This window comes from Phacochoerus africanus, chromosome 15 (assembly GCF_016906955.1).
Source record: "Phacochoerus africanus isolate WHEZ1 chromosome 15, ROS_Pafr_v1, whole genome shotgun sequence".
Taxonomy (NCBI): Eukaryota; Metazoa; Chordata; class Mammalia; order Artiodactyla; family Suidae; genus Phacochoerus; species Phacochoerus africanus.
Genome location: NC_062558.1, coordinates 71,862,121 through 71,919,290, shown reverse-complemented (window position 1 = coordinate 71,919,290; position 57,170 = coordinate 71,862,121). Strand labels below are relative to the sequence as shown.

The 57,170-nt window shown below is 41.1% G+C and overlaps 1 protein-coding gene and 1 pseudogene across 3 annotated transcripts; one reads left to right on the top strand and one right to left on the bottom strand.

The window, feature by feature from the left end:
- Positions 1–5,788: 5,788 nt before the first annotated feature.
- LOC125116966 (40S ribosomal protein SA-like) lies at positions 5,789–7,021 on the bottom strand (annotated as a pseudogene). Its single transcript, XR_007132453.1, has 2 exons — positions 6,915–7,021; positions 5,789–6,523 (listed from the first exon to the last, which is right to left on the bottom strand). The product of XR_007132453.1 is annotated as a 40S ribosomal protein SA-like (transcript).
- Positions 7,022–20,869: 13,848 nt separating this feature from the next.
- On the top strand, positions 20,870–56,876 carry DNAJC12 (DnaJ heat shock protein family (Hsp40) member C12). 2 transcript variants are annotated; one of them, XM_047760508.1, is made up of 6 exons: positions 20,870–21,131; positions 28,131–28,209; positions 30,179–30,214; positions 43,246–43,385; positions 49,306–49,510; positions 56,360–56,876. In XM_047760508.1, exons 1-6 carry the CDS (start codon positions 21,054–21,056, stop codon positions 56,452–56,454), a joined length of 633 nt encoding a protein of 210 aa, XP_047616464.1. In that variant the 5' UTR covers positions 20,870–21,053; the 3' UTR covers positions 56,455–56,876. The 2 variants fall into 2 exon arrangements, with proteins under 2 accessions (XP_047616464.1, XP_047616466.1); XM_047760510.1 differs by lacking the exon at positions 30,179–30,214.
- Positions 56,877–57,170: the final 294 nt, after the last annotated feature.

Sequence of the window (57,170 nt, the reverse complement as noted above, 5' to 3'; positions counted from 1 at the left end):
TTTAATAAAACATGCTGTAATTATGGTATGGTAATAATCCATACAGAATCTAGAAGAAATTACTTAAAATGTTTATCTGTAGGTTTTTTTTTTTTTTGCCTTTTCTAGGGCCACTCCCTTTGCATATGGAGGTTCCCAGGCTAGGGGTCTAATTGGAGCTGTAGCTGCTGGCCTACGCCACAGCAACGCCGGATCCTTAACCCACTGAGCGAGGCCAGGGATCAAACCTGCAACCTCATGTTTCCTAGTTGGATTCGTTAACCACTGTGCCACCAAGGGAACTCCTTACCTGTGGGTTTTATCCAGTGTCAAAACTTTTGAAAAATTTGCTACTCCGAGGAAACTTTTTAGTTATATTTTAAATTAGGAGTTCCTGCTGTGGCGCAGTGAGTTAAGAACCTTGTGTTGCCACAGCTGTGGTATTATTATTTTTTTTCAAACCTGTGTCCTCATGGATTTTTTTGTTAGGAAATGTTCATTATCTCCATATTTACAGATTCACGGAGTTTCCGCGGTGGTTGAGCAATAAGGATTAGGATTCCGATTCATTTCCACTGAGCCACAAAGGGAATGCCCCATTAATTCATACTCTTAAACAGTGCATGTGCTTTTCTGTCCAAGGAAGAAAGTACTTGAATTGAACATTTTTTTTTTTTTTTTGCTTTTTAGGGCTGTACCCGTGGCATGTGGAGGTCCCCAGGCTAGGGGTCTAATTGGAGCTACACCAGCTGGCCTACGCCAGAGCCACAGCAACGCCAGATCCGAGCTGCATCTGTGGCCTACACCACAGCTCACGGAAATGCCAGATCCTTAACCCATTGAGCGAGGCCAGGGATCGAACCCGCAACCTCATGGTTCCTAGTCGGATTCGTTCCCACTGTGCCGCAACGTGAACACCCAAATTGAACATGTTTTGAGGAGAGCACTTTATTTTGTAAATTAAACTTCAGGACTTGGAGATGTGTTACCTGGCACTTGGTAGGCGGAAAACAAATAAGTATTGCAATAACAACAAAAAGAAAAATCAGGAGTTCCCGTCGTGGCTCAGTGGTTAATGAATCATACTGGGAACCATGAGGTTGTGGGTTCAATCCCTGGCCCTGCTCAGTGGGTTGGGGACCTGGCATTGCTGTGAGCTGTGGTGTAGGTTGCAGATGTGGCTCGGATCCCACCTTGCTGTGGCTGTGGCGTATGCTGGTGGCTTCAGTTGTGATTGAACCCTTAGCCTGGGAACCTCCATATGCCCTGGGGGCGGCCCTAGAAAAGCCAAAAAAAAAAAAAAAGAAGAAAAAGAAAATCAACCAAAAATAAAATAATAATGAGTGTTGCAGTGAACTGATTCTCAGGACATAGCATATACATATTGCAGAAATGAGACAGTTTAAGAAAATCCTGAAGAAGTTCTGGGACACTTCTAGGGGTTGGGGGCTGGGGAGGGCAAATGTACCTAAAAACAAACAAACAAACAAACAAACAACAACCACCAAGGGGATAGAAAGAGGCAGATCTGCATTGCCTGATGCTTGAAGGTTATCGCTGGATGCTGCCCTTCAACCTGAGATTTGTACTCCCGCAGGGCAAAGGGTAGGGGGAGGTTTGTCCTTCCCTCACACATTCCTTCCCTCAGACCAAAGGGAGCTGGACACGGGAGACACTGGCTAACCAGGAATCACAGGAGGATTACATCCAGAGGGCAGACATCCCAAAAGCAGGGGTGGGGGGGGAGCTGGAGGGCGGTTGATTCTAGGTCGGCATTAAGACCAAATGGGAGACCTGGGGATTGAGAAGGTATAGAAATCTAAATCTTAATGTAGCATCTTAAAGTTTACTTTAAATAACCCAATAGAAGGAGATGGCAGTTTCTAGGGACCTTATTATGCAAAAAGGCTCAGTGAATCTTTAAAGGGAGTCATTTTAAAGATAGAAGAATGGAATCCAGGTTGAATTGGGCAAGCATTGATCTCCAACCTTGGCTTCTCTCTGGGGAGCCCTTAAAAACCTAGATGCTAAGGCCACACCCAGACTGATTACGTAAGAATCTCTGGGGGTTGGACCCAGGCATCAACAGTTTTAAAGCTACTCAGCTGGGTTCCAGCGCAAGAAGCCGCAGTGAAAAGCCTTTTGGAGAGAGCTGGCACCTTAACCTTCCAGGCAGATACTCATTGCATTTATGTTAATATATTCTATTTGTAAGTCAAACTGTTTGATAAGAGTCTGTGATAAGAACTCAAGCATAGATATATTAGGGCATAATTGATATTTAGGGCATATAATCCATGAGTTATGTAGAAGGTATATTTCTTTCTTGGTTGGCTTTCTCCCTTTGCTTTCTTTTAAACAACAGAAGTTTTATTTATTTATTTATTTTATTATTATTATCTTGTCCTTTTGCCTTTTCCAGGGCCGCACCCGTGGCATATGGAGGTTCCCAGGCTGGGGGGTCTAATCAGAGCTGTAGCCGCTGGCCTATGCCACAGCCACAGCAACTTGGGATCCAAGCCGTGTCTGCAACCTACACCACAGCTCACAGCAACGCCAGATCCTTAACCCACTGAGCAAGGCCAGGGATTGAACCCGCAACCTCATGGTTCCTAGTTGGATTCGTTAACCACTGAGCCACAACAGGAACTCCAAGAACAGAAGTTTGTTTTTTTTTTTTTTTTGTCTTTTGTCTTTTTGCTATTTCTTTGGGCCGCTCCTGCGGCATATGGAGGTTCCCAGGCTAGGGGTCGAATCGGAGCTGTAGCCACTGGCCTACGCCAGAGCCACAGCAACGCAGGATCCGAGCCGTGTCTGCAACCTACACCACAGCTCACGCCAACGCCGGATCATTAACCCACTGAGCAAGGGCAGGGACCGAACCCGCAACCTCATGGTTCCTAGTCGGATTCGTTAACCACTGTGCCACGACGGGAACTCCTCCAGAACAGAAGTTTTAAATGAACTAAACAGCACTTTGAGAATTGAGAGGCTCTAACTTAATCTTTCTAGGTTTTCAGGTTTTTTTAAAAATTTCTATAACCTCAGAGAACTGCTCCTCCTTTAATGTTGAATAGTGGGAGCAAGGAGTGTGTTATACATAACAATGGAAAGAATTTTCTGGAAGAAGTCAGATCACCTGGCTTGGTGACTTCTCTGGACATGGACTCTAGTCTCATGATAAAATGCAGGAGATGGACTAGAAGATTTATCAGTTTTGCCTCTCCTCCACATGGCATGTGAAAGTATATGGGGGTATTTTCTATAGTCACAATAATTGGAGACCATGATTGGCAGTTACTGGTTCAGAGCACCACAAATGTTGACTGTCTTGCATTGTATGAGACAGTCTTTTTTTTTTTGTCTTTTTTTGTTTTTTAGGGCTGTACCCGCGGCATATGGAGGTTCCCAGGCTAGGGGTTGAATTGGAGCTGCAGCTGCCAGCCTACACCAGAGCCACAGCAACACTAGAGCTACAGCAATGCCAGATCCAAGCCGAGTCTGTGACCTACACCACAGCTCACCACAGCAATGCTGGATCCTTAACTCACTGAGGAGGCCAGGGATCAAACCCGCAACCTCATGGTTCCTAGTTGGATTTGTTTCCTCTGTGCAGGAACTCCTGTATGAGAGTCTTATCTATATTACCCAAAATATGTGTTGAGAAACACTATAAAACGATTCTGTGAAATTTACTAGCATGGCCTGAGGTTCCTCATTTTGTGATATATCATAGACTGTCTTCCAGGAAAAAGCTTACTGCATTTAAATTACCTCACTTAGAAAATTATCTATTTATGTCAGACTGCTTGCTTTAGTCTGTGATAAGAACTCAAGGATAGACATATTATCAGGGAATACTTGATATTTGAGGTCTATATTCCATAGGAATATAGACCTCAAATATCAGATTTATTAGTCTTTTCCCTTCCCATTTTTTCTTAAAAAGCAGAGTAGATTTAGATGAGTTAGTAAGCATTTCTCTATGAAATTCAAAGAGCTTGATGATATTTTATTCTTCCTTAGTAGTAAGTAGAACTCATTTGAATTTGGGAAACTATTCCGGACTGAATGTTTGTGTGCCCCCAGAATCATATATTGAAGTCCTAACACTCAATGTGATGGTATTTGCGGGTGGAGCCTTGGGAGGTAATTCGGCTTAGATGATATTATGAGGGTGTAGCCCCCATGACAGGATTAGTATCCTTTTAGCAAAACTTTTTTTTTCAAGGCCACACCTGTGGAATATGGAAATTCCCAGGCTAGGGGTCGAATTGGTGCTACAGCTGCCAGCCTATACCACAGCTACAGCAACGCCAGATCCAAGCCGCTTCTTGACCTATGACCTACGCCGCAGCTCTAGGCAACTCTGGATCCTTAATCCACTGAGCAAGGCCAGGGATTGAACCTGCATCCTCATGGACACGTCAGGTTCTTAACCTACTGAGCTACAACAGGAACTCCAAAACTTCTTCCAGGAAGAGAGACCAGAGCTCCTTCTCTCTCTGAAGACAGTGAGAAGGTTGTCTCCTGTAGGCTGGATTGATGTCTCTCACCAGCAAACCAAATTGGCTAGCACCTTCATCTTGGACTTCCCAGCCTCCAGTACTCTGAGAAATAAATTCCTATTGTTTAAGCCACCCAGCAGCATAATATTTTGTTATGGCAGCCTGAGCTGCCTAATACAGAAACTAAGGCACTAAAATTATACAGAGAACACTTCTGTGGCAAGGTCGATATTTTTAGTATTGTGCTTCCTAGCCTAATGTTTTATCCACCAGAATTCTCAGTTATGGTAATTAAGGAGACTATTTGCTAAGTGTAGTTTCATCGTCAAAATTCTAGGGCCCTTGCCTACTCTAAGATTCTGTGTTGTTAAAAGAAAATACAGTGGAAAAAATACAAATGTCCATCAACTGACAAATAGATTTAAAAATGTATGGAATACCAAGTGAAAGAAGCCTGTCACAAAACCCCACTAATACTATTCCATTTATATGTAATGTCTAGAAAAGGCCAATCTAGAGAAACAGAAAGTAGATTGGTGGAGTTCCCATCTTGGCTTAGTGGAAATTGGACCTGACTAGTATCCATGAGGAGGCAGGTTCGATCCCTGGCTTCACTCAGTGGGTTCAGGATCCAGTGTTGCCGTGAGCTGTGGTGTAGTTTGCAGACGTGGCTTGGATCTGGCATTGCTGTGGCTGTGATGTAGGCTGGCAGCTACTGCTCCAATTAGACCCCTAGACTAGGAACCTTCATATGCCACAGGTGCAGCTCTAAAAAAATACCAAAAGAAAAAGAAAAAAAAAGTAGATTTCTGGTTTTTAGGTCTGGAAGTTATGGGGGTACAGGGAAGGGGTACTAAAGGGTATAGGTTTCTTTTTCTTTTTTTTTCTTTTTTTTTTAGGGCTGCACCCGTGTTATACAGAATCAGAGCTGTAGCTGCTGGCTTACATCACAGCCACAGCAACTCAGGATCTGAGCCGCAGCTCATGGCGACTCAGGATTCTTAACCCACTGAGCAAGGCCAGGGATCGAACCTACATCTTCATGGATGCTAATCAAGTTCATTTCTGCTGAGCCAGGATGGAATCTCCCCACACAAGAATCTTATTAATGTTTATTAAGTGGCTATTTTGTGGGGATGATGGTTAGCAGGACTCTTTGATTTCCTATATTCCAGTAGAATTTGGATTTTAAAAGTATTTTCCCAGTGTGGTGCAGCAGATTAAGGATCCAGCATTGTCACAGCTGAGGCTCAGACTGGATCCCTGACCTGGGAACTTCTACATGCCATGGGTGTAGCCAAAAAAGAGGAAAAAAAAAAGTATTTTTTTTTTCAATTTTAGAAATCTTATGTTCCATCAACTAATTTCCATTTTAAGAGTTTGTGGAAGAACAACTTAAGACCACTCAGTGGTTGTTCCTACCCATTCAGTGGCCTGAGCAGTGGGAGCTGCAGACCAGTCTTCAGTGGTGGGCTGAGCACTCCAGTCTTCAGTAGGGAACTGCTGGATGGGCACAGAGGGCACCTGCATGCCTTCAGACCAGTCTGCCACCTCAGGTTGAGTACCAGTGAACACAGGAGCTGGAGCAGTCAGTTCACCCTGAAATTCCTCCTTGGTCACAGTCTTCTTAGCTGCTGCCTGCTCTCCCTTTTCAATCTCTTCTGGATCTCTGGAGAAGAAGAGATGAGGCATAACCTCCTGTGAGTGTTTATGGGAGATGGTGCCATGAATGTGCACAACTTCCTGGGCTAGCATCCACCACATCAGACCCACTGAGTGAGCTCCTTTGTTGTTGCAGGGGATGAAAGTGTTCACATAATGCAGTCTGTGTTACACAGAGGAATGGAAGGCAGGTTAACGTAAGTCTCTCTGTGAGAGGCCGGTGGTCACCCCTGGGATCAGTAACCACCAGAAATCTTGGCTCCCAGAAGGCTGCCTGGATCTGGTTAGTGATGGTTCCAGGAGTGAAGTGGCCAGTGACAGGAACAGCTCCAGTGGCAGCAGCAAACTTCAGCACAGCTTGCTAGTCAGTATTCCTGGAGGATATGACATTGACAACAACTGGGTTTTCAATGGCAACAATGGCACGAGCCACCAAAGTTTCTCCCAGGTTCTCCTTAGATTTAGTTATTTATTGCCTTTTTTTTTTTTTAGGGCTGCACCCATGGCATATGGAAGTTCCCGTGTTAGGGGATGAATTGGAGATGCAGCTGCCGGCCTACACCACAGCCACACCAGATCTGAGTTGGCCCTCTGAGACCTACACCACAGCTCACTGCAATGCCGGATCCCCCACCCACTGAGGCCAGGGATTGAACCTGCGTCCTCATGAATACTAGTCAGGTTTATTACTGCTGAGCCATAATAGGAACTCCTCTCTTCAGATTTATGATGTAGATGCCATCACTTTTCCTTTTGTAGATGTACTGTTCCATTTGGAAGTCAAAGTTGGTACCACCTAGGTGGGTTCCTACTGCAAGGAATTTGAGGACATTCTCCTTTTTCCTTTGCAGGACATCAAGGGCTCCAGACATTGTGAAAGTTTCCCTTTAAGTTACAATGGGAATCAAAAACAATGCCATATGGACCCCTGTCTGGGCAGTGAGGAAAGGTGAAAAAAGTATTTTAAAGTGCAGTAAAGAAATATGCTTCAGGAGTTCCCGTAGTGGCACAGTGGTTAACGAATCTGACTAGGAACCATGAGGTTGCGGGTTCAATCCTGGGCCTTGCTCAGTGGGTTAAGGATCCAGCGTTGCCATGACCTGTGGTGTAGGTTGCAGACGTGGCTTGGATCCCGAGTTGCTGTGGCTCTGGCGTAGGCTGGAGTCTACCTCTCCAACTGGACCCCTAGCCTGGGAACTTCCATATGCCTCAGGAAACGGCCCTAGGGAAAAAAAAAAAAGACAAAAAAAAAATGCTTCAAAGAGAAACAATTTCAATAGTTTGTAGTAGGAATCTAGGAAAGTGACTAGAAGCTTGATGATTCCTTTGGTTCTAGTCCCTCTAGTGGAGGTCATGGGGTAGTGCTGGGTGCCTGAGTCCAAGCACAGGCATCCCATTCTGAGAGCTTAAAATATTTTATTTTTTTTGTCTTTTTTCTTTTTCTAGGGCCACTCCCACGGCATATGGAGATTCCCAGGCTAGGGGTCCAATCAGAGCTGTAGCCACTGGCCTACACCAGAGCCACAGCAACGAGGGATCCGAGCCGAGTCTGTGACCTATACCACAGCTCATGGCAACACCGGATCCTTAACCCACTGAGCAAGGCCAGGGATGGAACCTGCAACCTCATGGTTCCTAGTCAGATTTGTTAGCCACTGAGCCACGATGGGAACTCCAGAGAGCTTAAAATGGCTTTAATCCAACTCTGAAACACTCAAAAGTTTGAATTCTTGAAATCATGTAATCCTTGCCAAATGGTGGGTAGGAAAAACACCAAAATCATCACAGTGATTGTTACAGTCACCTACTGTATACCATAAAGCAGGGGCCAGCAAAGTCTTCAGATTTTACAATTAAAACTTGAGGAAAACGCTCCAGTATGGTTGTCTTACGACCGAATGGCTTAAGTATCCAGGCCCTGGTCACCATCTTTTCTGTGCCTTTGCTCAGGCCAATACGGCCCCATCTTCTCTCCATGTGGACAAGCTACATCTTCCACCCCTTTTGGTTAGCTCACTCCTTCTACATTAGCTTTCCCAATAATTCACTTTGCCTCCTCAACTCATACCTTGGCACTTCCTGACCAGGACAAAAACAGCTGACATTTAGGGGGCTGTCACTGGGTACCAGATACCACGTTAATTAATATTACCTTGTTAAGTCCTCAAATCAACCCTGTTAGGTGGTACTGTTATCACATCATTTACGCAGATGGAAAAGGTTAATCTGAGGCATCAGGCTATAAAGTAGGATCAGGGCTGGTAAGAGGGAGCTTGGAGTTGAACTCTGACTCTAGACCACATGCATTTAACCAGTAATTGATACATGAATATAGTTATTTATTTGGATAGATATTGAATATATAATCAGTGTAGATCATGGGTCATACACTCAGATGGTACAGGACCAGAATGTGAGTATGGAGAACTTGATATAATAGCTTTTATTTTCTCAAAGGACTATGTCCTCTCTTGTTCTTCTTGAAACATAGGGTCTTCTTGCTCCATTTTTTTGCTGTTCCACATTTGATAAAAATAGGGATCAAAAATATTTCACTTATGGAGTTCCCGTCGTGGCGCAGTGGTTAACGAATCCGACTAGGAACCATGAGGTTGCGGGTTTGATCCCTGCCCTTGCTCAGTGGGTTAATGATCCGGCGTTGCCGTGAGCTGTGGTGTAGGTCGCAGACGCGGCTCAGATCCAGCGTTGCTGTGGCTCTGGCGTAGACTGGTGGCTACAGCTCCGATTCGACCCCTGGCCTGGGAACCTCCATATGCCGCAGGAGCAGCCCAAGAAATAGCAAAAAGACAAAAAAAAATTCATTTTCCTTTTAAATTTATCATAAAAATATAAATAATAATGCCTGGCAACTGACACTTGACCTCCATATCAGAGAGCAACTGTGAGATAAGAGCCTGACAAACGCAATAGCACAGGCCCCATCTAAAGGGGCATATTCTCAGCTCAGCTCCAGACAAATGTTGCTATTGGGAATGGTAAGTGAATCCCAAGTCATCAGATATTCCAATTTCTCAAGAGGAGGTAGAAGCCTAGAATTTTATGCAACATCTCCCAATTTAAAAATGCTGGCAGTGAGTTCACAACCTTTTAGGAACATGGCTTGGTAGGACTGATTTGATTGGTGGGTCACAAGTTCAATCTTGTCTCTTTAACTGCAGTGCAAGCTCCTTGTGAGGAACAGCTAAAACATTTCTATCTCTCACAGCACTAGGCATAAACCGAGTACTCAAAGATTTTTGCACAGCCACGAAGTTGCTCATGAGTATTATTCTAGATTTAGACTTCGATTCCTTTTGGCAAACGTTTATCTGGCAAGGTAAATGTTTTACAGAATCATATGTATCAGAGTTCCCATAGTGGATCAGTGGAAACAATCTGACTAGTATCCATGAGGATGCAGGTTCGATCCCTGCCCTTGCTCAGTGGGTTAAGGATCTGGCATTGGCATGAGCTGTGGTGTAGGTCACAGATGTGGCTGGGATCTGGCGTTGCTGTGGCTGTGGTGTAGGCCAGTGGCTACAGCTCCGATTGGGCCCGTAGCCTGGGAACCCCCATATGCCGAGGGTGCGGCCCTAAAAAGACAAAAAAAGAAAAAAAAGATTATATGTACCTGTGAATTTACCACTTGAATCAAATGGATTATCTGAATTTACTAAAGAGGATGAATGGGGTCTAGGATAGGGAAAGTATTCATTAAAAGTTTCTTGATTTTATTCTATTCATATTTCCTGAGTATCAGATTAATATCCTTGGTCTATGTCACACCTTGATGCACACTGTAATCACTGGGAGAAGCTTAAAAAAAAACAACAAAAAAACCCACCCTTCCCCCTCAGAGACTCCATTTTAATTAATCTACAGGAGGATCCTGGCACTGCTGGTGTGTGTTTATGTACATACATATAATCACCAAGTGATTTTTTTTTTTTTTTAACCACACCAGCAGCACACAGAAGCTCCTGGGCCAGGAACTGAACCCGAGCCACAGCAGTGACAACACCAGATCCTCAATCTGCTGAGCCACAAGAGAACTCTTCACCAAATGATTTTTGTTGTTGTTGTTGTTGCTGCTTTTTAGGGTGCATCTATGGCATATGGAGGTTTCCAGGCTAGGGGTCAAATCAGAGCTGTAGCTGCCAGCCTATGCCACAGCCACAGCAATGTGGGATCTGAGCCATGTATGCGACCTACACCACAGCTCATGGAAACACTAGATCCTTAACCCACTGAGCGGGGCCAGGGATCAAACCCGCAACCTCCTGGTTACTAGTTGGATTCGTTTCTGCTGCACCACAACGGGAACTCCACCAAGCAATTTTAGTGTAGAGCCAGACTAGAAGATCACTGGTCTAGATCCCAGAACTAGGAGGTTCTGGGAATCAGGACTCAATAGGACCAGAGAATCTGATTTTACTGCCAGAATTTATGAATTATTGGGCCCATGTCATGCCCTTAAGTCACTATTTTCCTAAAACTACCATCCTATCTGATCTGACTAATATGTTACCACTATACTTACTCCACTGCAATTCTATTTGAGAAGAGAGGAAAAAAGCTGAAATGTCAGGGAGGTATTTAAGTGTTTGTTTCCCAAATATAATCAAGTGATTGTTTGAGGAATTTAGTTCAGTTTAAAAGAAATCTGTTATAGTAACAGCCCAAACTATTATCTGTGACCTCTTCCTTACTGACAAGTGGCATATTAACTACTTTTCTATGATCATTAAAAATGAATTTTTTTTTCTTTTTTATTAGGGCCCTACACGTGGCATATGGAAATATCCCAGGCTATGGGTTAAATCAGAGCCACAGCTGATGGCCTACACCACAGCCACAGCAATGCAGGATCCAAGTTACATCTGCAACCTACACCACAGCTAACAGCAACACCAAATCCTTAACCCACTGAGGGAGGTCAGGGATCAAGCCCGCAACCTCATGGTTCTTAGTGGAATTGGTTTCCGCTGAGACACGAGGGGAACTCCAAAAACTAATACACTTTTTTAGAGTTTTAAGTTCACAGCCAAATTGAGCATAGAGTACTCATACCCCTATCACCCATCCATATCCCCACACATTAACTAGGGGATTATTAGCATGCCATTGCACTTGATTAAAACTTCAAAGCAATGTTTTAATAGCCTTTAACAAATCATTTACATAGTCTATGTCCGACCTAACAGACTTAAAAAATCTTGTTCTTGTCTCAGAATGCTGTTTTCAAAAAAAAAAAAAGAGAGAGAAAGAAAGAAAGAAAGAAAGAAAAGAAAGAAAGAAAGAAAGAAAGAAAGAAAGAAAGGAGTTCCCGCTGTGGCGCACGTTGAAAGGTAGGACCTAAATCGGAATCAGGGCCTTTTTATCGGAGCGCTGTGTAAGCGCTGCTGTCCAAGATCCCAGTCTGTGCGGGGAGCTGGCGCCTGTGTTGCAGGCAAGGAAAAGGTGCCAATTTTGTTTTGCATGACAGAACTTAGTGCCAGACTGGAAGGAAAAAAGAGAAGCAGAAGAGCCGCGCGGAGCCCACTTATGGGCTGCCTAATTTCTGTGCTCGCTCCGAGCTTCTGGGGCTTGTAAACTCTTACCTTCCAGATTTCTCCTTTACTTTTGAGGTTAAGTTTTTTTTTTGTTTTTTTTTTCCATCCCGCTTTAAAGCCTAGGACATTTGACATTAAAAAAAAAAAAAAAAAAGCACTTCCGGAGGCATGTTTCCGGAGGCATGTTTCCGGAGGCATGTTTCCGGAGGCCAGAAGTAGGTGGGCTGTACCCTGTGGCTCCTTTCAAGCTTTTTCCGCCGGTGCCTTGTGGGAGTTGTAGTCCTGGGCGTGGCCTCTGGTCTTTATGGTACCATTGGTCCTGAGTTGCACCTCAGACTCGCTGTGTTTTGAGGTGCAAAGAACTTTAACTACATTGAAAAGTTCAATGTGATTTCTATGGTGTGTATATATATATAAAAATATATAATATATACATATAATATATATATATTATATGTATATTTTTTGTCTTTTGTCTTTTGAGGGCTGCACCCGCATCATATGGAGGTTCCCAGGCTAGGAGTCTAATCGGAGCTGTTGCTGCTGGCCTATGCCAGAGCCACAGCAACTTGGGATCCAAGTCTAAGTCTGCGACTTACACCACAGCTCACAGCGCCAATGCAGGATCCTTAACCCACTGAATGAGGCCAGGGATCTAACCGGCAACCTCATGGTTCCTAGTCGGATTCGTTTCCTCTGTGCCCTGACGGGAACTCCAATTTCTATGGTATATTTTGTACTATGTATTTTTTACAGTTTTTTTCAACCAGCATGTGTTAAACAAATTATACTTGCTCTTTTAAAATGCATACCGGGAATTCTCCCTGTGGCTCAGCAGAGACAAACCCAACTAGCATCCAAGAGGATGAGGGTTGAATCCCTGGCCTCACTTAGTGGGTTAAAGAATCCGATGTTATGGGGAGTGGCGGTGTATGTCACACACGCAAGAAATATATGTGTGTGTGTATATATATATATATATATATTTATATTTCTTTTTTAAAAAAATTATTTATTTATTGTCTTTTCTAGGGCCTCACTTGTGGCATATGGAGGTTCCCAAGCTAGGGGTCTAATCAGAGCTGTAGCCGCCGCCTATGCCACAGCCACGTGGGATCGGAGCCACGTCTGCAACCTACACCCCAGCTCAGGGCAACTGCCAGATCCTTAACCCACTAAGCGAGGCCAGGGATCAAACCCTCAACCTCATGGTTCCTAGTCAGATTCGTTAACCACTGAGCCACTACGGGAACTCCATGGATATATATATATTTCTGAAAGTAGTCATATTCTTGACCCAACAATTGGGTAGTTAAAAGATTAATTAATTTTGAGTACTTTTAAAAAAATTAATTAATCGGGTTGTTAGTATTTTTCTCACTGATTTGTCTGCTTTTTTTTTGGTCTCTTTTTAGGGCTGCACCAGTGGCATATGGAGGTTTCCCAGGCCAGGGGTCCAATTGGAGCTGTAGCCGCTGGCCTACACCACAGCTATGCCTGATCCTAGCCGTGTCTTTGACCTACACCACAGCTCACAGCAACACCCAATCCTTAACCCATTGAGCAAGGCCAGGAATGAACCTGTGTACTCATGGATGCTAGTCAGATTCATTTCCTCTGCGCCACCAGGGGAAATGCCCTGTCCGCACTTTTTGTGAACTAGGGGTTAGCCTTTTGTCTGTTATGGGAATTGTGAAATTTTTTTCCTTGTACATTATTTGCCTTTTGACTTCCCTTGTGTGTGTGTGTGTGTGTGTATGTATATATATATTTTTTTTTTGCCACACATGTGCAATTTTTTTATATAGTCATGTTTATTATTTTTTTTATTATTTTTTCCCTATGGCTTCTTGGTTATTTCAATATTTATAATTTATTTTGTTATACTGAAGAATGGCTCTAGCTTTATCATTTATCATTTCTTCAAAATACTAGCCAGTGATCCCAATGTGATTTTTATTACCTTTATCACTGGAGAGAAAAACTCAATGGGAGTTTTCTTGTGGTGCAGTGTGCATGGCACTGTCACTGCAGTAGCATGGGTCGATTGCTGGCCTGGGAACTTCCACATGCCCCAGGCACAGCCAAAAAAAAAAAAAATCAGACTTCAGGAAAATGAGAAAATAAATGATTAAAAAGACCCCAAATCCAATGAATGTTAAAAATAAACTCTACCATAACATGCTCTGGCAAGCTTCTAGGTTTTGGGGAAAAGTATAGAAATAAATGAGTGGCACTTCAACTTTTCTCAAAACATGTGTTTACCTTGTATTGCTTTTTCTGACAAATACCCCCAAAGTTGCTAATATTTATTAACATCAGTAACAAAGACTTTTCTAATCAATCTACAGCTTAAAAAAGAGAAGAGAAAAAAATGAAATTCTCTGGTGGCTCAGTGGGTTAAGGATCTAGTGTTGTCCCTACTGTGGCTCAGGTTCAACCCCTGGCCCTGGAACTTTTGCATGCCACAGGCACAGTGAAAAAAAAAGGATAAAACATTTTAAAAAGGAGAAAAAATTATGAAAAATGATTTTAAAAACTAAGAATGATTGAAATATAATTCCCAAGTTGAGGATGTATTATGTATGTTTAATATAAAGCAAAGTTTTCCCCAAAATAATCCTTTAGAAAAAAATGTAGATGCCTCATACTTATAACTTTACAAAGTTTCTCATATGATGGAAGAATAGCACCATTCCTAAGATAACATGTTTTTTCATAATATATTACTTTACTTTTTTTATTTTTTTTTGTCTTTTTGTTGTTGTTGTTGTTGTTGCTATTTCTTGGGCTGCTCCCGCGGCATATGGAGGTTCCCAGGCTAGGGGTCGAATCGGAGCTGTAGCCACCGGCCTACGTCAGAGCCACAGCAACTTGGGATCCGAGCCGCGTCTGCAACCTACACCACAGCTCACGGCAACGCCGGATCGTTAACCCACTGAGCAAGGGCAGGGACCGAACCCGCCACCTCATGGTTCCTAGTCGGATTCGTTAACCACTGCGCCACGACGGGAACTCCCTCATAATATAATACTTTAAATACATAGGTGTAAGTAAATTTAAAAAGTTGAATATTATAGAAGGTCATTAGATCAATTTTTTCATTTCTTTTAAGTTTTATTGAAGTATAGCTAATTTACAAGATTGTGATAATTTCTGCTGACAGCAAAGTGACCCAGTCATACATAGTTGATCACTTTATGTATAGCTAAATAATGAAAGTTAAGTATTACATGTAGACACTTGAATATTTCATATATAAAGTATACACTGTATTCATGTGTAATTATACAAAAAAGGCCCCAAACTCTTTTTTTCTTTTTGGAGGGGGGATAGTCTCATTGGTGAAATTTAGACTTGGCTTTTATTCAGGCATGATGTATTCTTGACATTTTGCTACTGTTTGATCAAGGCTTTAGTGTGGATACAGTGGTGCAATATGTTACACTTAAAAGAAGTTCTGAAATATAAACATCATTTAGAAAAATACAAGAAGAAACTATTTTATTAGTTAAACTATATTATTTTATTTTATTTGCCTCTAGACAGAGGGAGATATGAGGCAAGTCTTCTACTTTTTTTGTTACAAACCTTGGAATATTACGTCCTTAAAAAAAACCCAGGAGTTCCCATTGTGGCTCAGGGGAAACAAACCTGACTAGGATCCATGAGTATGGGTTCAATCCCTGGCCTTGCTCAGTGGGTTAAGGACCCATTGTTGCCAAGAGCTGCGGTGTAGTTTGCAGACTTGGATCAGATTCCATGTTGCTGTGGCTGTGGCTGGCAGCTGCAGCTTCTACTCAACCCCTAGCCCAGGAACCTTCATTTTCTACAGGTGTGGACCTAGAAAGCAAAAACAACCCCCCCCCCCAAACTCATGAGGATGTACATCATTGATGTAAATAAAAATTAATTTGAAGATGGGAACGTTACACTTGCGTTAGTTTTATTTATTTATTTATTTATTTATTTATTTATTTATAAATGGCTGTACCTGCAGCATGTGGAAATTCCCAGACTAAAGGTCTGATTGGAGCTGTAGCTGCGGGCCTTTGCCACAGCCATAGCCATGACAACACCGGATCTGAGCTGCCTTTTTGACCTACACCCCAGCTCGGGGCAAATCCAGATACTTAACTCACTGATCAAGGCCAGGGATTGAACCCACATCCTCACAGACACTATGTCTGGTTCTTTTTTTTTTTTTTTTTGTCTTTGTCATTTTAGGGCCACACTTGTAGCATGTGGAGTTTCCAGGCTAGGGGTCAAATCAGAGCTGTAGCTGTAGCCGTTGGCCTACACCACAGCCACAGCAATGCCAGATCCTAGCTTCATCTTTGACCTACACCAGAGCTCAAGGCAACGCAGGATCCTTAACCCACTGAGAGAGGCCAGGGATCAAACCTGTGTCCTCATGGATACTCATCAGATTCGTTTCCCCTGAGCCATAACAGGAACTCCTGTGTTAGTTTTTTTTTGTTTTATTTTGTTTTTCCATTTTTGGCCATTCCGAGGCTTATGGAGGTCCTGGGCCAGGGATCAGATCTGAGCTGCAGTTGTGACTTATGCCAGAGCTGCAGCAACATGGTCCTGTTGCACCATGGTGGGAATGCCAGGCACTTCCTTTTACGAGTTTCTTTTTCTCAGAGTTCCCGTCATGGCTCAGTGGTTAAGGAATCTGACTAGGAACCATGAGGTTCGATCCCTGGCCTTGCTCAGTGAGTTAGGGATCCGGCGTTGCCCTGAGCTGTGGTGTAGGTCGCAGACGCACTTCAAATCCCACCTTGCTGTGGCTCTGGCGTAGGCTGGCAGCTACAGCTCCGATTGGACCCCTAACCTGGGAACCTCTGTATGCCGCTGGTGTGGCCCTAGAAAAGAAAAAAATAAATAAAAAGAGTTTCTTTTTCTCTGATTCCAAATCACACTGCAAACATTTTTCATATTATTTCATATTGTGTATATTATATAGTCATAATATTCATAGTACATATATATACATTTGCATGTGACATATACTAATATATCAGTTTTATATGTAGCACATGGTGACTCAATCTTTTTATACATTAATTTCAGTTACCACCTGTTACCATGCAAAGTTGGTACAATGAACATTTTTATTTTAGGGATGCGATCTCATAACTAAGCCAATCAATATTATTATTAAAAAATAACAAAACCTCAAAAGTTTAAAAAAGGAGGGGAAGGAGCTTTATTATTGAATTCTGATAGTGAAAATAAATGTGGAGGTATCAAAATGAAGTAATGCTGTATGAATCTGTGACATCACAATATAAAGGATACCTTCAACTTTATATAGGTGGTTATTGAATTATGAGCTTCTTCCTTTAATTCTTTTAAATTAAAAAAATTTAATAAAATCTTTGTCTTTTGTTGTTTTAGGGCCGTGCCCACGGCATGTGGAGGTTCTCAGGCTAGGGGTCTAATCAGAGCTATTGCTGCCGGCCTACACCAGAGCCACAGCAACGCCACATCTGAGCCACACTTGCGACCTACACCACAGCTCACGGCAACACCAGATCCTTAACCCACTGAATGACGCCAGAGATGGAACCTGCAACCTCATGGTTCCTAGTCGGATTCGTTTCAGCTGTGCCACAATAGGAACTCCTCTTTCTTTTAATTCTTACCTTTATCCCAAGGGCTGCTGTGAGTTGAGGACACTAAGGAGGGAGGAGCCATTCAGAGCCAAGGTGTTAGAAATGTAGGCCATGGTGTGGTGAATAATACTATAAAGAACACAATATGATGCAGGTGTAGTCTAATTCTGGAATTGCCTAGTTTTAGGTTATTGAGGAAAGGAATGAAAACCTTTGGTTGATTTTATTCTGTCACATACATTATGCTTACATGGAATAATATTTTGGTAAAACTCAGTTGAAGATATAGTGGAAGCAAAAGAAATCATCATAGAGTTCTTAAAAAAAAACCCAGCAAAAACTACAAGTACTGTACCAGTAATATACATATATATATATATATATATATATACACATCCATATCCAATAAGCTCTCAGTAAATCCCTATTGACTTACATATGTTAACTTTCTTTTTTTATTTATGTATTTATTTTTTAGGGCCACACCTGTGGCATATGGAGGTTCCCAGGCTAGGGGTTGAATTGGAGCAGCAGCTGCTGGCCTACGCCACAGTCACAGCAACGCCAGATCCGAGCCTCATCAGTGATCTACACCACAGCTCATGGCAACACCGGATCCTTAACCCACTGAGGCTAGGGTTCGAACCTGCATCTTCATGAGTACCAGTCAGGTTCCTTACCACTGAGCCAAGACTGGAACTCCCTGTTAACTTTTCTAAAAAATTGGGTCCATGCGGAGGTCTCTTGTGGCAAAGCAGATTAAGGATCCAGCGCTGTTACTGCAGTGGCTCAAGTCACTACTATGGCATGTGATCCCTGGCCTGGGAACTTCCACATGCTGCAGGCATGGCGAGTAGGGCGGGGGGCAGAGGAAAGAACAGATACAAAAAATGTGCCCAGCCCGCATGAGGGAAAGACCCTAAGAACAAGAGTATTCAGTGCAGGAGTTCCCGTTGTGGCTCAGCAGTAACCAATCAGACTAGTATCCATGGGACTAGGGTTCAATCCCTTGCCTTGCTCGGTGGGTTAAAGATCCAGTGTTGCTGTGAGCTGTGGTGTAGGTCGCAGACTTGGCTTGGATCTGGGGTTGGGCCTAGGAAATTCCATAGGCCGTGGGTGCTAAAAGGGCCAAAAAAAAAAAAGTATTCAGTGCAGTATTGTTTGTAAGAGCTGAAGATTGGAAGTGTCTGACACTAAGGGACTGAGATATATTTATATATATCTTTGTAAATATCTTTGTAAATGCATATAATAACTGCAAAAGACTGTTAGCAGTGGTTACCTTAGTTGCCTCCAGGGAAGGAAACTGGTGGCTGGAAGACCAAGGGTGGAGGGACATTTACCTTTCATGGCCACCTTTTTTTTCTTTTTTTGTCTTTTTAGGGCTGCACCCACGGCTTATGGAGGTTCCCAGGCTAGGGATCGAATCAGAGCTGTAGCTGCCGGCCTACACCACAGCCACAGCAACACCAGATCTGAGCCATGTCTGTGACCTATAGCAGAGCTCACAGCAATGCTGGATCCTTAACCCATTGAGTGAGGCCAGGGATTGAATCCGTAACCTCATGGTTCCTAGTCAGATTCATTTCCGCTGTGCCACAGCAGGAACTCTGAAAAAGTTTTTTTTAAGGTGATAATTTATGGAGGCATTTAAAGGGTTAAGGGCGTGTATCCTTGACCGCTCACTTTCTTCTTCTCTAAATCTTGCATTTCTTAGAGCCACAATGAACTGAAACAGACCCCTGGACCCATCCTAGGCCAGACACACTCCTGGGTGTGGAAATAGCTGGCCCAGGAGAAAGGGCACAGTGATCTGACCCAGGTTATCACATGATTCTCCTTCTCACTGGCATATTTTATTTCCTACAAAGTGCAAATCACTATTTTAAATAATTCTGTTTGTTTGCATGTTTTTGTCTGCCTCTCGCCATCAACATAAGCTCCCTAAGAACAGAGACTTGCTTACCACACCTGTTTCTACAGTCGTGCTGGGCACAAAATAGGTCTTCAGTAAATATTTGTCGAATGAATAGATTATCAAATAAATACAAATTTGCTCTTAGTTTACTTCCTTCTACTCATAAACTATTTAAAAAGTTATGGACTTCCTGTCATGCTCAGTGGAAACAAATCTGACTAGTATCCATGATTGCTGGCCTTGCTCTGTTGGGTTAAGGATCCAGCGTTGCCATGAGCTGTGGTGTAGGTCGCAGACATGGCTTGGATCTGGTGTAGCTGAGGCTCTGGTGTAGGCCAGCAACTACAGCTCTGATTCGACCCCAGCCTGGGAACCTCCATAAGCTGGGGGCGTGGCCCTAAGAAGGCAAAAAAAAAAAAAAAGTTATGAAATCCTCTAAACACTCAGAAAAGTGTTCACTACTCACATATTTAACAAATCCTAAGATTTTACTGTAATAATCCTTCACACTTTTTTCCTATCCCTTAAAAAAAAGGGAAAAGGGGAGTTCCTGCCATGGCAGTGGGTGAAGAATCTGACTGCAGGGGCTCCGGTAGCTGTGGAAGTATGGGTTCGATTCCCAGATCCCCAGTTTGGCACAGTGGGTTAAAAGATCCTGTGAGCCACAGCTGTGGCAGAGGTCACAGCTGGCTTGTATTCAGTCCCTGGCCCAGGAACTTCCACATGCCCAGGGTGTGGCCATTTAAAAAAAAGAAAAAAAGGAAGAAAAGAAAAAAAGGGAAAAAGATAAAAATATATACAAGATGAAAAGATGGCCAATTTGGGCAGCTTGTAAAAATGGACAGTCTGTTTTTTTTTTTTTTTTTTTAACCTTCTTGTCTTATTTTATTGGTCTTTCTCCTGGACAAGGGCAGGTTTGAGAGGCTGCTCATTCTTTTTTCAGGTGGACCTTAGATGATGATCAGACCAGAAGCAGCCCCAGCCTAGCTCTCCATCCTCAGCTCAGAATGCCCCAGAACCACAGGGCTTCGGCTCTCCCCTTCCAGAGCCAGGCCCTGACTCACTTGGGTGAGGGGGAGGTGGCCTCACCGACTAGGGCTGGGGGAGTTGTGGGTCTGTCACTGACAGGGCTCCCTCGGGGCCCAAGGGCCTGCCGGTTACGCCTGGGGCGTCCCTCCCTTCCCCAGCCCTTCCAGTGTGTGGCAGTCCCAGGTAATCACTACATCCACCTTAACCAACCACAGCGCGTGACTGGTGGCATCAGCTCCTTTTTACGGAGCAAGGAGATCCCCGCCCAGCTGTAAGCCAAGGCCTGGGGCTAAAGACCTGCTGCTCAGCACCAGACTTCCAGCTCTCAAGCCCAGGCCAGGCGTGATGGGGCTCCCTGGTCCTGAAGACCCGCGGTCAGCAGAGAAACTTGTGGCAGCGTTGAGGGGGTGGGGGCGGGGTAAAGGGAACAGGACAAGATTCTGACCTTAACATCTGACCTCAAAAAATGGACACTCTTTTTAACTCATAAAAGGAATGGCTCAGCTCTGTCACTTACATAAACTCAAACTACAAATCCCAGGCAGCACTGTAACAGCCCTGCACGTGGGCCCTGCTTGTCCCTTGAGTAAACAGCCAATGAAAGTTAGCGTTTACAAAGGTCTAGGCTGACATCTGGTGTATTGACTGTGGCAAATCTTAAATCTGGTTATTGCCGTTTGGAACGTGCTGGTATAAACCAGACCTCAAAAGGCTTTTCCTGTTAATTCACAGTTCATTGTGCCTCTTGTATTCAGAGGGAAGAGAAGCTGATTTAGTAATCTAGATGGATGCAATACTGAATTACAAATCTGAAGATACTGAAGATTACTACACGTTGCTGGGTTGTGATGAACTGTCTTCGGTAAGGCTGTGGATAATGCTGTTCTTTTTCACCACAGTATTTCAAGTTTTTATTTAAGGTTTTAATTTTGAACTTTTAGTCTCATTGCTTGAAAACCTAATGTTGTATTATTGTAAAGCACTTTTGGCTCAGAGAAAGTTAAGTATTTAAATGTGAATTGGGTCTGTACTTGAATAGTGTCCTCTTTCAATTTTTTATGGATGCTTCTGGTTGAATATGTATCTTTTGGCACATGGCCATGGACTCTATTTCAAATATACTAAAAATACATATTTGAAATTTTATTGTAATTGCCGTTGGCAGTGTTTCATAATATACATAACCTATATCTTTTCTATGGAAATTTACACTCTAATTGAGATGAAATGTAATTTTGTGGTAATGAGTCATTTTAAAGTATTTTATCAGAATATGTAGTTTTATGTGAGCCGTTAAATTATATAAACCAAGAAACATCCTTTTGTGTTACTGTCTCAAATTCTGTGAGAGAAATTACTTCTTTAAAGTGTGGCGTCTGAAACAAAATGTGTGAAAACTCTGTAGTTATTCACCTGATCTGTAATGAGACAAAGTTTTTCAAGGTCCCCATAGGTAATTATAAAGATTATAAAAATTTTTTAAATTATAGAAAGCTCATTTATAAATTTATAATTCTACCTCACAAGGGTAACACTTTCAATGATTGGTATATTAATCTCCGGTCTTTTTCTTATATTTATTTTTTTGAAGACATGTTTGAGAGGATAGTATACTTGTTGAGTCCTGCTTTGTACACATTAACATTATAATAAGGATTTATAACCCCAAGGATGCTACATACATATTTTAATTTTACTGTTGTCCCACTATTGCTTATTCTCTTACTGTTAAACATTTTCTTTCTTTACAGGTTTTTATTATTTTAAAGACTGTTGAGATGAATATGAAATATATTTAAATTATATTATTAAATATATTATTTTATATTTTATATAACAAGTATTAAAATGTTTATTTTATTACTAAAATATAGCTATTAATATTAAAATATTTTAAAGCAAATTAAAAAAATTTATCTTTGTTTCTTAAGGCTGGAGTTTAGTAATAAAAGGTACTTAGTTTTTTTTGGAGAACAGAATGCTATATTGGACACAAAGGATTAAAATCTCTAGCTTCATCATGCTGAGGAAGTTATTTTAGGTACCTTGCAGTTAAACACATACACACAAAACAGGTTATAATACTCTTTTAGTTGCCTATTTTTCCTTTGGGATAATATGTTACTCTTGTTTACTTTAGTGGTGATTTGCTTATAGCAATTGAGAAAGCTTATTACCGTTTGTGTTAATCATACTTTGGATTATACTTTTGCCAAATAATTTTTGAAGGAACTGCTTAAATCAAAGGAGTATAATTTAATTTGAAAATTTTAAGAATTTGGACTTCTAAAAAATATTTTCATGCTAGGTTATAAAGTCAAGGTTATTATTATATCCCCATAATAAATCTCAACCCCTTTAGTCTCTTTTGTAGGTATGACTTTTCAGTCTACAAAGAAAGATTAGTTTTGAATAGACTAAAAAAAAATCCCATTGTTTATAATGTTTATAACAGTTTCATTTTGTGGTTATCAGTTACAGTCATACTTCTTTGCATATACTGTAGCATATATTAAAAGGAGAATAGAGGCATTGTCTTGGAGTTCCTGCTGTGGTGCAATGGAATGGGTGGTGTCTCTGCAGCTCCAGAACGCAGGTTTGATTCCCAGCCTTGCACAGTCAGTTAAGGGATCCTGTGTTACAGCCCCAGCTGTGGCTTGGATCTGATCCTCATCCTGGAAACTTCACATGCTGTAGGGCAGTGAAAAAAAAGAAAAGAAAAAAACCCATTGTCTTGATATTCCTTCTTCTGGATGTATGTATGTATGTATCTATGTATTTATTTTTTATCTTTTGTCCTTATAGGGCCGCACATGCGTCACATGGAGGTTCCCAGGTTAGGGTCTAATCGGAGCTGTTGCTGCCGGCTTACTCCAGACCACAGCAATGCTAGATCTGAGCCGAGTCTGCGAACCACACCACAGCTCACGTCAATGCTGGATTCTTAACCCACTGATTGAGGCCAGGGATTGAACCCGCAACCTCATGGTTCCTAGTCGGATTTGTTTCTGCTGCACCACGATGGGAACTCCTGGATGTATTTATTAATTCTGTCAAAGGCATAACGTGTAGATAACAATCATTTATTTAAAATGAAATGACCTGTCACAATTTTGTCAATTTTTTCTCAATGAATTTTATTACATTTATAGTTGTAATCAAATTTCTTTTTTTTTTTTTTTTGGTCTTTTTCTCTTTTTAGGGCTTCACTCACAGCATATGGAGGTTCCCAGGCTAGGGGTCCAATCAGAGCTGTAGCCACCAGCTTATGCCAGAGCCACAGCAACACCAGATCTGAGCCATGTTTGTGAACTACACCATAGCTCACAGCAACACAGGATCCTTAACCCGCTGAGCAAGGCCAGGGATCGAACCTGCAACCTCATGGTTCCTAGTCAGATTCATTTCTGCTGTTCCATGACAGGAACTCCTGTAACCAATTCTTTTATGTATATATATTTCCCCTCCCTTTATAGGTATCCTTCTAAGTTTAAAATATTTTCATGACATTTTTGAGTGTTATTGTGACATTTCCTTTACTTGTTTGGTATTGCATGGATTTTCTTTACTTCAAATATTCCTTGATTTGATGCTCTAAAAATTAATTTAGCAGTTGATTAATTTAGCAGTTATAATTTCTTTCTTTTTTCTTTTTTTTTTTTTGCTTTTTAGAACCACACCTGAGGCATATGGAGGTTCCCAGGTTAGGGGTCTAATCAGAGCTCCAGCTGCTGGCCTACGCCACAGCCAAAGCAATGCAGGATCCGAGCTGTGTCTGTGACCTATACCACAGCTCACGGCAACGCCAGATCCTTAACCCACTGAGTGAGGCCAGGGATTGAACCCACAACCTTGTGGTTCCTAGTTGAATTTGTTTCTGCTGTGCCACGATGGGAACTCCAGTTTCAAAGTTTAATTTCTAAAATTAATGTGTTTTCAGTAAGGAAATGAGGAATATAAAGAGAGCACAGAGAAAAAAATGTGAACCCAAATGCTTAATGTTTAGGAGTATGGCATATGCATGCCAGTCATATGTGCATAGCTGCTATATTTATGAATTATGTAAATAAGTACATGTGCATATAAAAAAATATTTATACTTTTATTTTATGTTATATTTTTTTGCTTTTTAGGGCTACACCCATGGTATATGGAGGTTCCCAGGCTAGGGGTTGAATTGGAGCTACAGCTGCTGGCCAATGCCACAGCCACAGCAACACAGGATCCGAGCCGCCTCTTCGACCTATACCACAGCTCACAGCAATGCCTCATCCTTAACCCACTGAGCAAGGCCAGGGATTGAACCTGCAACCTCATAGTTACTAGTCGGATTCTTTCCACTGTGCCACAACGGGAACTCCTATATTTTTATTTTTGTATGTGTTTTAAGTCAGATTGCCTGTTGAAATCCTGTTTCTTGCATTTACTAGGTCTGTAACCTTGGGAAAATTACCCAACTTCTCTTTGTCTTGGTTTCCTAATCTGCAAAATGGGAATAATAATAGAACCCACCTCATAGAATTGTTGCAGGAATTAAATGAGATGCTATATATAATGTACTTAGGACAGTGCCTAGTACATAGTAGGTTTCAAGAAATCTTAGCTGTTATTATCATTATCATTATTTTACATATATTCACATACATATATATGTTACATACTCTTTTTTGAAGTAAAACATCAAGGTTTTATACTGCACATAATGCTTTATAGCTTACCTTTTCTCATAGAGTGCATTATGTAAAATTTCTTAGACTATTAAAAGTCTTCTATTACAAGATGATTTTCTTTCTTTTTCTTTATATGGCCATACCTGAGGCATAGGAAGTTCCCAGGTCAGGCACTGAATCTGAGCCAGTGCTTAGATAAGTAGAATGTACCTAGGGCAAACTAAGCCACTTCATTAGTTAGTTTACCCAGGACCAACCTGACATAGCACATTTGTGATAAACTTTGTGACTGTAAAACTATGAAAAAGTAATGAAAGGCAGATATGGACTACTATTAATTTTTTTTTTAAGGGCCTTACCCATGACACATGGAAATTCCCAGGCTGGGGTCTAATTGGAGCTGCAAATGCCAGCCTACTCCACAGCCAGGGCAATGAGGGATTCAAGCTGCATCTGTGACCTACACCACAGCTCACGGCAACGCCAGATCCTTAACCCACTGAACGAGGCCAGGGACTGAACCTGCATCCTTATGGATTCTAGTTGGGTTTGTTACCGCTGATCCACGACAGGAACTCCTGGTCTATTCTTAATTTTTAAAGATGGGATAGGAATTAAGAAATAAAATAACAACAACAACAATAAAACCCCCAAATTTTGTACCTTTGATAAATAGGTATAATTTAATCCATTTGTACTGTGAAAATCCCCCAAGATACATATATAAATATATAAATATGTATATATGGGAGTTCCCGTTGTGGAATAGCAGAAACGAATCCAACGAGTAACCATGAGGTGGCGGGTTTGACCCCTGGCCTCGCTCAGTGGGCTAAGGATAGGGCGTTGCCATAAGCTGTGGTGTAGGTTGCAGATGCGGCTTGGATCTGCGTTGCTGTGACTGTGGTGTAGGTCGGCAGCTGTAGCTCTGATTCGACCCCTAACCTGGGAACCTCCATGTGCCGTAGGTACAGCCATTAAAAAAAAAAAAAAAAAAAGGTGTGTGAATGTGTAAAAATATGTCCTGAAAGATATAACCTGTTATTTTGGGGGAAGAGAAGTTAAGTTTTTTAAAAAAATTCTATACTGATAGAAAGTTTTTCAAAGCAAGTTTGTATTAATAAATTACTCGTTAATTAAAAAATGCTGGGCGTTCTCTTGTGGTACAGTGGGCTAAGGATCCTGTGGTATTACTGCAGTGGCTGGGGTCACTGTATGGCACAGGTTCAACCCCTGGTCCAAGAACTTTGTATGCTGGAGGTGCCGCCAAAAAACAAACAAACTTATTCCTAGATTCTTTAAAATATTTAAAATTTTAAAGACAAGTCCCAATCTCAATTTTCTTTTTTTACTAGCAGGTTATGGTGACATAGTTAAAGTGAGCACCCAGGAAGAGGAAACATAATTAATTTCAGTTCTTACCAGGAAATCTACCTCTTCCTGTTATTCCAAGGGTTTCCTGGTATATGCATAACAAGGAAAAGAACAGAGATATCAGTCTGGGCCTTTTTTTTTTTTTGTCTTTCTGTCTTTTCTAGGGCTGCACTCACGGCATGTGGAGGTTCCTAGGTGAGGGGTCTAATCGGAGCTGTTGCCACCGGCCTATGCCACAGCAATGCCAGATCCGAGCCGCATCTGCCACCTACACCACAGCTCATGGCAATGCCGGATCCTCAACCCACTGAGCGAGGCCAGGGATTGAACCTGCAACCTTATCGTTCCTCATCAGATTCGTTTCGGTTGCACCACGATGGGAACTCCTAAAGCCATGTCTTGAAGTCTCAGTTTTCCCAATCAAAATCTCTAATCAAGCCATTTATTGGTAACAAAATTATTAGGTTTGTCCTTTTTCTAAATTGTGAAAAAATTTTTTTGCTTCTAGTTTTACTGAGATAGAATTAACATACGGCACTGTATAAGTTTGAAGTGTATAGCATAATGATTTGACTTACATACATCATGAAATGATTACCACAGTAAGTTTATAGAATGTCCCTTATCCATATAAATACAAAATTAAAGATATGGAAATTTTTTCTGTTGTGATTTACTTTTTAGCACTCTTCACATACAGTAGTCTTAATTATATTTATCATGTTGTACATTATATCTTTAGTGTTTATTTATTTTGGCAGATCATTCTTCCTTCAATTTTTTTTTTTTTTTTGCTTTTTAGAGTCATACACGTGGCATGTGCAGGTTCCCAGGCAAGGAGTTGAATTGGAGCTGTAGCTGCCAGCCTACACCACAGCTACAGCAACTGCAGATCCAAGCCATGTCTGTGACCTATAACACAGCTCACAGCAATGCTGGGGCCTTAACCCACTGAGCGAGGCCAGGGATGTAAACCGCATCCTCATGGATTCTAGTCAGGTTCGTTAACCACTGAGCCACTTGGGGAACTCCCTTTATTTATTTCGTAACTGGAAATTTGTACCTTTTGATTACATTGATCTAGTTCTCTACCCCAGCACCTCCTCATAATGTGAAATTCTCTCTCTCTCTTTTTTTTTTTGGCCACCTCTGAGACATGTGGAAGTTCCAGGCCAGGGATCAAATTTGTGTCACAGTAGCGACCTGAGCCACAGCAGTGACAATGCCAGATTCTTAACCTGCTGAGCCATAAAGGAAGTCTTATCTGACTTTTTTTTTTTTTTTTTTTGCTCTTTAGGGACAAACTTGTGGGCACATGGAAGTTCCCAGGCAAGGAGTCGAACTGGACCTGCAGCTACCAGCCTACACCACAGTCACAGCAATGCCAGATCTGAGCTGCTTTTGCAACCTACATCACAGCTCAGGGCAATACGGGATACTTAACCCACTGAGCAAGACCAAGGATCAAACCCGCAACCCCATGGATACTAGTCGAGTTTGTTACTGCTGAGCCACAGTGGGAACACATTATCTGACCATTTTTGACATTTAAATATGCTGTACTCTCAGGTGTCTCCGGCCACCTATGTATGTCTTGCTAAATACAGTAGCAAGTTAGGTTGTCATTTGAGGAGCTTTTATTGAATACTTTCTGAATTTTGTTATTAAGGAAATCATTACTTAGAGTAAAAAGTCAAAATACAGATATAGGGATCAATGTAAAAAGTTGGTGATCAAAGCTGTTTGGGGAAGGACTTTTTCTTTCATGCCCTTCGGGTTGGATTTCTTATTTATTTAAACACTGCTTTTTGTTTTAGGTTGAACAAATCCTGGCAGAATTTAAGGTCAGGGCCCTGGAATGTCACCCTGACAAGCATCCTGAAAACTCCAAAGCTGGTAAGTATTTAATAATAGCTGTTTCTTTCTTTCTTTTCTTTCCTTCTTTTTTTTTTTTTTTTTGCCTTTTAGGGCCACACTCTCGGCACGTGGAAGTACCCAGGCTAGGGATCAAATCAGAGCTGCAGCTGCCAGCCTACACCACAGCCACAACAACTCAGGATCTGAGCCACGTATGCAATCTACATCACAGCTCACGGCAACGCCGGATCCCTGACCCACTGAGCAAGGCCAGGGATTGAACCCACATCCTCATGGATACTAGTCGAATTCATTCCCACTGCGACATAATGGGAACTTCATTAATAGCTGTTTCAATGAAAATGTATAGCAGATAGATCTAAAAAGCCATTATAGTAACTTCATTTTCTAGTATCTATTTATTTACACTGAAACATACTCTTTCATTCAATGTCAAAGATTGTGTTTGCAGTATTAGATGGTAGGAGAGGAGGGAACTGGATAGGGTCTTTTCTCTAATAGTATCATTTAACATCCACTGATTTTTTTAAATAAAATTTTTTTTAAAAATTATTATTTCCCCGATACATTTTTTTTTCCCTACTGTGCACTCTTGGGCATATATCCGGACAAAACTTTCCTTAAAAAAGACACATGCACCCACATGTTCATTGCAGCTCTATTCACATTAACATCCATTTATCTTTCTGGTATAATATGCTGCTTCATGGCTTAAAATTTGTGCAGTTTCAGCTTTATTTCACCTGTTCTGGAGTTAATATGACTTAAATACGTTTGTAATTGGGTGATTGCTTTGTGGACCCTTGCTGTGTTTTCCTCATTTTGAGGACCAGAATGAGTCCATAACATATAATAATATATTCATACTTTTGCTTTTTCTTTATCATACATTTAAATTCCATTCTCATAAATTTATACATAAATGCTTTTCTGTATCTCAGCTTGGGGAAAAAAAGCCCCCAAACAAACCAATAATCCTTCCTTTGTCTGCCTCCTGCTCCTTCCTTATCTTTCTCCTTCTCTTTAAAGTCAAACTTCCTGGGAAATAAGTCCACAGATGATATCTATACATCCCTTTCACCCAGTTTTTGGTTTATTCCAGTCTGACTTCCTCCTCACCTTTCTAGGAAATGGCTCCTGTCATAGTCACCAAATCCAGTGGTTACCTTTTAGTCTTTATCTTCCCTGAGCTTGCTTCAGAATTTGGCACTGTTGGCCAGGCTCACTCACCTTCTTGTAACACTCCTTTTTCTTAGCTACCAGTATATGTCTTCATGCTTCCCCCCGCCATTTTTTTTTTAAAAGGCTGTACCTGTGGCATATGGAAGTTCCCAGGCTAGCGGCTGAATTGGAGCTGTAGCTGCTGACCTACACCACAGCCACAGCAACACCGGGTCTGAGCTGTATTACAACCTACACCACAATTCAGGGCAACACAGGAGCCTTAACCCCCTGAGCGAGGCCGGGGATTGAACCTGCATCCTCATGGATACTAGTTGGGCTCCTAACCTGCTGAGCCACAATGGGAACTCCTGGGCTGCTCTTTCTGTCTCTGTCATTTCTTCCCTTCTGTGCTAAGGTTCTCTTCTCAACTCCCTTTTGGGCTTACTTCACACTTTCTCTTTGGAGCTTTGTCCAAGTCAGTGACTTCAATCATCAGCTCTTTGTTGATGGCTCCCAAATCTATCCTTTCACTCTGTTCTCCTTTCTCATGTTCAGACTGTAGCTTCGACTGCTTCTTGGAAATCTCCTTTTGGAGATATTTCAAAGTTACTCTGTCAAAAACTGGACACATTATTCCTTCTCCTCCCACCTCTCTAAAATCTTGCTCATTTTTCCATGTTTCTCCAATTCAATATATGGTATCAATTCAATATATGGTATCTAATCAGTGGTTCAGTCAAAAACCTGTCTCCTTCCTCGGCCTCATATCTCTGTCTGGTCCACTACCAAATACTGATTTACCTTCCACATCTCTCTCCTGTAGGTCCTCTTCCCCCCATCCTCACAGCCACTGCAGTAGGTAAGCCACTATCACTTCCTGCCTGAATCCCTACAGCACTACTTTAATTGATTCACACTGAGATTGTGGTCTTTCTTTCTAATGACGGAAAAAATAAATGATTTAATATGTACAAAAGGGTATAAAGAATACTATAACAGGAGTTCCCATTGTGACGCAGTGGGTTAAGAATCTGACTACAGCGGCTCTGGTCTCCGAGGAGGCAAGGGTTTGATCCCTGGCCTGGGAACGTCCATATGTTGTGAGTGTGGTCATTAAAAAAAAAAAAGGAATACTGTAACCAATGCCCATGTAGGTACCACCCAGCTTAAAACTTTATGAATGCATTCAATGTCTCTTGTGTATTTCTATCCTGATTTTTATCCTCAGGGTAGGTAATACTGTCTTAAATTTGACGACTGTGTTTACTATATGTGTATACCATGGGTCTGTGTATAGTATGCATATATATATGATTTTTTACAGGGAAAATATTATGATTAAGACCTGTCTATAACTCCATATTTCACAAATGGTAAAGCCTATCCTTCTTCATTAAAAACATTTTTCCCTTATCTTAAAGCTTTTAATTTTCTCTAGAAATCATTAATCCCTTTGATTTGTATGAAGAGGTCATTTTCCAATATATAAAGTCATCTTTTTTTCTTTTTGTCTTTTGTCTTTTTAGGGCCTCACCCACGGCATATAGAGGTTCCCAGGCTAGGGGTCTGATCGGAGCTGTAGCCGCTGGCCTGTGCCACAGCTACAGCAGTGCCAGATCCAAGCCATGTCTGCGACCTACACCCACAGCTCACGGCAATGACAGATTCTTAACCCACTGAACGAGGCCAGGAATCGAATCTGTGTCCTTATGGTTGCTAGTTGGGTTTGTTAACTGCTGGAGGCCAGCTCTGGCGGCCAGGGAGTGTACACTTTCCCGAAGAAGATGGATGGACGTCGGCTTTTGCATCGGAGACAGCCTCTTTGTCCCTTCTTTCAGAGCACTGGACTGCTCAAACTTTATTGGCAACAGTGGTTGATTATATAGACAGTTTTTCACTACAGATTACATCCCAGTGTTAAAAGTACATTGGTTAACTATTACATGGTATAGTAGTTATACATCATGTTTTAAGATCTCTATCTTAACTAATAGTGAGTACTTTGAAGAGGCCATAGACACAAGAATTTGGCATTCACAAACCTTGTTTGTAGACAGGTGCTTATCTTCAAAGCATTATGGCAGGGAGATAGTGTAAGTAAATATAAACCAACCTAACTAAACTAGCTATTACTTAAAAGCTTTTAAAATCAAGGACAAAACTCACAGCTAGGTTTTTTGGATAATATATGTCTAACTTTTATGAACCTCGTTAAGATCCTAACTCTAAAGTTTACTATATAACTAGTTAATAGATAAACACTATGTTTTAACTAAGTTGGATTTAAATAGGGGAAAGTCCTTCAGGATGAAATTCTTATTATATTATTGTTGTAATTTTGTTAAATCACAAATCACCACAGGAAAATAAGAATGGGAAATAAGAATAATAAGTAAATAATCAGGAAAGACTGAGGAAAACTGAATAACAAATAAAACAACAGGAAAGACTAGGTCACTTGAGAAACAATCCATGTTCTCCAGCGCAAACATGGAAATTGTTTTCCCAGGAAAGCCCCAGTGCTTCCCCATCAACATCAAAATGAGATCTGTGTAACCTGAGGCCTGCTCTTGGCATGCACCATTCAGGCAGGCTTTTTATCCTGACCAGAAGCCCATCTTCTGCTTGTACCGTTCAGGTGAGCTCCCTTCCTTGGTTAGGAACCTACCTTCAGGGTTTTTTTTTGCCATCAGGCAAGGTCCTTGTTTTGAGTCCTTGCATTTTCTCAGCTCCCCGCAGTTAACCACTGAGCCATGACAGGAACTCCCACAAAGTCGTTTTTTGTTAGATCCTGAACTATTACTGTTGCTTATTTGATTTTCCCCCCTTTTATTATAAAGGCATAACTTCATTTTTTTGGCCATGCCCTCAGCATGCGGAAGTTCCTGGGCTAGGAATTGAACCCAAGCAGCCACAGCAGTGACCTGAGCTTTAGCAGTGAGAGTGCCAAGTCCTTAACTGAGGCCACCAGGGAACTCCAAGGCATAACTTGTTTAAGGCAATGTGAAAACAATCAAAAGTGTAAACTTGATAACTTTCTGTTTACATATAACCAGTTTAACCATTGCCAAGGTGACAATGTAGAAGAATATCTCTATCACCGGGGAAAAGTCCTTTTTTACATCCTGTTCAATGTCAGTACTCTCTCCCATTTTTGGATCTTTATCGTTGATTAGTTTTGCCTAGTTGTGAGTTTCATATAAACAGAATCTTTTGCAGTATGTAGTCTTTTTGTGTGGGGCTTCTTTTGCTTTACCTTATGTCGGTGATATTTACCCATATTGTATGTGTAGCAATACTTCATTCTGTGTCATTGCTGGGCCTTTCATGTTGTGCTCCGCCTATTTATCTTCACCCTCGTCTTCTCTCCACCACCATACCTACAACCCCATGTTTCAGCCTCTCACAACTATGTTGGTTCCTTAATGTGCACTGCTTTCTGTTCTCCAGACCTCCATGCCTGTTGCTTCCTCTGCCTGGCTCACCCCTGGGGCCTGCACACCTCCCTTCCTTGCTCCTGAGGCTCCTGAGTCAGGCCTCAGCTTAGCCATCAGTTCCTCCAGGAAGTCATGTGTTCTTCAGCTACCTAGAGTACCCTACATATGCATCAGGCATCCAACTGTGTATCATACTGCCTCCTTGTTGACTTGTTGCTTATTAGTCATACTGGAAGCTCAGTGAGGCTGGCCTCCTACTTATGTTGTTCAAGGTGGTGGTATGCCTTGTACCTAGCATGGCACCTGCCATGGAGGACAGTTACTTTGTGCAAATAATTTCTTGAATGAATGAAAGAATGAACTCATGAACATTTCTATAGGAGATATATTATTTACCTCTCTAAACTAGAGTTAATATTTTTTTATTTTATGATTTTATTTTTTCCATTATTGTTGACTTACAGTGTTCTGTCAATTTCTACTATATAGCAAAGTGACCCAGTCATACACACACATATGTATATTTTCTTTTTCTCACATTATCCTCCATCATGTTCCATCAGAAGTGACTAGATATAATTCCCTGTGCTATATAGCAGGATCTCATTGCTTATACACTCCAAATGCAATAGTTTGCATCTTTTAACCCCAAGCTCCCATTCCATCCCACTCCCTCTCTCTCCCCGTTGGCAACCACAAGTCTGTTCTCCAAGTCCATGAATTTCTTTTCTGTGGAAAGGTTCATTTGTGCTATGCATTAGGTTCCAGATATAAGCGACATCATAGGGTATTTGTTTTCCTCTTTCTGATTTACTTCACTCAGTATGAGAGTCTCTAATTACACCCACGTTGCTGCAAATGGCATTCTTTTGTTCTTTTTTTATGGCTGGGTAGTACTCTATTGTGTATATATAATCATTCATCTGTCAATGGACAGTTAGGTTGTTTCCATGTCTTGGCTATTGTGAATAGTGCTGCAGTGAACATGTGGGTGCATGGATCTTTTTCAAGGAAAGTTTTGTCCGGATATACGCCCAAGAGTAGGACTGCTGGGTCATATGGTAGTTTATATTTAGTTTTCGGAGGTACCTCCATACTGTCCTCCATAGTGGTTGTACCAATTTATATTCCAACCAACAGTGTAGGAGGGTTTCCTTTTCTCCACACCCTCTCCAGCATTTGTTATTTGTAGACTTGTTAATGATGGCCATTCTGACTGGTGTGAGATGGTACCTCATAGTTGTTTTGATTTGCATTTCTCTAATAATCAGTGATGTTGAGCATTTTTTCATGTGCTTGTTGGCCAGCTGTATCTCTTCTTTGGAGAAATGTCTATTCAGGTCTTTGGGCATTTTTCAATTGGGTTGTTGGTTTTTTTTTTGCAGTTGAGTTGTATAAGTTGTTTAGAGTTAATATTAAGATGGATGTTGGAGTTCCCTGGTTGTTCAGCAGGTTAAGGATCTGGCATTGTCACTGCTATGGTGCGGGTTCGATCCCTGGCCTGGGGACTTTTGCATGTGCAAGCATGGCCAAAAAAAAAAAAAAAAAAAGTAAACCCTTAGAGTTCTCATCACAAGAAAAAAAATTAAAAATAATTAAGATAGATGTCCTAACACAAAAGTATAAAAATTTGATAAACACTTAAGAAAACCACCACCACAGGTTATTCTTTAACTGGGTTCTTTTCCAGTGAAGCATGGCTTTGAGTTGTTTTTCTGTCCCTGGCAAACAATTTCTGTTCAGAATTCATGATGAATCACTGTGCAATCATTGCCATTCTAGTTGCCATAGTGATGGAAATTTTCATGTGCAGGCTACCTCAAGGCTTCTTGTTCAAATAAACATTGGACTGTGTAAATATTGTTTAAAATGAAAAGGAACGCAGACATCAGTATGTTCCCTTGTCAGGCTTGCGTTATTCAACCTTTGGTACAAATTGTTTTCACATCTTTTTAGGCACCCATGTACTCAATGTGGATTAATAGGACTTTCTGAAAATTTAAGTGGTTCTTTGCCCACTTAAGGTTACTGGTAAAACTATTTTAAAATGTGAAACAAAAATTCACCTTGATGCTGAATTTTGGTTTGACCGAAATTCAGAACATCTTGGACAGATTTGGAAACATATTTCATTAAGGACAAAGGTTAAACTTGAAGAGTAACTGAAGAAATTAAACTTGTGTATATACCTTTTTGGTTTGATGAATGTGGTCCCAACTGTTGCCATTGAAATGACTGATTTTTTTAGTAGGATGGAGTAGTGGATACAAACATAGCCTGGTCTGTCTGGATGCTCCTAGGTCACGCATATGACTGAGCTAATCTAGGCAACCTCTTTGAGCCTCAGCGTTCTCATAGATAAAATGAGTAGATTAATAGTATATTATTACAATTAAGTAAAAAAAATTTAAGCTATAGATGAAAGGCCAGTTAAAAAAAGTGCTACAGGTAGGTATTTAGATGGAAAGGAAATGGTACCCAAGGAAACTCAGATATATAGGAAGAGAAACAGAAATTATAAATACGTGAATAAATATAAAAAAATTGTATTTTTATTTTAAAAATTTCTTCTCAAAGCAGATGTTTAAGACATAAATTGTAACACTGCATTTTAGAATTTATAATAGGACAACCATAGCAAAAAGAATGTCAGATAAATAAATTTGTATTATTGAGTTCCTGTTGTGGTTTAGTGGTAACGAACCTGACTAGAATCCATGAGGAATCAGGTTCAATCCCTGGCTTCGCTCAGTGGGTTAAGGATCCAGTGTTGCCATGAGCTGTGGTGTACGTTGCAGATGCGGCTTGGAGCCTGCATTGCAATGGCTGTGGTGTAGGCCAGCAGCTACAGCAACGATTCAACACCTAGCTTGAGAACTTCCATATGCTGTGGGTGTGGACCTAGAAAGATGAAAAAGAAAATTTGTATTATTGTAAAGTTTAAAAAATAATATATCATTACTTCATGCATCTGCCATGAGGATTAAATGAGGTCTCTTCTTTTAAAATTTTAATTAAAGCATAGTTGATTTCAGAGTTCCTGTCATGGCTCAGCGGAAACCAATCTGACTAGGAACTATGAGGTTGCAGGTTTGATCCCTGGCCTCGCTCAGTGGGTTAAGGATCTGGCATTGCCAGGAGCTGTGGTATAGGTCGCAGATGTGGCTTGAATATGGCATTGCTGTGGCTGAGGCATAAGCTGGCAGAAACAGCTCCGATTATACCCCTAGCCTGGGAATCTCCATATGCTGTGGGTGTGGCCCTCAAAAGACAAGGGACAAGTGTATATGTATAGTTGATTTACAGTGTTCTGTCAGTTTCTGCTGTAAAGCAAAGTGACCCAGCCAAATGTGGCTCATATTATCTTCCATCATGTTCTATTACAAGTGATTGAATATAACTCCCTGTTGCTATACTTCAGGACCTCATTGCTTATCCATTCCAAATGTAATAGTTTGCATCTACTAACTCCAAACCCCCGGTCGATCCCACTCCCTCCCCATATTTCATGTAGGAAAAACTGAGTGAATGTTGGCAGTTATGATTCAGTGGGTTTTCTTTTCTTGTTTGTATGAAGCATTACAAGATAAAAACTTAACAAAATGGCATAGTTTTCTTTTTGGTAAGTAAACATTAGATCTTTCTCACTCTCATTTAAACTCTCAATCTAACTAAGTCTTTTGGAAAGCCTTCCTCTGCAGTTGTGGAAGAAACTGTGAATGGACTACATTTAAAATGCAGCTATAATAATAATATAAATTATATTGTGAAATATGAATTTAAAAGAACCTCTGTATTTTCTTTTTTTGTAATGATTTTATTTTTTCCATTATAGGTGATTTACAGTCCTCTGTATTTTCTTAAATTTTTTTTTCGTTAAAGTATAGTCGATTCACAATGTTTTGTCAATTTCTGCTGTACAGCAAAGTGACCAGTCATACATATATATACATCCTTTTGCTCATATTATCTTCTATCACGTTCTATCACAAGTGATGGATATAGTTACTTGTGCTACACAGCAGGAGAACCTCTGTATTTTCAAAGTAGACCTAGGAGTTAAACACAATGTCTCTTAAAGGTTCTACTATCATTTGCTTGTAGAAGCTTACAAAATGAAATCTCTCTTCCCAGAACTGGTAAATGTTTATTTTGTATGATTCATTTGATTAGCTGATATATTAAAGGACAAATATAAATCCAAACTCATTTTTGTGAAGTATGGTGAAAGGTATGGAACAAGGAAAAGACCACTTACCAGGAAAGGTAAGGTCTTTTGCTTTCTGCTTATCAACTGCTATTGAGGGATTGACATTAGAAGAATTCTTTCTTCCCGGAAACTCTGGCAATAGTAATGTGTAAAGAGGCCAACAGTGATGAGAAGGTGACTCATAGATAAAGACGTAAATCCTTATAACCACTGCTTGAGCAGTAACTGGCATGTGCATCCGTGAGGGTGATTTAATGAACTTTTTATTCCTGTTGGAAAAAGTGACATCCCACTTATACCGAGGGACATTTACATTGTCGTCAGCAACAGCAAGGATTGCTCACTGGAGCTAGCAAGAGGGTTTTTTATGTGTTTGTCTTCCTGTAGCTTTCAATAGCCCCATCTTTACGGTCTTCCCTTTAATCCATTAATTGCTTCTGCATCCAGCAGTGATATTAAATACTTAATGGCTTGTTAGGTACTTGTGCTGCCCAGCTTTGGACAGGGCCCTGGAAGTGCCCTGCTGTGGCAGGCAGTATCTCTGGTTGCTGGAGGACCACCTGAAGTGGTAGTGTTTGGAGGATGAGTGCTCAGGAACAGCAGCTCTCTATCAGCTGGAATACAGAGGATTTTATTAGTTTCACAGCTGGTATGGAGGTACCATCAGTGTTGACTATACATTTGCCCTAACATCTTCTGTTTCAGAGGATATTGACTACTTACGTGAGGTATTTTTTAGCACTATCAGGATAATTTAATTATTTTTCCCCGTAATACTATTAAGGGATACCTAATTCGTGAAATGTTTTAAGGGTATGTGTCATTTCATTGGTGCTTGGAGCTCGGGGAATAGCATTATATGACTATCTTTGTATTCATGCTCTAATTTTTTTTTTTTTTTGGCCTTGCCCACAGCATGTGGAGGTTCCTAGGCCAGGGACTGAACCCACACCACAGCAATGACCCAAGAGAATGCCTCACCCTCAAAATTGGGAGCATTCACTCATTCATTCATTGCACAAATAGTTTTTTTTTTGTGTGTGTGTGTGTGTGTTTTGCCTTTTCTAGGGCCACACCCATGTCACATGGAGGTTCCCAGGCTAGGGGTCTAATCCGAGCTGTAGCCGCCAGCCTACACCACAGCCACAGCAACGTAGGATCTGAGCCACGTCTGCCACCCACACTACAGCTCACGGCCACGCCAGATCCTTAACCCACTGAGCAAGGCCAGGGATCGAATCCGCAACCTCGTGTTTCCTCGTCGGATTTGTTAACCACTGCGCCACGACGGGAACTCCATGCACAAATAGTTTTTGAACATATTCTACACTGCTCAGTGTAGGATGCAGCAGAGAACAAAGCAGACAAAGTCTCTGCCCTTATGGAATTTGTATTCTCATAGAGGAGATAGACCACAAACAAATAACTATATACAATGCCAGTGGGGAGGTACTATGATGAAAAGCAAAGGAATGGGGCAGAGGGGATGGGCAGCTATTTTCTGTAGCACGATCAGAGAAAACTCCAAAGATGACATCTGAAGAAAGTAAGCCATGTGAGTGCTTGGGGTTGAGGTGTTCTTGGTAGAGAAGAGAGCACGTGCCAAGTCCTGGGGCTGGAGTGTGCTTGGTGTACTCAAAGGACATCAGGGAAGCTACTATGACTGTAACAAGGGAGGTGGGAAAAGTAGAAGGAAATGAGGTTAGAGAAGGAAGAAAGGGATAGAGGGCAGGCAGAGCATGTTAGGCCTGGTAGCCATGGTAAGAATTTTCCATTTTATTCTAAGAGAAATGAAAAGTCATTGGAAGTCATTTTAAGCAGAGGAGTATTATGTGACTTAATTTTTTTTTTTTTTGTCTTTTTAGGGCCACATCCGAGGCATATGGAAGTTCCCAGGCTAGGGGTCAAATTGGAGCTGTAGCTGCAGGCCTATGCCACAGCCATAGCAATATGGGATCCTAGCCACATCTGCGACCTACACCACAGCTCACAGCAACACTGGATCCTTAACCTCCTGAGCAAGGCCAGGGATCGAACCTGTGTCCTCATGTCTGCTAGTCAGACTTGTTTCCACTGAGCCACAACAGGAACTCCATGTGACTTATTTTTTAAAAAAGATCACTCTGGTCGCTGTGTGGAAAACAGACTGAAGCAAAGGCAGGGAGATCAGTTGAGAAGCTAGTGTAATAATCCAGCCAAGAGAGGAGGGTGGCTTAGACTAGAGGGATGGCAGTTGGCATGGGACAGGAGATCAGATCTTAGGTATATTTTAAAGGTGGAGCCAACAGGATTTGCTGATGAATTAGAGTGAGGTGTGAGAGAAAGAGAAGAGTCAAGGATGACTTTAAATATATCGAAAACTAATGATTTCCTGCTGTGGCTCAGGGGGTTAAGAACCTGACTGCTGCTGCTCAGGTTGCTGCAGAGATGTGGGTTTGATCCCTGGCCTGGTGCAGTGGGTTAGATCAGGTGTTGTTGCATAGGTTGCAGCTGTGGTTCAGATTCAGTCCTTGGCCAGGGAACATCCATGTAATGCTAGTGCGGCCATAAAAAAAAGAAAAAAAAAAGAAAAAAAAAAAGAAAAGAAAACTAATGAAGTATTTTCTGACTCCCCCCCCATGCAGAATCAGTCTTGCCTCTGTGTTTTGTTTTGTTTTGTTTTGTTTTCTTCCATTTTTCTTTTTGGCCTGGCTGTGGTATGTGGAATTTCCTGGGCCAGGCATCGAACCTGCGTCATAGCAGCCACTCAGGCCACTGCAGTGACAGTGCTGGATCCTTAACCTGTTTTGTCACAAGAGAACTCCTCTAAGTATTTCTCTTCATCACAGTGTATTGAAATGATTTGTTTATATGTCTGTGTCCTTACTAGACTCTGAGCTTCTCAAGGGCAGAGCCTTGGATCTTAGTGGTGGATGATGAAATTTTTATTATCCCTGGAGATGAAGGAGAAAGGGGACCTAAGGGTAACATGCACTGTCAGAAAATGGAAGGGGCAGGAAGACAGTCAAGTGTACCCTGGAAAGCTCCAGCTGGGGAGCCTGAGAGGCTTGGATTTGAATGTGTTTCCGTCACTTGCAGCTTAGAGGTTTTGGGCAAGTTACATTAATCTCATTCAGCCTTTGATTATGTAAAACAGGAAAAATACTAATAATATTCACCTCATAAGGTTGTTGTGAAAAAGAAATTCTATACTCATTAGCAATCATTTCCCATTTTCCCCTCCCAGCCCCTGGCAATCGGGAATCTAATTACTGTACAGATTTGTCTACTCCGAATATTTCACATAAATGGAATCACATAGTATGTGGCCTTTAGAGACTATCTTTTTTCATTTATTATAATATTTTCAAGGCTCATCCATGTTGTAACATGTTTATAGCATATATCACATTTTGTTTATCCTCTTATTAGTTGATGAATATTTGAATTATTTCCATTTTTTGGCTAGTGTGAATAATGCTGGTATGGACATTTATATGCACGTTTTTATATGTGTGGACCGATGTTTTCAGTTCTCTCGGATATATACCTAGGGTTTAAATTTTTGCTTCGTATGGTAATCCTGTGGTTAACGTTTTGAGGAACTACCAAACTGTATTTTCATTTCTTTCTATTCTTTGGGGCATGTGGAAGTTCCTGAGCCAGAGACTGAATCCGTGCCACAGCAGTGACCCAGCAGTGACAATACTAGATCCTTAGCCCCTGACCACCAGGGAACTCCCTTCCCTCCCTTTACTATTATTTTTCAAGATTGTTTTGACTATTCTGGGTTCTTTGCATTTGCATATGTATTGTTAATTTCTGCAAAAAAGAGGCAGCTGGGATTTTGATAGAGACTGTGTTGTATCTGTAGATCAGTTTGAGAAGTATTATGATTTTAGCAATATTATGTCTTCTGATCTATGAACATGGATGTCTTTCCATTTATTTAAATATTTAATTTCTTTCAACAATGTTTTACAGTTTTTGGTGTATAGTCTTGCACTTCTTTCACTAACCTTTCTTAAGCACTTTATTTTTTTGATGCTATTGTAAATGGAATATTTTCTCTTTTTTTTTGTCTTTTTGCTATTTCTTGGGCCGCTCCCGCGGCATATGGAGGTTCCCAGGCTAGGGGTCGAATCGGAGCTGTAGCCACCGGCCTACGCCAGAGCCACAGCAACGCGGGATCTGAGATCTGAGCCGTGTCTGCAACCTACACCACAGCTCACGGCAACGCCGGATCATTAACCCACTGAGCAAGGGCAGGGATCGAACCCGCAACCTTATGGTTCCTAGTCGGATTCATTAACCACTGCGCCACGACGGGAACTCCGGAATATTTTCTTAATTTCATTTTAAGATTGTTCATTGCTAATATATAGAAACATAGTTGATTTGTGTATATTGGCTTTTATCCTGCTTAGTTTTAACCTCATGAAGGAGCAGAAATATTGGAAGTGTTTCCAACAGTCCTTGAAAGTTTTTTATTGTATGCCATCTTGTCAAATAGATCAGTGACAAAGCTACCATTTCTCAACCATCTACTATGTTTTTCCTTGTGTTTTAAACCTTCCAATAGCTTCCTATTGCTCTTACAACAAAAAATCAGACCAGAACCCTTGGCATAACCTCTAAGGTCCTGGGTTACCAGGCCGTTGTCTACTCTACAGTCCCAACCCTCACTTTTCTTCTGGCCCTGTGTCTTCCTGCCACATTGGCACTTTTTTTTTTTTGCCTTTTCTAGGGCCGCTCCCACGGCATATGGAGGTTCCAAGGCTAGGGGTCTAATTGGAGCTGTAGCCGCCGGCCTATGCCAGAGCCATAGCAACTCCGGATCTAAGCCATGTCTTCAAACTACACCACAGCTGAAGGCAACGCTGGATCCTTAACCCACTGAGAAAGGCCAGGGATCGTACCCGCAACCGCATGGTTCCTAGTTGGATTCGTTAACCACTGCGCCACAACGGGAACTCCAGCATTTTTTTTTTCTTTTTACAGAGGCACCTGTGGCATATGGAAGTTCCCAGGCCAGGGGTCAAATTGGAGCTGCTGCTGCCAATATATGCCACAGCCCTAGCAATGCCAGATCTGGATCCCAGCTGCATCTGCTGACCCATATTGTAGCTTGAGGCAACACCAGATCCTTAACCCACTGAGTGAGGCCTGGGATTGAACCTGCATACTCACGGACACTATTTTGGGTTCTTAACCCGCTGAGCCACCAGGGGAACACCTGGCATCTTCTACTTCCTCTAAATCACCACGCTTTTCAAAATTTTTATTTTCAGGGCCACACCTGTGGCATATAGAAGTTCCTAGGCTAGGGGAACCTATGGCACAGCCACAGCAACACCAGATCCAAGCTGTCTGTGACCTGCACTACAGCTCATGGCAATGGTGGATTCTTAACCCACTGATTGGGGCCAGGGATTGAATCCACATCCTTATGGGTACTAGTTGGGTTCCTTACCACTGAGCCACAATGGGAACCCCAGTAAATCACTTTTTTCTTTTTTTTTTTTTTTGCCTTAAGTTCTCTATTTACACTCTAGCGTAATGGAGTAGCCTGCTCTCTCTTGTCTGCTCATTATCCTCTCTCACACTACCACTAGAAAAGGTAGTTTTCTTCTTAGTAGACAAAGCTGTATTTTTTCCAATGTTTATAAATGTCTATGCTGTGAAATGGATTATGTCAGTTGTTTACCCCTGTGTCATCAGCACTTGGAATAGCACTTTGCACATCACTGGAGCTTAGTAAAGGGAGTGGATAAACTGTGAGCCAGGTACTTTATGTATATAACCTCACTTGTCCCTAGGATGTGCTTTACAAATAAGGTAACTAAAGCTTGATGAAATGAACTGGCACAAGGCTACTAAGCTGATAAATAGCAGTGACATATTTCAGTGAGATCAATTTGTTTGTAGAGGAGTATAAAATAACTTTTCCAAAAGAGTGTACTCAGGAATTCCCGTCGTGGTGCATCGGAAACGGGTCTGACCATGAGGTTGTGGGTTCCATCCCTGGCCTCAATCAGTGGGTTAAGGAGCCAGCATTTCCGTGAGCTGTGATGTAGGTCACAGACGTGGCGTGGATCTGGTGTTGCTGTGGCTGGCAGCAACAGCTCCGATTAGACCCCTAGCCTGGGAACCTCCATATGCCTCAGGTAAGGCCCTAAAAAAAAGACAAAAGACAAAAAAAAAAGACAATCCCCCCCAAAAAACCCACAAAAGAGTGTGCTCACTTTTTGGTTTCTTTTCTAGTGGAGACTTTTCAGAAACTACAGAACGCAAAGGAGATATTGACTAATGAAGCGAGTCGAGCCCGCTATGACCACTGGCGAAGGAGCCAGATTTCGATGCCGTTTCAGCAGTGGGAAGCTTTGAGTGACTCGGTGAAAACGGTAGGTACCTTTCTGGGATGAAGTGAATTTATGAAGCTCACGCTGCACATGGATTAGACTCACATAGTTTAAAGAGTCAATAGACAAGAGAGAGAAGCTCAAGAAGCTGATAGAATCTAGATATAATGCAGTGTCCATAAAATCCTGTGAAGGGAAATTCACTGGATCAGGGGCAGAGGAGCCTCTGACTACATTTGTCAGTCTTTTGGGCTGTTCGATTCAGTGTATAGATATGCTTTCCTTTATCATTTACTGTTTTAGACATTCTGATAACTGTGCATCTCAAGTTGCTCATATAATATTGCTTAATTTTGAGTCACTGCAAATTCATATTCTCCATCTTTTTAGTTCATATGAGCCTGTTCTCCTCTCAAGGTTTATAAACTCAATTAAAAAACAGGATCTGATTAATCAAAGAAAGCTGTATATTATTTGTAAATCATTCCCATTAAAAATTCTGGGAGGTTCCTGTGCAGCGGGTTAAGGATCTGGCAGTTGCCACATCTGTGGTGCAGGTTGCAACTGTAGGACAGGTTTGATCCCTGGCCTGGGAACTTCCACATACTGTGGATGTGGCCAAAAAAAAAAAAAAAAAAAAAAAAAAACACAAACCACCCCTCTCACTCAAATTCTGATGATCCCACGTTACTGTGGCTGTGTTGTAGACTGGCAGCTGCCGCTCTGATTCGACCTCCAGTCTGGGAACTTCCGTGTGCCTCAGTGCAGCCCTAAAAAAGAAAATAAACAGATTCTTTCCCCTTCTTCTTTTTACTTGTCTTTTAGGGCTGCATCACTGCATATGGAAGTTCACAGGCTAGGAGTTGAATTGGAGATGCAGCCGCCGGCCTACACCACAGCCACAGCAATGCCAGATCCAAACTGTGTCTGTGATCTACACCACAGCTCATTGGCAACACTGGATCCTTTAACCCAATGATCGAGGCCAGGGATCAAACCCGAGTCCTCATGGGTACTAGTTGGGTTCGTTACTGCTGAGCCACAACGGGAACTCCCTAGATTCTTTCATAATAGTTTTTATTTTAGGAAGACTTGAGCAAATTGTTTTTTCACTGATAAAAAACCTGTAACAGTGAGGGATGGTCTTTGATGTAATGGGGAAGAACAATGCAAAAACTCTCAGAGTATACAGTTAAAGCCACTCTAGATAACATGTAAACTGTTTTCTTTGTCTCATTTTGGAATGCAGTGTATATTCATATAATTTGTTTAAGGTGGGTTAATATTTATGAAGGACTAGCCATAAATTTGTTGAATATATACACAAAATAAGTAGAGAAGATCTTTAAAAAAATAGTGACTTAGCTTCACATACTCAAAAATAAGATTTTTTGTCTTTTACATTGTGTATATCCAAAATTCCTTGTTAACCCTGACTAAATAAACATTGTTCTGGCAACTCTACATAACCATTTTTCCATACCCTTTTTTTTTTGTCTTTTGTTGTTGTTATTGTTGTTGTTGTTGCTATTTCTTGGGCCGCTCCCGCGGCATATGGAGGTTCCCAGGCTAGGGGTTGAATCGGAGCTGTAGCCACCGGCCTAGGCCAGAGCCACAGCAACGTGGGATCCAAGCCGCGTCTGCAACCTACACCACAGCTCACGGCAACGCCGGATCGTTAACCCACTGAGCAAGGGCAGGGACCGAACCCGCCACCTCATGGTTCCTAGTCGGATTCGTTAACCACTGCGCCACGACGGGAACTCCTTTCCATACTCTTGAGTGTGACACACTGTAATTGTTACTGAATTAGTGACCCTTGCTATTTTATTAAATTTTTTTTTTTGTCTTTTTGCCATTTATTGGGCCGCTCTCGCGGCATGTGGAGGTTCCCAGGCTAGGGGTTGAATCGGAGCTGTAGCCACCAGACTATACCAGAGCCACAGCAACGGGGGATCCGAGCCAAATCTGTGACCTACAGCACAGCTCACAGCAACGCCGGATCCTTAACCCACTGAGCAAGGCCAGGGATCAAACCCGCAACCTCATGGTTCCTAGTTGGATTCATTAACCACTGAGCCACGATGGGAACTCTATTTTTTAATAGTTCATTTTTTTTTTATTTTTGTCTTTTTAGGGCTGCAGCTGAGGCATATGGAGGTTTCCAGGCTAGGGGTCTAATCGGAGCTGTTGCCGAGAGCCTACACTAGAGCCACAGATCCAATGCCAGATCTGAGTCGTGTCTGCAGCCTATACCACAGCAACGCTGGATCCTTAACCCACTGAGCAAGGCCAGGGATCAAACCCGCAACCTCATGGTTCCTAGTCAGATTTGTTCCCACTGCGCCACCATGGGAACTCCAAAATAAAGCATATAATTTAATGTTAACTAATTCTTTTGTCTTTTTTTTTTTTTGGTTTTTTTAGGGCCATACCTGTGGCATATGGAGGTTCCCAGGCTAGGGGTCTAATTGGAGCTGTTGCTGCCAGCCACAGCCACAGCCACAGCAACGCCTGATCTGAGCCGAATCTTCGGCCGCAGCTCATGGCAACGCTGGATCCCCAACCCACTGAGCAAGGCCAGGGATGGAACCTGCAATCTCATGATTCCTAGTTGGATTCGTTTCCACTGCGCCATGACGGGAACTCCAATAGTTCATTTTTCTTAATGATCCCTTGAACTCTGTTACTTAATTTTAACTGCTAATATCAAGTCAGCTGTGGATTTTTCAAAAATTCTCCAAATCCCTGGTCTAATTTATACTGCCAATGTCTTTCTATTAAATACTAATTTCCTGTCTCCAAACATATCACTTCTTCTTAGAATTTAGCTTAACTATGAGTTGGGTGAGGTCTTATAATAATTACATTTTAGATCTTACAGGCTGCATCATTTGTCTTGTAAGCAACATTGAAATATTGTGCTGGGCTAGCATTTGGTTCTGATTTATTTTTAATAGTGGTACAAAAATATTGAGATGCATATCTTCCCACTTTAAATGAGCAAATAATATTTTTCCTCTCACATTTTGTTTCTCTTCCTCAGTGAACTCTGAAACCCCTGTACCAAGTTTATATGTTTTGTACCTCATTTGATAGACTTTCTGTAATTTTCCTTTCCTTCCTTTCTGCTCTAATCCTCACAGTGACTTCTTCATGTGAACACCTCCCCTTCCTCTATAACATTTTAGTTGTTGTTTTCTGTGTGTATGCATTTCATTTTTTCATCCTTTCACACTCACTACTCTAGAGAAATTAATAACAATTATCATACCTAGTATCATCCGTCACCTATTAGATCACTATCCTTCTGGAGATAAACATTACCATTGGGGTTTTTAGGTAGGGTATATTCTTATACCATTTTGACAATAAAATGGTTATAATTTAGGATTTCTTTTCACCCCCTATGCACCGTCAGAAGCCAGAGCTGGAATTCCCATTGTGGCTCAGCAGTAGCAAACCTGACTAGTAACCATGAGGATGTGGGTTCGATCCCTGGCCTTGCTTGTGGGTTAAGGATCTGGTGTTACCGTGAGCTGTGGTGTAGGTCACAGACATGGCTCGAATCTGGTGGGATTAAGGATCTGGTATTACTGTGGCTGTGGGGTAGGCCAGCGGCTGCAGTTCCAATTCGACCTGTAGCCTGGTAACTTTCATATGCCCTAAAAAGACAAAATACATAAATAAATAACCTATGTCAGAATACTGGGGTTGCCAACTTCTGCCCAGGGCACCATATGCCATAGGTGTGGCCCTAAAAACAAAAAACAAAACAAACAAAAGAAGCCAGAGGTATTCTGAAAAAATTATAGTTAAATCACTTGGCAAAGGACCACGGTCCACCAGCAATATTGGACACAATTCTAGGGTATCAGGTTTCTGGGGAGGGTTTTCAAGGGTTTTGGATCTTGTGTTTGTCTAAAAATACGAAAGTTAAAACAACAACAACAACAAAAAAACACCACCGAGGAGTTCCCATCGTGACTCAGTGGTTAACGAATCTGACTAGGAACCATGAGGTTGCAGGTTCGATCGATCCCTGGCCTTGCTCAGTGGGTTAAGGATCCAGCATTGCCGTAAGCCATGGTATAGGTCGAAGTCGCAGCTTGGATTCCGAGTTGCTGTGGCTCTGGTGTAGGCTGGCGGCTACGGCTCTGATTAGACCCCTAGCCTGGGAACCTCCATATGCCGAGGGAGCGGCCCTAGAAGAGGCAAAAAGACAAAAAACAAACAAACAAACAAAAAACCCCAAAACAAACAAACAAAAAACCCCACAAAAGTTATACCATAAATCCATGGGCAATGCCCAACACTTGATTTACGGTTCCCAGTTTTTAAAAATTATAAATGATAACTATAATAAAATGACACTTTTGTTTAAAAAAGTCAAGATAGTACAATAAGATAAGTAATAAAAAGTACGTCCATTCTTATTCCAGACCCCAGTTCTGCTCTACTCTCCTGGAAAGTCCCTACTGCAGTTTTTGTGTTTCCTTCCAGAAACCTTCCATTCAGAGGATACACACACGTTGACATTATCATTAAAAAAAAACCCAAATGGAAGGATATTTAGAAAGTTCTCATTATTTGATGGCAAATGGACTTTAAGAAAATCTGCTTAAAGTTAGGACAAACGTTTCACAGGAAATATTGACTTCCTGCTTTGTGCCATGATTTTTCTTAAAGAGAAGATCTATAATCCAGAATTCTAATATTTACTGAGTCTGCATGGATCCTGGCTGGATGGAAGGTGACAACAGCAGTGTGGAAATAGTTAAAATAGTTAACGATAATAGTAGGTTTAATCTCTGGCACGGCTCAAGGTACACAGCCTTTTTGTTTGTTTGTTTGTTAGTAAAATACACATAACACAAAACTCACCATTTTAACCTTTTTTTTCAGGGCGGGTGGTGCCTCAGCATGTGGAAGTTCCTGGGCCAGGGACTGAACCCACACAGCAATGACCCAAGCTGCTGTAGTAACAACACTGGATCCTTAACCCTCTGTGCTACAAGAGAACTCGGATTTTAACCATTTTAAAGTGAACGATTCAGTGGCATTAAATACATTCACCATGTTGTTTGTGTATCATCACTACCTAGTTTCAGAACTTTTTCATATCCTCAAAAGGAAGCCCTGTACCTCTTAGCAATCATGCCCTGTTCCCTTCTCCCCCAGCTCCTGGTAACCACTAATCTGCTTTATATCTGTATGGATTTGTATAGTCTGGAATCATACAACATGTGGCTTTTTTTTTTGGCCGCGCCTGCAGCATGTGGAATTTCCCAGGCTAGGGATTGAACCTGTGCCATAGCAATAACCAGAGTTATAGCAGTCACAGTGCCAGATCCTTAACCCACTTAGCCACCAGGGAATTCCAATGTATGGCTTTTTATATCTGACTTCTTTTACTTAGCATAATGTTTTCAAAGTTTATCCATGTTTGCAGTACTTCATTCCTATTTTATGGCAGAATAATATTTCATGGTATGGCTCTACCACATTTTTGCTTATCCATTTGTGAGCTGACGGCCATTTGGGTTATTCCCACCTTTGACTCCTGTGACTGGTGCTGCTATGAACATTTGTCAATTTTTTCTTTGGAATATCTGCTTTCAGTTCTTTTGGGTATGTGCCTAGGAATTAAATTGCTGGGCCATACAGTAATTTTATGTTTAACTTTCTGAAGAAATGTCTCATTCATTGAATCTCTCTGATGTTGGTCCCTTGGCTCTGTATGAGGCTGTGGATTTCTTCTTATATTCTTAGTCTTCCAAATCAGTGAGGATTAATTGATTAATATCTGAATTAATTGTTTAATACCTGGCAGATAGTTAAGTTTAACATTTTGTTCATCAGCACAGCACTGTAATAGTAGGTCTGGTGTTATCCCATATTGAACTTTAAATATAGAAACTATGTAATATCAATTTTATATGTCTGCTTTTATTTAATGTAGTCAATGCACTGGGCTGTCAGAGGTAAAAAAGATCTGATGCTGGAAGAATCTGACCAGACTCATACCAACAAAATGGAAAATCAGGAATGGAATGAGCAAAAAGAAATAAAGAAAGAGGAGCTGGATTCAACCACAGAGAAAATGGAGCAAAAAGAGTCAAATTCCCTGGAGAAGTCATTCTCCCCACAAAATTCAGATTCTCCAAGTAAGTCATGTCACGGGGTAGCTTTGAAGAACAGAGAAGGTCTGAAATTAAAAGTCTTGGTTTATATGGTGTTTATTCCCAACTTTTCCACTTGCACAATAGTGACAAATAAAGGCCTGGTTAAGCACCTTAAACTAAGAGTGACGCAGAACTAGAAGACATATTCTTTAATACATTCCTTGCAAGAGAAAATTTTAGACATTTCTGGGATCATCTTCTTTTTTGGGGTGGGGGATCATCTGCTTTACTGAAATAACACTGGCTAACATGTTGGGTGTTTACTACGTAAAGAAATGCTCTTTACATATATTACTTGGTATTTATTATGTCATTTACTATTAATTATGTATATATTAATTTAGTTAATTCTCACTCCAATTTTGTGAGGTTGGTATCAATATTATTCTCACTTTACAAATGAAAACTGAAGCCTAGAGAGGTTGAATAATTTTCTCAAGGTTATCCAGCTTGTATGTGGCAGGAAAGGGGTCTGAACTGAGGGAGTCTGGCTGCTTAATCTGTGTTCTAAGGTGTTGCACTATCCTGAGAAGATGCCTCATCTGTAAGTAGCTCTGTAGATAGCTGACTCAGGTATAGATCCACTGAAGAAGGTATTACAGAGCTTAAATTCGGCTCCCAAGCTACACTACCTGGCTCACATCCTAGATCTACCATTTATTATCTGTATTACTCAGTAAAAGTTGAACTTCTCTACTCTTCAGTTGCCTCATCTACAAAATAGAGGACAGAGTGGAATCTTCTCATAGCTTTACCATGAGGATTAAATGAGGCGATCCATGCCGAATGCTCAGCACAGTGATTTGACTATTGCAGGCCCTGGGTAATTGTTAGCTACTGTTATCATTTCTTTGTCTATCTGGCTATCCCACTGTGTTTATTTTGTACAGGTGTGTTATGTATATACACTGTAACTCTCCTCTAGATTCTTTTTTTTTTTTTTTGTCTTTTTGCTATTTCTTGGGCCGCTCCCTTGGCATATGGAGGTTCCCAGGCTAGGGGTTGAATCGGAGCTGTAGCCACTGGCCTACGCCAGAGCCACAGCAACTCGGGACTAAGCCGCGTCTGCAACCTACACCACAGCTCACGGCAACGCCGGATCATCAACCCACTGAGCAAGGGCAGGGACAGAACCCGCAACCTCATGGTTCCTAGTCGGATTCGTTAACCACTGCGCCACGACGGGAACTCCTCCTCTAGATTCTTGATTCTCAGTTATTCTAACATCTGGTTAGAATTTAGCCTTTAAGCAGAAGGTTCCTGAATGTCCTTGAACACTTACTATAAAAAAAAGATGATAGTTTTTGGTGAACAGGAGTCTTTCTAGAAATAGTCACTTCAAAACTCTCTTTGGGGAGAACTTTCACATGCTCACTACTTGTTGGGAATAAAGATCCTTAGAGCTTCATTCAGGCACCCTACTGCAATGAGGTTATCCAAGAGATCCTTTTGTAGGTCTCCATTGATTGCATCAGCCTCATAACTGGAAGTAGTTACAGTGTAACAAACTGATCAAAGTAGAAGACCAAATGCCAGAAAAACAGTGTTTTAGGCAAACATACACCTACAAACACCCACTCACAGGCACACCCAGGCAGACAGGTAAATATTTCTCCATTTAGCATCAGAATGTTTAGATCTGTGCTTCTTGAACCCCTATGGCCTTCCTGTGACCTTCTATTTCAGAGTCAGACCTAGTCTGAGTTCAACAGAATTAAGGGGATCAATCATGCCAGAAAATCACACTGAAGCTCCACTTAAATCCGTCTCAAGAGATTCTATAAAATTTTCTCGGGAAAAAATTATGGCTCAGCAAATTAAGAACCTGACATAGTGGAATTCCTGTTGTGGCGCAGTGGTTAACAAATCTGACTAGGAACCATGAGGTTGCAGGTTCGATCCCTGGCCTTGTGCAGTGGGTTAAGGATCCTGCATTGCTGTGGCTGTGGCGTAGGCCGGCGGCTACAGCTCCATATGCCTTGGGAAGTGGCCCTAGAAAAGGCAAAAAGACAAAAAAAAAAAAAAGAAAAAGAAAAAAGAAAAGAACCTGACATAGTTTCCATGAAGACATGGGTTTGATCTCTGGCCTTGCACTCAGGGGGTTGCTGCAAGCTGTGGCTTGGATCCAGTGTTGCTGTGGCAAAGGTCTCAGCTGCAGCTCCGATTTGACCCCAGCCCTGGAATGTCCAGTTACTGCAGGGGGAGCCCTAAAAAGAAAAGTAATTTTTTTTCTCTTTCTTTTAAAAAATAGTTATTTAATTATGCAGGCATAAAAAAGAAAAAAATAATGCCATTTCCAGAAACTTGGATACAACTAGAGATTTTCATACCAAGTGAAGTAAGTCAGAAAGAGAAAGACAAATACCACATGATATCACTTATATGTGGAATCTAAAATATGGCACAGATAAACCTATGTACAGAACAGAAAAGACTCACAGACATAGAGAACAGACTTGTGGTTGCTAAAGGGGAGTATGGAGGGGGGTGGGAGTTTGGGGTTAGTAGATGCAGCTATCATGTTTAGAATGGATAAGCAATGAGGTACTGCTGTATAGCACAGGGAACTATAATCACTTGTGGTAGAACATGGTAGTAGATAATATGAGAAAAAGAATGTGTATATATGTATGTCTGGGTCACTTTGCTGTACTGCAGGAATGGACAGAACATTGTAAATCAACTATAATAAAGTGAAACAAACCCCAAAGTAATATAAACTTGTCATTAAACAATTCAAAGACTCATATATAGACAGTAACTTAGGGTCTAGCCTCATGTCCTGTCCTTCTCTGTTTCTGCCTCCTGAGGTAACCAATGCAGATGCTCAGATGTGTTCTCACCCATGCTGTTCTCTTTGCTAACAAAGGCATATATAAGTGTATGTTTATTTATGAGGACTTTACACATAACAAATGGAATTATACTGTGCACGTTCCTCTCTGTCACACACTAGCTAGGACCACAGACTCTGGAACCAGAGCCTAGCTTTTCCCCCTAATGAGTTGTGTGACCTTGGGGAGGCAAATTAACCTCTCTGTATCTGCATTTTCTTATCTCTGTATGATGCTTAAAATATTAGTTTCTCCCTTGTAAAGTCTTTTTGAGAAGTAAACAACATACGTAAAATATTTAGGCCGATACTACACAGCTAGTGCTTTTTTTTTCTTTTTATGGCGGCACCTGTGGCATATGGAAGTTCCCTGACTAGGGGTTGAATTGGAGATGCAGCTGAGGCCTACACCACAGCCACGGCAACACTGGATCCAAGCTACATCTTTGACTTACGCAGAAGCTTGTGGCAACACTGGATCCTTAACCCATTGAGCGAGGCCAGGGATCAAACCTGCAATTTCTCAGAGGTTGTAGTCGCATTCTTAACCACTGAGCTAAAATGGGAACTCTACCAGTGCTTTTTTAGTGTTAGTTTTTATTACTATGGAACTTCTTAGACCCTAATATTTAGAATGTACTTATTGCTTTTAACACCTGACAAATAGTCCATAGTGTAGATGTATTGTTATTTACTCAGAATAAATTGTGGGAAGTTCCTGTCGTGGCTCAGCGGTTAATGAACCCAACTAGCATCCAAGAGGTTGAGGGTTCAATCCCTGGCCTCACTCAGTGGGTTAAGAATCCCGCCTTGCCGTGAGCTGTGGTGTAGGTCGCAGACCTGGCTCGGATTTGGTGTTGCTGTGGCTCTGGCGTAGGCCAGCACCTACAACTCAGATTGGACCCCTAGCCTGGGAACCTCCATATGCCACGGGAGTGGCCCTAAAAGGACAAAAAGACAAATCAAATCAAATCAAATCAAATAGTAAAGTGAATTAAAAAAAAAAAGAATAAATTGTGATGCTGGTTTTGATACCCTTATGTGGTGAAGTGTATTCTCTTCTTGCCGTGGAGGAATGAAGCCGGAGGGGGTGAGAGGAGGGAGACAGGATCATTGTTCCGAGAAGCTGTCGTTGGAGAATAAGAATTAGGACATTTTGCTGAAGGCTACACTTACCAGTATTTTGTTAATGTTGTTTAGGGGATTATTGGGTGTTCTGAGTAGTGCCTTAAATTTGGCGTTTCATATGCCAACATGCAGTTGCATGATTATTTATAATTTCATTTTACTGCAGTGTAAATTTTTATAATGTCAGCATTTAAGAAATATTATTCCTGTCAGCTTTACCAAGCCCTGAGTGGCTTCCTACATAACTTGTGGGCATTTTTGTTCATTTCCTCAAGCAGTGCCTGCTATTTTCTTTGGAGTTTGCCTTTTGATGCCTCTTCTGTGATGAGCATCCATCAAGCAGCCCTTCATCATTTTCTGACTCTGCATCGTAACCAGGAAAACAGAGCACAGCCTCTGAAATCCCACGTGGGAGACAATCTTACTTTTACTTTCTTTTCATTTAAACATGCAATAAATGTGCCTTCTGATACATACAATTCTAGAATCAAATAGTTCTGTATAACATCCTGCAGTAAAAAGAAAAAATAACTGAATGTAGCAGATGCTGTTGGTGTGCCAATATATCCTTTGGGGATCTGCCTTCTTAGGCATTGCCAATCCTGTGGCTCCCACCAGAGGGCTTTCTCTGGAAGTAGGGCTGGCTTGGCAGCAAATGATCTGGCAGTTAAGTGCCAGGGAATAACACCCTGGGGTGTAGCCATCAGATAATAATGCATTGGAGGGGGAGGCTAAATTCCCCAGCTCCTTCATTCCTGAAGCGGAATAACTGAGGGTTTTTTCTACGGTGGCACCTGTGGCATATGGACGTTTCTAGGCTAGGAGTTGAATTGGAGCTGTATCTGTGACCTACACCATGGCTCAGAGTAACATGGGATCCTTAACCTACTGAGTGAGGCCAGGGATTGAACCCGCATCCTCATGGATATTAGTCGGGTTTGTAACCCTCGGAGCCACAACCCCTTTGAGGGGTTTTTATATTGTCTCCCAGGACTCCCCAAGGGGATCAAACCCCAGGGTAGTAAATTCCTAAAAAGTTACCTTTTATAGATCTGGCTTCCTTTCCCCACTTCCCTACTAGGGTCACCAGGGATCACCTCCCAAATTAGCCACTTGCATTCAAAGTCTTGTCTGGGGTCTATTTCTAGAGGAACCCAAACCAGAAAACGTCTTTTTCAAACTACAAAAATAACATGTGAAAAAAATGTAAAAACAAACAAACTAACGTGTATTTGGTGTAGAAATATGAGAAAATGTGGTCAAGCAGAAGGATGAAAATACAGCACTTAGTAGTCTTACCACGTAGGGAAATATTTTATTATTTATATTTTCATATATTTTAAGAGACTTTAGTATACCTAAAATGAAAACGACATTACATATTTTGTGTGGGTATTTCAATTACAGGTGTTCAGAAACAATTTCCTTTTTGCTTTTTCCCCAAATGGAAATTCTTTAGAATTTTTCTTTTTCTCTGATAATTCTAAAGTAAGTGCAGATCCTGTTTTTCTGGGATAATCACTATCAACTTTCTGCGTATATTTCTCCTATTAGATATTTAGATAATACTTTAAATTATGAATGAGAGCACATTCTGTAGCCTACTTTTTCATTAGCAATACTATAAACAGAAAAATGATATAAGGCATGCTTGGTCATTGCAGAAAAATAAGAAAATATAAACAAAAAACAGTATAAAAAAATAGAAACCACATCTATTCTAACTATCCAGGAATAACAACTGTTAATACCTAGGGATAATTCCTTATAGACTTAAGTTTTTTTTACCTAAATACTCATGTAAATAATTAATTTAGGAATGAGATCATATTGTCTAAACTTTTTTCTGTCACTTAGCAATATGTTATGAACATTTTCTATAAGCATAAATGTTAAAATTGTTAATAACTATATCAAATCCTTTTAACCAACCCTTTTTTTTTTGCTGAAGATTTAGATTGTTTCTTGATTTTTAAATATTTATAGATAGTATCAAAATAAATATCCTCATAGTTAAACCCTTGAGCACATCCATGATTATTCATTAGGTTAAATTTCTAGGAGTAGAATTATTGGGTTAAAGGTTTATACACTTTTTATTTATTTATTTATTTATTTATTTATTGCTTTTTGGGGCTGCACTTGGGGCATATGGTGGTTCCCAGGCTAGAGGTCTACTTGGAGCTACAGCTTCCGGCATATGCCACAGCAACGCCGGATCCTTAACCCCCTGAGTGAGGCCAGGGATCGAATCTGCAACCTTATGGTTCCTAGTCGGATTCATTTCTGCTGCGCCATGACAGGAACTCCTATCAATATCCTTTTATTATTAAGCATTTAAACATGTGAGGTCCTGGAGTTCCCATCGTGGCTCAGTGGTTAATGAACCCAACTAGTATCCATGAGGATGCGGGTTCCAACCCTGGCCTCCCTCAGTGGGTTGAGGATCTGGCGTTGCCGTGGCTGTGGCATAGGCTGGCAGCTGCAGCTCCGATTCGACCCCTAGTCTGGAAACCTCTACATGCCTTGGGTATGGCCCTAAAAAGGCAAAAGACAAATAAATAAAAATAAATGAACGTATGAAGTCCTCTCATCTAGATAAACCAACTCCTGTTCATAAGGATGCAAAAATCTACTTAGGTTCATCTATTTCTGTGGATGAATTTCTTAATAATTCATACCAAAGATTGATCCTTACATTTTTACTTATTGCAATAAAATCTTTTTTTAATTTTTTATAAGAATTTTATTTTATTGGAGTATAGTTGTTTTATATTGTACAATGAAATCTTACCAACAAGCTGTTTTATTACTAAACGATTGACTTTTCCACCCTCTGATTTTAGAATCTTCTCTTCTCTCTTCCAAAGGTTTGTCGGATGTGAACTGCTGGCACTTTCGTTTCCGCTGGTCTGGGGATGCTCCTTCAGAACTGCTGAGGAAATTCAGAAACTATGAAATATGAAATGTCCATGCTGAGAGAAACAGTGAAAGATCATCTTCTGTGTTGAAAACATGCAGTCTTTGTTCAAATCTTTAAAGTATCATGTTTGTGAATTGCTGAATACCAGTTCATTCCCCCATCCTTGAAACCATTCTCCCAATGTGTTTTTTAAATGACAAAATTTTCAGATTAGTTTCTTTAAATATTTGAATAAATTAATGCTCTTAGATCCAGATTAGATTGTTTGTTTTCCTGTTAATGTTATTTGTAGAAATCCATGAAAAAAACTGTTCTCTGTATTTAAATATTTCATTGATATACCATGATCTTTACTAGTACTGGATATACAAGAAATGTTTTCTGATTGTGGACTTAAACTGAGATGTGAAATTACTTGCCAAAACTTCATTGAATGAAATAAATAGTTTACCCAAAGTTCATAATGAATTTGTAATTTAACTGTACTTTTTTTTTTTTTTTTTTTAGGGCCGCACCTGCAGCATATGGAAGTTCCCAGGCTAGGGGTCAGATCTGGGCTGCAGCTGCCGGCCTGTGCCACAGCCACAGCAACCTCAGATCTGAGCCGCACCTTGTGGCAAAATTTTAAAAGGTAGCATGTTAAATGAATAAAATGAGATTTTGGACTACAGTTGTCTGTTATAATGCCTTCCTGGCCCAAGTGGGCACTCAAATAAATATTAGATTGAATAAGTGGATTTTTGAATCTAAGTATCAGG

What these genes read in the sequence shown, in the direction of transcription:
- DNAJC12 (XM_047760508.1), top strand. Translation starts at nt 21,054, where the DNA reads ATGGATGCAATACTGAATTACAAATCTGAAGATACTGAAGATTACTAC. An exon ending in GTTGTGATGAACTGTCTTCG is followed by an intron (nt 21,132 to 28,130) that starts GTAAGGCTGTGG and finishes TTTTTGTTTTAG; the next exon opens with GTTGAACAAATCCTGGCAGA. An exon ending in TGAGTGACTCGGTGAAAACG is followed by an intron (nt 43,386 to 49,305) that starts GTAGGTACCTTT and finishes TATTTAATGTAG; the next exon opens with TCAATGCACTGGGCTGTCAG.